The sequence below is a fragment of the Nycticebus coucang genome, chromosome 20 (assembly GCF_027406575.1).
Source record: "Nycticebus coucang isolate mNycCou1 chromosome 20, mNycCou1.pri, whole genome shotgun sequence".
Classification (NCBI taxonomy): domain Eukaryota; kingdom Metazoa; phylum Chordata; class Mammalia; order Primates; family Lorisidae; genus Nycticebus; species Nycticebus coucang.
The window spans coordinates 18,910,507-18,982,595 of NC_069799.1; the positions used below are offsets into that span (position 1 = coordinate 18,910,507).

The 72,089-nt window shown below is 37.8% G+C and overlaps 1 protein-coding gene across 1 annotated transcript; it reads left to right on the forward strand.

Annotated features, from left to right (window-relative positions):
- The first annotated feature begins 9,576 nt into the window (after positions 1-9,576).
- LOC128572490 (zinc finger protein 724-like) lies at positions 9,577-57,792 on the forward strand. The gene is made up of 4 exons (XM_053572535.1): positions 9,577-9,672; positions 19,210-19,336; positions 55,895-56,131; positions 56,657-57,792. The coding sequence occupies exons 1-4, from the start codon at positions 9,577-9,579 to the stop codon at positions 57,790-57,792; spliced, it is 1,596 nt and encodes a 531-aa protein (XP_053428510.1).
- Positions 57,793-72,089: the final 14,297 nt, after the last annotated feature.

Genomic DNA, 72,089 nt, shown 5'->3' on the forward strand with positions numbered 1-72,089 from the left:
CAGATTTGTCTTGAACTTCTGAGCTCAAGCAGTCCACCTGCCTTGGCCTCTCAGAGTGCTAGTATTACAAGCATGAGCCATTGCACCTGGCTACATTTAACTCAATTTAACAAATTTATAATGGAAATACTACTTTCAAATAAATATAGAAAAATTAAATAAATCATTGGTACCAAAAACTTCCAAATGTATAAAACAGATTGCTACAGAAAAATTTCATCTTTCCCTACATATACAAATATGTGAGATACAATACTAGGAAACAAATCAATTAATTATTAAAAACAATATATAATGACAAAATTGAGTTATTCCTCAAAATCTAGAGTAATTTATTGTGGGGCCTGGGTCCCCACAACCTTTGCTGAAATCTGCACTCAGGGCAGTTGACAAGAGACTCAGACTCAGTTACCTCAGGTGAAGTGATCCGTGGGAGCTTGTGAAGGGCTGACACTAAGCCAGAAGCATCTCAAGTGCAGCCAGTAAGTGCAGCACTGGCCATTCTCCCATAGGTTTTTTTATTCAATCACAGAACACAAATTGATTTGACAGCATAATGAATTAACTTAATTCAAGTTATTCAAAACAATGTGCCTTAAGCCTGTCTTAACAATCAGAAGAAGGGAAACAGAGGAAGGAAAAATCATGCAGTCATACCACGTGGTGATTACAACTTATACTTTACAAATTGGGGATAAACTTGCCTAACTGACTTCAGTGATTTCTATCTTTGCCTGGGCAGGATTCAGGTGATGGTAATCTTTGGTTGCTAGGCATTCTGTTCTCAGCCACCAGGTAATAGTAGGGTTGGCTGTGGTGCAGGAAAACAGGAACATGGGATCTTGGACTGTTGTCAACGGGACCCCCAGAATCCTAGCTGTCAGCCTGCCAGGGGCCAAACATCCTGTACAAACTACCAGGCTATTGCTAGCCTTGAGGGGTTTGAGAAACTTGGACTCTGGTCAACAAGCCCTCCAGAAATCCCTGGCCTAAACTAAACTAGACTACAAACCTGATTCCCACAATTTGTTTATTATCATGACATTTAATAGTAAGGTTCATTACTTTTATTTATTTATTTATTTATTTATTTATTTTAGACAGAATCTCACTCTGTCACTTGAGCTAGAGTGTCAAGGCCTCAGCCTAACTGACAGCAACTTCAAACTCCTGGGTTCAAGCTATCCTCCTGCTTCAGCCTCCCAAGTACCTAGAATGATAGGCATATCCTACCAGGCCTGGATAAATTTTTTTATTTTTAGTAGAGACGGGTCTTACTTTTCTCAGTCTGGTCTCAAACTCTTGACCTCAAGTTATCCTTCTGCCTCAGCCTCCCAGAGTGCTAGGATTACAGGTGTGAACCACTGTTCTTGGTCTATGCTCATTGTTTTCATAAAGAGAAACAGGAAAATCACCTGATTATTTTCATAGATACAAAAATACCTAGTTAGCAGATTTTTACTTGCATCATTGATAATTTCAACTCATCAAAATTAGTCATTAATAGATCTTTCCAGGCAGGGCAGGATTGCTCATGTCTGTAATCCTAGTACCTGGAAGGCTGAAGTGAGAGACTCACTTGAGCTCGGAAGTTTTTTCCTTTTTTTTTTTCTTCTTGAGTCATAGTCTTACTTTGTCACCTTTGGTGTCTTAGTTCACAGCAACCTCCAACTCTTGGTCTCAAGTAATCCCTTTGCCTCAGCTTCCCAAGTAGCTGAGAGCATGGGTACCAGCTACAGCACCTGGCCAGTATTTTTTTTTTCTTTTTAATTTTATTTTTAGTAGAGAAGGGGGTCTTGCTCTTAATAAAGCTCGTCTCCAACTTGTGAGCTCAGACAATCCACCAGCCTAGGCCAGTGTGCTAGGATTAAGGCGTGAGCCTCTGTGTCCACTCTAAGTGTTGTTCTTTTTTTTGTTGTTATTGCTGTTTGTTCTTGCTTTTTAAGATAGAGTCTCGGTCTGTTGCCCAGGCTAGAGTGCTATGGCATCAGCATAGCTCACAACAACCTCAAATTTCTGGGTTCAAGTGATCCTCTTGTCTCAGCCTCCTGAGTAACTGGGACTACAGACGCTTACCACAATGCTAAGCTAATTTTTCCATTTTTATTAGAGAATGGATCTTCTTCTTTCTCAGGCTGGTCTCAAACTGCTGAGCTCAAGCAATCTGCCTGTCTTGGCCTCCCAGCATACTAGGATTACAGGTGTAAGCCCCTTCACCTTGCCTGAGCTCAGGAGTTTGAGACCAACCTAAGCAAGAGCAAGACCCTTTCTCTACTCTAAGAAGAAAAGTGGTAGAGCCTGATAGCTCATGCCTGTAATTCTAGCAATCTTGGAGGCTGAGGTCAGTGAATTGCATGAAGTCAGAAGTTGGAGCCCAGCCTGATCAAGAGTGAGACCCATCTGTACTAAAATAGATAAATTAGGGGAACATCACCCAGCACCTGTAGTCCCAACTACTTGAGAGGCTAAGGCTACTACTTGAGCCCAAGAGTTTGAGGTTCCTGCAGGCTTTGATGATACCACAACACTCTAGCCTGGGTGACAGAGTGAAACTCTATCTAAAAAAATATATATATATGTATCTATGTATGTACGTATGTATGTATGTATGTATAGTGGGCACCTATGGTCCCAGCTATTTGGGAAGCTGAGGCAGATTGCTTGAACCCAGGAGTTTGAGGTGGCTATGAGCTAGGCTAATACCACAGCACTCTAGCCTGGGGCAACAGAGTGAGACTTTATCTCTGAAAAAATTTTTTTTCAAACTTGACAAAGTGGCTTTTTTCATACTCATAGAAAACATGAGGGACATTCTTTCTATTTTAGAAACAAAACTAAAAAGCACAATATTACTTATGGTATTCATTACATTTGTAGTGAGCTTTATCCAAGGCATTTGAAGATGGCCCAAGAAATAAAAATAATTATGTAAGACTTAATTTGCAGACGATATTCTTACATTTTTGGAAATACAATGTCATTATAAATAAATCCTAATACAGAAAATAATTTAGTAACAAAGACAATATGACAGTGATACACATAAATAGTAGCCTTTCTATGAATAATTCATAATCATTTATGAATAAATGTGAACTGATACAATAAAAATTATAATGTAAAGTATATTTTGGGTCTGGGCACAGTGACTCATGCCTGTGATCCTAGTACTCTGGGAGGCTGAGGCCAGTGGATTGTTTAAGCTAAGGGATTGGAGACCAGCCTGAGCAAGATTGAGACCTCCTCTTTAAAAAAAAAAGAAAGAAAAAAGAAAGAAAAAAATAGACAAGTATTGTGGAGGGTGCCTGTAGTCTTAGCTACTTAGGAGGCTGAGACCAAGAGGATCACTTAAGCCCATGAGTTTGAAATTGTTGCAAGCCATCATGCCATGGTACTCTACTGAGGGTGATAAAGTGAAACTCTCCAAATATATATGAAGTATATTTGAAATGTAAAAGAAAATGATCTAGGAACAAATCTAATGAAAAATGTGCAAAACCTGTATGAGCAAAATAATAAAGTATTCCTGAAATATGTTTGAAGACTTAAACAAATGGAAAGTTACATCTTGTTCTTAACTATAAAAACTCAATAATATAAAGCTAACTTCAACATTGTGTTTGAGCTCATAATTGATTCTGTTAGTTTCTTTCAAGACTGCAATAATTTTGCAAAGTGGATATGGAAAAACAAACATATAGCAATAGCCAAAATTCCTAAGAAAGAAACACAATGAGGTTTTGTGTCTCAGATGATATTTAAAAATTCTATATTAAAGCAGTGTGGTGTTTATCCAAAAAATAGGCAAGCAGTACAAAAGAAAATTTGGTAAGTCATCAAAGTATATAAAAGAAGTTACCCAATAAACATTATAGAGGAGGAGTCTTTATCATCACTTAGTTTAGTTTAAGAATATTTAGTTTAAAAACTAAATATTTCTATGAAAATATTAAAATGTTATTTTTTTTTTGAGATATAGTCTCACTCTGTGCCTTGGGTAGAGTGTTGTGTCAGCATAGATCACAACAACTTCAAACTCTTGGGCTTGAGTGACCCTCTTGCCTGAGGCTCCCTAATAGCTGGGACTACGTACAAGTGTCCTCCACAACCCCCAGCTATTTTTTCTATTTTTAATGCTCACAGGGTCTCTCTCTTGCTGGTCTCAAACTCCTAAGCTGAGGCTATCCACCTGCCTCAACCTACCAGAGTGCTAGCATTATAGTTATGAGCCACTGCGCTCAGCTAAAATGGATTTATTTTGTGTGTGATAGAGTAAGATAAAGGAAAACTAAAGAAGAAATATAAATGATAAAAGTTCAAAATTACAAATAATAGAAGAAAACATTGATGAATATTAATATTTCCATAAGCTATCTAAATGAATCTTGCTTGTGACTCAAATCAAAAAATGTTAACAAAAGAAAAGATTGAGGGCTAGTTAGGGAGTTTCATGCCTATAATACCAGCAATCTGGGAGGCATAGCCAGACTCTATAACATTTTTTTTATCATAGCTGTGTACATTAATGCAATTATGAGGTACAACATTGTACCTCATAATTGCATTAATGTACACAGCTATGATAAAAAATGTGGCTTTATATACAATTTAAAATAGTTACCTGAAACCGATTAACATAGCCTTTACCACTCATTACCCCTTCTGAGGTGAGCTGTGACCCCCAAGGAAACAAACAATAGGTACAGACTGTATACCTTAAGCTTAGTTTCAAGATCAGCCTGAGCGAGAATGAGACCCCATCTCTGAAGAAAAGAAATTAATTGGGTATTGTGGAGGGCACCTTTAGTCCCAGTGACTTGAGTGGCTGAAATAGGAAGATCACTTGAACTCAGGAGTCTGAGGTTGCTGTGAGCTCTAGCCTGGGTGACAGAGTGAGACTCTGTTTCCAGACATAGAAAGAGGGAGAGAGAGAGAGAGGGAGAGAAAAGAGAGAGAGAGAAGATATTGATAAATTATACAGTATAAAACCATGATGTATATAGGAAACTCCATAAATCAAGTAAAAATAAATATGCCCAGTGGGACATCTATTTACAAATTATAACAGACCAAGAAGAGCATGCATGCGTGTTTGCTAGAGAAAATAAGAAATGTCTCAAAACATATGGTCTCATGTCACAAGAACACAGGAGGCAATGTGAGGGGTCCCACCCTGATCTAAGATGGAAAAATTATCTCAAAAATATATACAGACTACCATGTATGAAATCATGTCATACACAAAAGATAATCTTAGTAAAAATACCATTTATAAGTTCTCTTTGTTTGCAACATTATCAATGTCATGACAATGAATGAAAAAAATCAAGCTTCTGGGTGGTGCCTGTGCTCAGTGGGTAGGGTGCTGGCCCCATATATCTAGGGTGGCGGGTTCAAACCCAGCCCTGGCCAAACTGCAACAACAACAACAACAAATCAAGCTTCTATTCTTTTCCTGAAAGGTCAATTTTGAATATAATGAAGAGCTTATGAGAAAAAGCAATTTTTTAAAAAAAGTATATTTCAATATGTCATGGAGATACATGTGTTTTGGTTATGTCATTTGCTTTTGTAAATTTTAAGTGAAAGTTTTAGGTATGCCCTTCACTGAGAAAATGTCTAATGTACCCAGGCCAAGTGCTTATTGGGTCACAATTTACTCTTCCTATTCCTCTTCTTCCCCTGCCCCCCCAACAAATGTTATTGTGTTTTCTTTCCCTATGAGAAAACAGGTGTTGATCAACTCATTCCTATTTAGTACTGAGTACACGTAGTATTTGTTTTACTATTCTTGTGATACTACACTGAGAAGAATGGTTTTCAATTCCATCTAGGTTATTATAAAACATACTAGATCACCATATTTTTTATGGTTGAGTAGTAGTCTATGTATACATATGCCATATTTTATTAATCCATTCATGTATTGATTAGCACTTGGGTTGTTTCCATGTCCATGTGATTGTGAATTGTGCTTCTATGAACATTTGAGGACAAGTGAACTTTTTTCTTTGAGTAAATCTCTAGTAGAGAGATTTCAGGATCAAATGGAGGGTATACTTTAGGTTCCTTGAGAAATCCCCATACTACTTTTCATTAAGATTGAACAAGTTTGCAGACCCATCAACAGCGCATGCATATTCTTTTCTCTCTGCATTCATGCCAGCATCTGCCATTTTGGGATATGAATCATTATCACATGGGTTAGATGATATCTCAGTGTGATTTTGATTTGCATCTCCCTGATCATTAGAGATGTTAAGCATTTTTTCATGTATTTTTTTGGCCATAGGTTTCTCTTATGGAGACATCGTTTTACTTAAGGCTATACTACAAGGCTATTGTAATCAAAACAGCATGATATTGGTATAAAGCCTTTGGATATGAATAGAGAATAGACTTTTTGGATCAGAACAGATAATCCAGATATGAAACCATTCTCACATGCCAACTGACCTTTGTCAAAGCCAACAAAAACATACAATGGGAAAAGAGTCCCTATTCAATAAATGGTGCTAGGAGAACTTGACAGCCACCATAAAAGACTGAAACAGGACCTGCACCTCTCTCCACTCACAATGGATAAAAGACAAAGCTAAGTCATGAAACCATAAGAATTCTAGAAGAAAATATAGGGAAAATCTTTATAGGGCTTGACCACGGGAAAAATTTATAAAGAAGATCTAATGACATTCATAGCAACATCAAAAATAAATAATTGATGGGCGGCGCCTGTGGCTCAGTCGGTAGGGCGCCGGCCCCATATACCGAGGGTGGCGAGTTCAAACCCAGCCCCGGCCAAACTGCAACCAAAAAAATAGCCGGACGTTGTGGCGGGTGCCTGTAGTCCCAGCTACTCGGGAGGCTGAGGCAAGAGAATCGCTTAAGCCCAGGAGTTGGAGGTTGCTGTGAGCTGTGTGAGGCCACGGCACTCTACCAATGGCCATAAAGTGAAACTCTGTCTCTACAAAAAAAAAAAATAATAATAATAAAAAAATAAATAAATAATTGAGATCTGGTCAATTTAAAAAGTTTCAGCACATCCTAGGACACAATAAACCAAATAGACAACCTACAGAATGGAAAAAGATATTTGCATGTTACACATTCAACACAGAACACATAACCAGAATCTACCAAGAACTCAAGCAAATTAACAAGAAAAGTTCAATTGTTTCCATTTAATGTTGGGCAAGAGGGTGGTGCAGTAGCTCATGCATGTAATTCTAGCACTCTGGGAGGCTGAAATAGGCATATTGCTTGAGTTCAGTAGCTGAAGAAGCCTTAGCAAGAGCAAGACACTGTCTCTTTTAAAAACCGAAAATTTTGGCGGGGAGCAGTGGTTCACACCTGTAATTCTAGTACTCTGAAAGGACAAGGATGGTAGATGCCCTAAGCAGAGCAAGATTCCATCTCTGTTAAAAAATAAAGAAAGAAAGAAATAAAAACTAGCGAGGCTTTGTGGTAAGGTGCTTGCATTCCCAGCTACTTGGGAGGCTGAGTGAGAGGATGTCTTGAGCCCAAGAGTTTGAAGTTGTTGTGGTTATGATGATGTCAGAGCACTGAACCCAGGGTAACAGGGAGACTCTGTTTAAAAAAAAAAAAAAAGTTGGGCAAGAGACATGAACAGAAACTTTTATAAAAAAATGCTATTTGTTTTTTTTTTGGTAGCCCCAGGTGGAACTGGTGGTTCAAATGCATTGGAAGAGTGGATGATCAATGACACCAATTGAGAAAATGCAATTGTTAAGAGGAATGAGAACTACTACATGCAGAGGCTATAATGGAATTAGAATACTGCTGTTTTGCAACTCTCAGCAAAATAACTAAAATTAGGAAAATACTAATCAGTAAATGATAATCAGTTATATGAAAGAGACAGGCAGATGTTCCCTGGACCCACTAATCAGCCCCAATATAAATAAAAGTGGGAAAATCAGACATATGTGTCCAAACTTTCTCTTTCTTTCTTTCTCTCTCCCTTTTCTTTCTTTCTTGTTAGACAGAGACTCACTCAGTCACCTGGGGGTTGAGTGACCTGGCATCATAACTCAAACCAACCTCATACTCCTAGGTTCAAGGGTCTCTCCTGGCTCAGCCACCCAAGTAGCTAGGACTACAGATGCCCACCACAATACCTGGCTATTTTTTTCTGTTCTTAGTAGAGACAGGTCTCACTTTCGTCAGCCTGGTTTCGAACTCCTGAGTTTAGGAGTTCCACCCACCTACAGTCTCCCAGAGTGCTAGGATTACAGCCCTGAGCCACTGTGCCCAACCCAAATATGCTGTCTTAATTGGGATGTTCTGGAAGCTTAAAATAGAGAATGGCTTTGAAAGATTTAATACCAAAAATATTTCATTAATAATATAATATCAATCACATATTGAAATAACAGTTTTTTGATGCATGTAGCTCCTACTTTAGCTCTAGTAAACATTGCTGCCTAAGAGAAATGCACCATTTTAAAAACTCGGGCTGCCTCCCTAAATAAACATGAATGTTATATTACCAAAAATATTTATTTATTTATTTTAGATACCAGTGTTTGCTCCATTGCCTAGACTGGAGTACAATGACATAATTATAGCTCATTGTAGCTCCCAGTCCCTAGGCTCCTTCTACCTCAGCCTCCTGAATAGCTGAGAGGACGGACATGCACCAGCAAGCCTAGCTATTTTGTATTTATTTATTTATTTAGAGGCAGAGTCTCAAGTTGTCGCCCTGGGTAGACTGCATGGCGTCACAGCTCACAGCAACCTCCAACTCTTGGGCTTAAGCAATTCTCTTGCCTCAGCCTCCCAAGTAGCTGGGACTACAGGCACCCGCCACAAAGTCCGGCTATTTTTTTGGTTGTAGTTGCCATTGTTTGGTGGGCCTCGGCTGGATTCGTACCCACTAGCTCTGTTATATGTGGCTGGAGCCTTAGCTGCTTGAGCTACAGGTTCTGAGCCTTGTTTTTAAGGCTCTTACTGTTGCCAATGCTGGTCTCAAACTCCATGCCTCATGTGATTCTCTTCCCTTAGAGAGCTATGAGCCACCCTTCCCAGACCCAAATCTGAAATTTAAAAATTTTCATGATTATAATTTCCAATTTCGAATATCATATATATTTATTCTAATGAATATAACATTATATACAAGGTTAAATGAAAATGGCCTCCAGGTAGTGCCAGGTCCCTTTCTGGAGAGAAAACCCTCACGGCAGCTGAGAATGAGATCCTATCACCTGTCACTCAAGAGATTAAGGGGAAGGGTTTGAAGTCTTATCCAATCAGGAGCACTGGCCTGCGATCTGTCCAATGAGGCTCTCAGAGGAAGAGGAGGTGCGGCTTTCACCATCTAGCAAGGTTTTTGTCTTTTGCTACAGCCCGCCAAGGTCAAATAAAGGAACTTTCGTTTCTCCTTCTCCTTCACTGTGGAAATTGTGAGTGTGCTGCCACATCCTTGGTATCTTTGTGCCCTGCAAATACTGAAAAATCAGAAAGTAGGATGCTGGGACAACGTGGAAGCCGGGAAATGGTGAGTGTGTGGATATAGTTCTGCTGGAGGGTAGGAACTAAGTAGAATTAGCAGTGATGGGTCCTACGCCTCCCGGTATCATCTCCGGAGGCTGTGGACCCAAGTCTCTGCTGGATGGTGCGGCTCAGAATTTGGACCTTTTTGGCTATAGGGTGGGCTAAAATTGCAGCCAGGACCCTGGGCGTCCTGTTCCATTTATAAGTGACTTCTCAGAGACAGAAGCCATCTCTGGGCAACTCTGCACCTGTAACTCCACATCTCCCCATATTGGGCGGTAAGGAGGAAAGAATCATCAGGGGAGAATCCGGACTAAGTGGTGCTGTTACGGAAATTTCTTCCTTGCGTAGGTCGTTGGTTTGCGGTTGGAAGAATGATCCCATACATCAGTGGTAAGACAGGATTTTATTAGGCAGAGAGGAATACAGGAGGTGTAAAACGCACCAGTGCTTCTGGCAATGGGATAGAAAGACCCATGTTGGAAGTCTCCCACAGGAGCCCTTTGTCTTAGTATTAGGTCTTTGCCGTTTTTTGCCTCAGGGGGTGAATTAGCGTGTGTGTGTGTGTGTGTGTCCCCTACTGAAGGTGGAACCACCCAAAACTTTCAGGCTGCTTTGTTCTTAATCTTGCTGGAGCCTAGAGGGTGTGGCCTGGAAAGGACAGGATGTTTGTGCCTAGAGATGGAGATCTGATTTCTGAGCTCACCTGGGTCTAGAGAACGGGAGTTCCCAGTCCACCCCTGAGTGGGGGAACCCTGTATCAGTGTCCCTAGTCTCTTTTGCCTGTTAATAATTAAACCCAGGACGACAAAGTGAGGCTCTGTCTCAAAAAAAATTAAACTAAGGCACTGTTAAAACTTTAAAGGGTTAATCAGAGCAAACAGAAGGCACCCACCCATGGTTTGTGTCTGGGGAACTGTTACTGAACTAAAAGGGTCCCATTGCCTGTCACTGTCAGCCACTATACAGAGATGGGAATATGTCCACCAAACTTTACTTCTCATGAGGCCAGTGATTCTGGAGAACAGGGAGAGTAGCCTTTCCAAGATTGTTCTGTTCTTCTATTTTCAAAATTTTAGTTTTATACATAATGGTTCACAGTAAAGACCACAATAACCCTTACTTTAGATAATAATCAGCACAGTACAGTGATAATGTATTATAACATTTCCAATTCAATTTTGTTAATTCCCTAAATCTTCCTAAAGCAAAGACCACGTTAACCTCTTGTTTTATTTTATTTTTTTATTTTAGACACAGAGTCTCACTTTGTTGCCCTTGGTAGAGTGCCATGGCATCATAACTCACAGCAACCTCAAACTCTTGGACTTAAGCAATCCTCTTGCCTCACTTGTTCCTGTTTAGTGGAGACGGGGGTCTCATTTTGCTCTGGCTCATCTCTCAAGTGATACAACCTGCTTTAGCATCCCCCTGTGCTAGGATTGCTGGCATCAGCTCCTGTGTCTGGCCAATCTTTATTTTAAATAATAATCAGCATAATTCAGTGATTTGTTACATTATTTCAATTTCACAAGTCAATTTCTTAAATCAGTTTTGTTAAAAAGTTCAAGATGGGCATCTTTAGGGTGGTAGCGAAATTTACAAAACAATGTGCATAGAAGACTGGAGATGAAGGTCATATTCCCACCAGACATGCTGTGGCATGTCAGCCTTAGCCAGACTGACTCCATCTTATTCTCACTGCCTATGCACTCACCACCATCCTGTTCCCCTAGAATAACTCTACTAGGGCTTGTAGTAAAATTCTAAATTTCTACTCCCCCCACTATATTCCCAAATGTCAACTTCCACTCATCAGTTCACATTATCCATTATTTGTCCTTTATTGTACTTTTCAAAGAGACAGTATTTTAATTGTTTAATTAGTTTATTTATTTATTTATTATTATTTTTTTTTTTTGGCTGGGGCTGGGTTTGAACCCATTACCTCCTGTATATGGGGCCAGCACCCTACTCCTTGAGCCACAGGAGCTGCCCCAGTTTATTTTTTGAGATATAGTCTCATTTTGTCTTCCTGAGTAGAGTGCTATGACATCATAGCTCACAGCAACCTCAAACTCTTGGGCTCAAGTGATCTTCTTGCCTCAGCCTTCCAAGTAGCTGGTATTAAGGGCACCTGCCACAATGCCCTTCTGTTTTTAGAGATGAGGTCTTGCTCTGACTCAGGGTGGTCTCAAACGTGTGATCCCCAAGCAATCCATCTCCCTTAGCCACTCGGAGTGCTAGGATTATAGGCGTGAGCCACCAGGCCCAGCTATGCTGAATTTAAAAAATAGTAAAATGCCTCATGCACTCACCTTCCACTGGACAATGCTGCTTTCTCCCTACAAGTGACCACGTGCCCAATTCCTTTTTTTTTTTTTTTTTTACTTTCACCTTGTATTTAACATAGAGCAGTGTTTTTCTCCGTTTTGCCTCTTCAGTTTTCAGTTAATGTTACTATTAATATACTATTAATATTATGAAAAAATGTTATTACGGTTTCTGTGCCTCATTCTGTGGTACACATGCTGCTGTCTGAGTCTGTGCATCACCCAATTACCTTCCTCAATTCACTTATTTTAGGACTTGAGTAGTTAGAGGGTTATTTTTGCACGTTGCTATTGCACTGCCCTACATCCATGGGACCTTTATAGCACCTTCTCTCTTCTGCATAGTTTTTTCTGAAAATGCTCTGTTTTGTCCACTCACTGTTCTAATACCCCCCTCCCCCCCCCCGTGCTTGAGGATAGTGTCTCCTGGAACTCAGATGTCCATAAGTTCAAGATCACGGGCTTAAAGCTAGCCGAGCTAAGAGCAAATACAAATTAGAAATCTTAAGATTTCTCAAAAATGAGAGAAGAGATTTTGGCCTCCTCTTTATTTTAATTTAGTATTTAACTTAGGAAATGTTTATATTGAAGTTGAAACTCTTCAGAATGTATGCAGATTATTTTAATAGCTAGATAGGGCTTTTGCCATACTTTTTAACTACAGAAAATCTTTCTCTAGGACAGGCGTCCTCAAACTTTTTAAACAGAAGGCCAATTCACTGTCCCTCAGACCACTGGAGGGCCAGACTATAGTTAAAAAAAAAAAAAACAAAAAACAAACTATGAACAAATTCCTATGCACACTGTACATATCATATTTTCAAGTAAAAAAGCAAAACAGGAACAAATAGAATCATACTGCCTCATGTGGCCTGCGGGCCGCAGTTTGAGGACCCCTGCTCTAGGACCTAGTAACTATTGTTTTTAAAATTAAATAGCCAGGAGGATAGCGTCTTATGCAACAGTTTTTGTTTTAAAGTAGGAGCCCACCCTCAGCAGGCACCAAGCTCCAAGTTGCATCTTGTCATGAAGACAAGGGAAATATGTTTTTCCTTTGAATATAGCCAATTCCAATTTCTTTTGACTACATCCAAAACAGAGGTAGCCTTTCCAATTACCAGGTACACTTAGGATGTGTTGTATACAAAAAATCGTGCTGTCAAGTCTTCTACCTGAAAATCTAGTTGTGGCAATCTCTTGCCATAGTGCCTGTGATATACATCATATTCTAGTTTAATTATGTTTTTTTTTTTTTTGTTTGTTTTTTTTTCCTGTTTTAGCATAGTGGACAGATTTTCTGGGATAGGGATTATTATCTTACTATATTTCTGAAATGTTGTCCAGGGTTTCCAGACATGATATGAACATACAAGATGTACCATCAGTTTCACTGTGGAGGCATCTCTTTCAAGCTCTTTCAGTCACAACTCAGTTGTACAAAAGAAAAACACATTGTACACTGCCCCAAAATTGATAGGTGGGATCATCTCTCTGCCTCATTGGGATCTACAATCTCTTTTTGAGAAGTTAGAGCATATTTATCTAAACAAGAAATTCACGGGGCACCAGTCAGTTCAGCTTTATTTTTTTCAATGCGTCAGAGTCCATGGGGTCCCATAACTCAACAGGCTTGCTCATGTGCATTGAGTAGGTCTTAGAATCTCAATTCCACCTTCTTTTATACAAATGTTCATGGATGTGCAGAAGGCACCTGCAATGTCCCCACCTCTCCAAGACTTAAATCTATAGCTGCAAAATTTAAATTTAGGTCCTGGCGTTCTTAAGGATGTTTTAGAGCCTTTCCCAGAGGAAATCTCTTCTCCAGCTTCCCTTCCCTCACTGTTACATTCAAGAGTACAGAGCCAGATTATTTCCACCTAGAAGCTGCATATAAGATCTGGGCTCCAACCTGGAATTCAGAAGACAGGGCCAGTTTTTGAACTGAGATTACTATACATAACCTCAGGGAGACATTTTCTTCATTAAGAAAAATAAACATTGATCATAGATAAATTATTTTTTGGAGACAGTCTCATTTGTCACCAAATAGACTGTCACCAAATAGAGTGCCATGGCATCATAACTCACATCAACCTCTTAGACTAAAGTGATCCTCATGTTTCAGTTACCAGAGTAGCTAGGATGGGCACCTGCCACAATGTCCACCATTTTTTCTCTCTATTATTTTTTTTTTTTTAGGAGATGGGGTTGATGGGATCTTGCTTTTGCTCAGGCTGGTCTTGAACTTTAGAGCTCAAGCAATCCACCTGCCTTGGTTTCCTAGAGTTGTAGGAATACAGGTGTGAGCCACCATGCTGGCCAACATAGATGCCTTAAGTCTCCAATTTTGGAGTGGGTACCTTAAAGTTTGCCAAAAGTTTGCCACACCTTGTTCAGTGAGCTGCTGTCGTTTTTGTGGGATTCTTGGTGTAAGCAGAATCTGGTGGCAGAAAGTGTAAGTGTAAATAAGCACCTCAGACACCAGAGGGCAAGGCCACAAAATATTCATTGTCATGACCACAACAATGCCAACTTATACAATGTTAGTGAGTAATTTTGACCCTCCACTTACCCCAGAATTAGCAGATCACAGAGAGCTAATAGCTCACAGCTGATCCAGGGTCAGATGCTTCACCAGGTCAGGTTTATTCTCTCCTCTGACCCACACAGTCAGCCTGAGTGTCTTCTGCCTGCATCATGATGGGGGCATCAGCCAAGTGTTACTAGGGACTCTTACCAGGTCATGGAAGATTTTGACAGTGTCTTGTGCACACTGGGCTCAACACCGACAACAACGTTTATTCCTGAATCCATCTCATGGGGGGGGAAATGCATGGTCTGAGGTTTGTTTCTCTCACATAAGGAGGCTCACCGGAGAGCTGCTCATTTCCTGGTACTTGGGTGAAGAACAAGGGGGAGGACTGGAGATGCAAACTGATAGTTAAATCAAATGCCTTCATTTTTCTGGCCATAAAAAAATCAGATGAAGTAGTTACGGCCTTTAATGACCAGAAACTTTCAGTCTAAAATATTATATAAATGGTTGCACTTAGCATCTTGCTTTCTACACCAAGAAGGGAGGCATGCAGGCGAGTGAGTAGGTCTCTTACGTTGTTGCGAGTACTGATGTCACCCCTGAAGGGCAATATATGAACCGAAATGTTGTCATTATGATTATTATTCATATAACTTTTACAATGTTAAAAATTAATATTAAGCTTACAATTTTCTTAGAAAACTCTGTGTTTTGGTTAAATTATTTGTTATTGTATGTTATAAAATAAATATGGATAGAGTTGAAAAATTAAAATCAAATGCTGTGAGTAAAATTCCTCTTGGGTAGGCTTAGGAAAGCTAGAACTAAAGAATAGTCATGTGGAGATGAAAAGCCCAAGGCCTGCTTGCTCCCTGCCTCAGCACTGTCCAGATCCATTCTTTTGTGACCCTGGTCCAAGTCTGTCCCTATCCTAAAATTTTCACCCACAGACACAGCTAGAAGAGATTAGACTTCTGCTTGAGTGCTCTTGCTGTCTTTCCAAATCCAGTGCTCACAAGGTTTTAAAACACAAAAGCAAGTGAATAAAAATGCAAGACTTTATATTTCGAGGCCTTCTTTTTTCATTAAGACCTGTGTCTCTAGAGAAATCCCACCAGGCAACCTGGTTTTCATTCTCATAGATCTAGTCACTGCTCTACATATCATAAAAAGGTAAATATAAACAGAGCGATGAAAAAAATCCCCCTAAACGTCCCTCTGCTCTTTCTTATATGGCTACTGTCTGTAATTAGCTGTGATAGGGAAAACCACTGTTCTGTATATTTGTTAAATATATTTGTAATATATTTATATGTAATAGGGAAACAAGAGAAATGTAAAGACCAGGTGTTTATTTAATCTGAATCCTGCTTGGAATTTGGGGACATTTAGTACCTGACTCCCAGGGTATTGTGAACATTAACTCACACTGTGATGGTCCCAGCACAGAGCTCTGTCACATACTTGTGAGCATGTGATATCTACTCAGTATACATTGCACTAGCACACTGCACATGTTCTACAGACTCACTCAGACATTGCTGCCTTCTCCAGTCCTCTGTAAACGTTCAATTGCCAGCAAAAAAAAATTGACCTTTCAGGACAGTATTTCTGCTGTGATAAGAGTGTTGTCTGTGAGGGACTCTGTGCTGTCCCTGCTGTCTCTAGCTGAGTGTTGCTGCTCATGGGTCTAGGACATTTTTAAGAGCGAGTTGTCGTAGAAGACCTCTTTCAAATCTGCAGAACCACATTACTTAAAGTAGGGCCCAGAATCCCAAATGATTTGAAAATTGGGAGACAGGACTTTACTAAGTGGTTCTCAGCCCAGGCTTCTAGTTGGTATCATATGGCCAATTTGAAGACATACTATCACCTGTGCCCTCCCCACTGATGTTGTTTCTATGATTACATTCAGATTATGATTTAATTTTCCCACTCCTATTACAGTGGTGATTGTGGTCCATCAGTGTTCATTGACAGCTGAGGCTAATTTGTCCTATTACAGCTGATGGTAACTTCATTCCTTTGGTTACGGGGCTCTTTGCAAGATTCCTTCACTATAAAGTTTTATGGTTTTTCTCATTGTCATTAATGCTATTAATATGTTGGAATAATATACTGAGTGATGTGGATAAACCATCACATTTAATGCCAAAATTCTCCCTTTTAGTTTCTGTTTCCTCTTAGCTTATGTCGGAGAAGTAAGGCTCTCATATTTGTTGACTGGAGATAGTGCTTTTGAAATTGGTTAAATTAAAAAAAAAACTCAGTCTTGTTGGTTTTCATCTTATTTTCTCCTCATGGCACAAGCATGTTTCTTTTATTACTTTTCTGTATGTTCAGGGAAAAGATATAAGAATTAAAATGTATGACTAATATATTTGAGAATCTCGACATTTCATAATATAACAGGGCACACAGAATATATAAAACAAAAATTGAAAAAATAAAATGATCAGGATAAATATCTTTAATTTTAGTTAATATCTATGTGCATGGTGGTGTCCATAGTATATTTGTTTAAAAATCATTGTATATTTATAATTCTTTTACAATTAAATGTATTTATTTACACAAAAATGTTCTATCACTTTCCAGGTGCTTAGAGTTACAATTTCTGTGTATTTGTGTGTAGAAAATATAAGCATTATTTGATCAATTTTGTGTCGCTGCCTTCTCAACTTTTTTCATTACTCTTTTCAGTTATGAATTCTGCTGTGAACATTTGGTTGGGGTTGGCTTTATCTTGGCCTGTATGTCCCCTTGAGGTAAATTCTAAGTTAGATAAATTGCAGTAAAACCCAGGTTCTATTTTTTACAGAATAATTGGCAAAATATTCTCCTAAAACAGTACTATTTTTCTCATAGTTTATTTTTGTGGGTTTAAACACTAATATAAAAAAAAACTGCTAGAATGACCTCTAGTATGCAGCAGATGTTGAAGAAGGATTGCTGTATACATGCTATTACATTATAATCTGTGTATTTAATAAACTCCCAATTCCATGTTATCCATGCATTCTTCCCTTAGTGTTCTACCTCTTTACTGTTCACAAGTGTGGCTTTTAGACCTGATGCTCCAGCATCACTGTTGAGTTTGTTAGCAACAAAGAATCGCAGCCTCACCTAGATCTTCTGAATCAGAATCTGCTTTATAATAAGATCTCCAGTTCATTGTTGTATGTATACACACACAGAAATGAGAAAAGTACTTCTAACTCACCCTGACTTCCATCTGAAGAATAGCTACAACTGATTCTTCCTCTTTTTTTTTTTCTTTTGAGACAGAGTCTCACTTTGTCACTCTTGGTAAAGTGTCTTGGCATCACAGCTCACAGCAACCTCAAACTCCCAAGAGTAATTCTCTAGCCTCAGCCTCCTGAGTAACTGGGACTACAGGTGCCTGCCACAATGCCCAGCTATTTTTTTTTTAGAGATGGGGTCTTGCTCTGGCTCAAACTGTTCATGTACTGCTGAGTTCAAGCAATCCACGCACCTTAGCCTTTTAAGTGCTAGGATAACAGGCACAAGTCACCGAGCCCAACCAATACAAGTAATTCTATATGATGTAATTATAGTACTCAAAATGTATATTCCTGTGTTGATGCTTTAATTTGTATTTTACATTCTATATAAGCATAGTATCTACACTAATTTTTGGATCTTACTTTATTTTCTTTCCACAGAGGTAGAAAATGCCTTCGGGTAAGGGTGGGCACAGTGACTCTTGCTGGTAATCCAAACACTCTGGGCAGCTGAGGCTGTTGGATTGCTTGAGCTCAGGTGTTTTAGAACAGCCTGAGCCAGCATGAGACCCCATCTCTACTAAAAATGAACAAAAGCAGCAGGCAATTGTGGTAGGCACCTGTAGTCCCAGCTACTCAAGAGGCTAAGGCAAGAGGATCTCTTGAGCCCAAGGGTTTGAGGATGCTGTGAGCTATGAGGGCACCATGGTACTCTACCTCGGTGACAGAGTGAGGCTCTATCTCTAAAAAGAAAGAAAAAGTCTTCAGGTATGTTAGTGTAAAATGTATCTTATGTAATTAAGGTCACTTGTGTTTCTCAGGACCCATACTCTTAACCTCCTCATTTTTTAATTAATTAATTAAATTTTTTGAGACAGAGTCTCACTATGTTGCCCTCAGTAGAGTGCTATGGTGTCACAGCTCACAGCAACCTCCAACTCTTGGGCTCAAGCGATTCTCTTGCCTCAGCCTCCCAAGTAGCTGGGACTACAGGTGCCTGCCGCAATGACCCACTACTTTTTGGTGGCAGTTGTCATTGTTGTTTTAGTAGGCCCAGGCCGGGCTCTAACCCACGAGCCTTGGTGTATGTGGCTGGCACCCTACTCCCTGAGGTACAGGCATTGAGCCTCATTTTTTTTTTTTGAGACAGAGTCTTTGTTGCCCTCAGAAGATTGCCATTGCCATGGTATCACAATTTTAAACTCTTGGGCTCAGCCTCCTGAAAAATAACAATGCCCAGTTATTTTTTAGAGATAGGGTCTCGCTCTTGCTTAGGCTGGTCTTGAACTCCTATGCCAAGCAATCCACCTGTTTTGGCCTCCCAGAGAGCTAGGATAACAGACATGAGTTGCCTGATCTTAACCCCCTCATTTTATCTGGGGTCAAATTAAGAACTCTGCCTACTACCAACTCTGCCTAGTGCCTTGTGCCTAGCTATTTATTTACTCAGGGAGTGTTGATACGTCGTTATGTGGGCATATAATTCTCTTTAGAGGAGTGGGAATACCTGGATCCTGAACACTCTGTCCATGACCGCTTGGGCAATGTGTTATTTATTTATTTATTTATTTTATTTCAGGAACTATTGACATTCAGGGATGTCACCATAGAATTTACTCCAGAAGAGTGGGAATGCTTGGACACTGCTCAACGGAAATTGTATAGGGATGTGATGTTAGAGAACTACAGAAACCTGGTCTTTGTGGGTGAGAATACCTTACCTCCAGAATATTTACCTCAATGGTTTTATTTCTTTCCTTTTGTGAATGTGTCTTTAAAGCTTCAACTTCATATGAATAAATCTCAAATTCTTGATGTCACAGAAAAAGGTTGGGGTTACATATGAAATAAATTCCTTGTGTTTGACCTAATGATTTACCTTCTTTCTTGAGGTGATTTGCAAATTTCATTCTAGTGGTGATTCTAGAAATTTAATGATACAATGTATGTTTTTTCTCTACACCTTAAAATCCAATTCCTCCTATTTATTTTAAATTCAGTCATATTTGAAAGTGAAGCACAGTATACACAAATTGAATATTGAATATTCTTTTTTTTTTTTGTAGAGACAGAGTTTCACTTTATGGCCCTCGGTAGAGTGCCGTGGCGTCACACAGCTCACAGCAACCTCCAACTCCTGGGCTTAGGCGATTCTCCTGCCTCAGCCTCCCGAGTAGCTGGAACTACAGGCACCCGCCACAACGCCCGGCTATTTTTTGGTTGCAGTTTGGCCGGGGCTGGGTTTGAACCCGCCACCCTCGGCATATGGGGCCGGCGCCCTACTCACTGAGCCACAGGCGCCGCCCTGAATATTGAATATTCTTTAGAGGCTGTCAGAAAGTAGTAATTGGAAAATAATTTTCTACAATCTTCCGTAATATTCTCTCTTCTCTACTGAACTGAGTACCATATTAAGTACTTAAATACTTAAGAATACATTTTAAATATTTTATAGAGGCTGTCAAATTGGTAATTTGGAAAGTGATTTTTTAGAATCTTCTGCCATTTTTTCTCTATCGAGTATAATACAAAGCTGAAAGTTGATGAACCCCAAGCAAAATTCATGTGTCTTTTTCTAATAAAATACAACTTCTTGTCTTTCAACTGGACCTGGTCACTTATTTGAAACAAATTTGTGGCTCAGTCGGTAGGGCGCCGGCCCCATATGCCGAGGGTGGCGGGTTCAAACCCAGCCCCGGCCAAACTGCAACCAAAAAAATAGCCGGGTGTTGTGGCAGGCGCCTGTAGTCCCAGCTACTCGGGAGGCTGAGGCAAGAGTATCACTTAAGCCCAGGAGTTGGAGGTTGCTGTGAGCTGTGTGAGGCCACAGCACTCTACCGAGGGCCGTAAAGTGAGACTCTGTCTCTACAAAAAAAAAAAAGAGGGAAGAAACAATAGCCAAACATCTAGTCGGAGCAAGTGAATGAAACAGATGGCACAGGTCACAGGTCAAGGAGGAAACCAGACTTTTAAGTGTGGATTTAGAAACTCTGGCACAATAAAACAAATTTTTAAGAAGCCTAGGTTTATTTCTCTTGTTGTCACAGAAGGATGTCTTCTTTCTCATGTTCTTAAATTATCTGAGGATTAATTGTCCTAAAGATTATAAAAAATATTATCTGAGGATTTCTCTTGCCCTTCCTTAATCTATCAAATTCAGAGTAAGGGCCTTAGTCCTCCATTGGCCTGTAAGGGTTATGATCTATTTATCCATTCCCTTGACCATCCTGAGGAAAACTTTGCATATTTCTGACCACCCCTAAGTTAAGCCATTTTAAGTTGTTTTTGCCTAATGTCAGAAATATATAAACATAGTGGTAACATTGTGGTATTGATTCAGAAGTCCTAGCAATACTGTAGAGGGATGGCAAATATTTCCTTTTTCTTTTCTTTTTTTTTCTTGAGACGTCTCACTTTGTTGCCCTCAGTAGGGTGTGATGGCATCACAACTCACAGCAACCTCCAGCTCTTGGGCTTAGGCAATTCTCTTGCCTCAGCCTCCCGAGTACCTGGGACCACAGGCACCCACCACAATGCCCAGCCATTTTTTTTTGTTGTTGCAGTTTGGCTGGGGCTGGGTTTGAAACTGCTACCCTCAGTATATGGGGCCGGCACCCTACTTACTGAGCCACAGGTACCATCCAGCAAATACTTGTTTTCTTAATTTTTAATTGTATGGAAGTTTCAAAGGTGTTTCTACAGAAATTGGGACCCTGCAATTTCATCAGAATACAAAGGACCTCCCTGTAATTAAATATTAAATTACATATTATATATTAAATATTTAATTAGATATTTAATGCTTAAATATTTACTTTAAAAATCTAATCCTATAATTTACACTAACAGTTACTTTTTCCTATGCTGAACTAAGATTAAAACTTTAAGCTGTATATGCATAATTTCCACATGTGTAAAATAGTTTAATACACTACTTTCCATATGGAGTTCTTAGATTAAAATGGTCTATGAAGAGTTTAGAACATTGTCCAGCACAGAGTAACATTTTGACTGTTACCTTATGTTTAGTAATTATCATTTTATGATTTTTTTCTGGTTAAGTATGCAGATTACTGAGAATTTATCCTCTATGTTTATTTGTTGTTCATTCTTTTTTCCTAATATTGAGTTTTTACAAGTGTAAATTTTATGTTTTTGAAGTGTACAATTTAATAATTTGATATACATATGCATTGTATAATGATTAATACAATGAATTTTACACATCCATTATCTTACATACATAGTTGCCAGATTTTGGGGGGAGAGCACTGAAGTTCTACTCTCTTAATCTAGTTGAGAGTATTAGTTAATCTCAAGTGTACCGTAAGGCACTGTGAAGTATATTCACAATGCTGTACATTATGTCTCCTAAATTTATTCATCTTGTAAATGAAATTTATCCTTTTTGACAAATATCTCCCCATTTTTATGACCACCTACAGTTGGTATCCACTGTTCTATTCTCTACTTTTATGATCTCTACATTTTTAGGTTCCAAAAATAGCTCATATTATGTGGTAATTGTATCGCTTTATTTTATTACAATTACCATAATTTTGTAGTGGTTGATCCATCCATTTTCATGAATGACAGGATTATCCTTTAAATATATGAGGGGAGATAATCTCTTTGTGTCCCTGATTTCGTTTCCTTTGGGTATATAGCCTAAATTGAAACTGAAAGATTGTATAGCACTTCTGTTTTTAATATTTCTGAAGCCTGGTTGGGCACAGTGGCTCATGCCTGTAATCCTAGCACTCTGAGAGGCCAAGGCAGGTGGATTGCCTGAACTCAGGAATTTGAGACCAGCATGAGCTAGAGTGAGACCCAACCTCTAAAAATGGCTAAGCATTGTGGCAGCACCTATAGTCCCAGCTGTTGGGAGGCTGATGCAAGAGGATTGTTTGAGCCTTAGAGTTTGAGGTTGCTGTGAGCTATGATGCCACAACACTCTACCGAGGGTGACAAAATGAAACTCTGTCTCAAAAAATACATATATTTGAGAAGCCTCCATACAATTTTCTATAACACCTGGATCAATTTACTTTCCCACTGACTTGTGCAAGAGTTTCCTTTTCTTCTCACCTTTGGGAACATTTATTAACCCTTGAATTGAAGTTACAACAGTGAAGTGATATATCATTGCGGTTTGACTTGCATTTCTTTTTTTTTTGAGACAGAGTCTCACTCTCACTATGTTGCCCTCAGTAGAGTGCCATAGTGTCACAGCTCACAGCAACCTCAAACTCTTGGGCTTAAGTGATTCTCTTACCTCAGCCTACCGAGTAGCTGGGACTACAAGCATCCGCCACAATGCCCAGCTATTTTTTCGTTGCGGTTGTCATTGTTGTTTAGAAGATCCAGGCTGGGCTTGAACCCACCAGCATTGGTGTATGTGGCTGGCACCCGACTCACTGAGTTACAGATGACCAGCTGACTTGCTTTTTCTTGATGTACAATGGGGGCAGAGTATCTTTATGTAGGATAAATTTTATATCTTTACAGAAATATCTACTGAAGTCCTTTGCACATTTTAAGTCAGATTTACCTTTTTTGGCGTTGCTGCTTTAAGTCCTTATGTATTATAAATACTATATTCATCAAATATATTTTTTCTCAATCTTTTGTTTGCTCATTTATTTTTTTAATTTCTTTTTCTGTGCAAGAACTTTTTACTTTGATGTAGTCTTACTTGTTTTTGGCTTTCGGTGTTTTGGGTTGTAATTTTTTACTGTGATAAAAAATCTTTACAAAAATTAATATTGAAGAGATTATTCTCTTCACTTTCTCATAGAAGTTATATAGTTTCTGGTATTGTATTTAATGTTAATTTATTTCGAGTTTTATTTCTGTATACAGTACGAAAATTCAATTTAACTCTTGTGCACAGGGATAGCTACTTTTTATTATCATTTATTGATGAGTTTATACTTTCTCATTCACATATCTTGGTGTCCTTGTCAAAAACTACTTGACTATATACTAATGGGATAATTTCTGTTTATTCTATTCTTTTCCATCAGTCTATTTATCTTTTTTTAGGTCAATACCATACTTGTGGTTAGCTTAGCTTTGTAGTATTTTGAAATCAAGAAGTGTGCAGACTCCAGCTTTGTTCTCTCTCAAGATTCTCTCGCCTATTTGGGGTCATTTGTGACTTTATAGAAATTTTTGAATTCTTTACCATTTCTGTGAAAAATACCATTTTAATTTTAATAGGAATTATATGGAGATTGTAGATTGCTTTGTAGAGTGTGGTCATTTTATATTAATTATTTAAATGTGTGAACAATGGATATCTTTTCATTTATTTGAATCTTCATTCATTAATGTCAAATTTGACCAGATAGATCTTTCACTTCCTTTGTTAAATTGAGTCTTAAAATGCTTTTTAAATTGCAGATGAATAAGGAGTACATACTACTAGCTTACATAGTTTTGCTGGGTTGTAGTTGTGTCCTTCAGCCAGGAAGTGTGCAGTATACCCATGTAGACCCATTGGATGGAAATTTACCCAACTCCTTCACCCCCTCCCCAACTTGAATTTTATTGAGTTTTTTTCTCACCTGAGCATGTAGTTGTTTAGTCTTTTTTTTTTTTCCTTTTTAAGACAAGCATGAAACTAAGATTACTGAAGAAGAGAATGATAGGCTTACAGAGTAAGACAGTTTACAAAGCAGGGTACATTTGCCATAGATAGCCAGTGGACCTCTATCATCAGGAGAAATAGACAAAGAAGCAAAGAGACATGGCTTATGGCCAGTAGTTCTCTTTTATACCACTTGGGTCTGCCTACTTCATGGTTCTCAGGTCACCTTGGAATCATTAGTCTTACTGCACATGCAGACCTCCCATGAGACTCATTGAGAACCTATGGGGGATGTGAACCACATGTTAAGTCTTAAGACTGTGCTAGGTCACCTTGAGGACTCTGTTGTACCTGTTGCTAGGCTAGAGTCTTCTACATTTGTTTGCAATTGGCACACTAAGTTCTGACTGGTAGATTGGAAGGGTGGTTCCTCCTCTCCAGGTGTGAGCGATCACTTGGGACAAAATTAGAGTGGGTGGCACCAAGTTGGAGGCCTCGGGGCCCTCACCAGGTCCTCCTTCCTTGGGAGAGCTGTTTCCTAACTTAATTTCCTTCTTTTCTGTACTAGAGGCCCAAATCATTGGGCCAGTGGGGAAGCGGGTGTGTGTCATCTGGCTTTTCTTACTGAGAGAATCAGCTTGGTGCTTCCTGCTGAGAGGAATCAAAGATTGTTATTAGGGTGATCTTTTGCCGGCTCTCTAGGGGACTTTGTGGTTGTAGGTGTGAAGAGAAGGTGGGTGTGGGGACTGGTAGGGAAGGTAGGACCATTTTTAGCTTGATGCGTGAGATAAACTTAGTTAGAAAATTTATGAGTATCAGTCCCATGATAAGAATTCCCAGGATGCAAAGAAAGGGGGTGACTAAGGGAATTACTATAGACATCCACCAAGACCTGGAAGTTTTGCCTCATGTCTGGAGATTGGAGGCCAACTCCAGGATGGCATTGATGCTGCCCTAATGTGTTCTGACTTGTTAACATAGAAGCAACACTATTAATTTAAGAACAAGCAGGTGCTCCCTTCTACAGGTAGAAGATTAAGGACCTGTATGTTTTATAAGGAGATGCCAGTTTTCTGTTTTCTAACAGTTTTCTAACTGTTCCTGTAATTGGGCAAGTGGGCTAGTTTTTATTAGGTCTTGTGCTGCCTCTGCAGCTCAAGGCTGTTGTAGACCTGGCTACTCCAGTAGCAGCTGCTGTTCCAGTACAGGTAAAAAGAGGAATTAGGGGCAGTGCTAGTTTTGGAGGCAGCCCACACAATGTGAAGGGAAGGTGGCTCAATCTGGGCAATTTGGGTGCCTGGATATACTAGTCCCAGGGAGCAGCAGTCTCTCCAGTGAGAGGGTAGCACCCAGGGTGTTTGGTTGCCACACACCCAGTATATCCCCTCTTCTGGAGGAAGTTGGGTAGAGCCTTTGATTTTGCTGTTAAATCAGGAGGTTATTTGCCAGTGGCATGTAGTCCTCTTTCCTGGAATTTTGTACCAAACCATCCAGCTTCTTGGGCTGTTAAAGTGTCTCCAAAAAGGCATGAAACAAGGGAGAGCAAATTAAGAACTACTTATCTGAAGGTTTCACACACAAAATTACATTTAAGTAGTATTTGAGATCCTCCAAGGAAGTATAGGAATATGATGTCCTCTAAAAGTCATTGGGAAACTTCAATGGCCTTTTATGTTCTAGTCCTTTCAGTGAGTGTCTTTATGAAAAAGGTGAGTTGGCTTGTCTAGGCAGAATTAATTCAAGTCAGGTTTATTGAAGTCATGGAGCACCGAAAATGTTGGGTTTTAGGGCAGCTGCCTGTCTCCTAAAAGGTCAGTGGTTCTGGCAGCTGCGTAGGTCCTCAGTTCTTGGAATGTTTTTGGATACAAATGACCAGACACCACCAAGTAAGGCAAGCAAGGAGCAAGGTTTATTGCTTTATTAAAAGCAAGGTAGGTTTACAGAGTAAGAAAGTTTACAAACCAGGATACATTCACCATAAATAACAAATGGGCCTCCATTGTCAGGGCAAGTAGCAAAGAGGCAACATGTAGTTGTTAATCTACTGGTTCTTATTTGGTATTGAGTATATGTGATGCTCATTTTTCATAATTGTGATATCTCAGAATAACGTTCACCACATTCATCCAGATTGGTATGAAAGATATAAAATTGCCATCTTTTTAGCCGGGCGTTGTGGCGGGCGCCTGTAGTCCCAGCTGCTTGGGAGGCTGAGGCAAGAGAATCGCATAAGCCCAAGAGTTAGAGGTTGCTGTGATCTGTGTCACGCCACGGCACTCTACCGAGGGCGGTACAGTGAAACTCTGTCTCTACAAAAAAAAAAAAAAAAGATTGCCATCTTTTTATGGCTTCATAGTCATCTATGATACACATATACCAGAGTTTATAAATTCATTCATGTGTTGAAGAGCACCTGGGTTGTTTCCACATCTTTGCAATTGTAAATTGTGCTGCTATAACATTTGAGTGAAAACATCCTTATCATAAAATGACTTTTTTTTTTCTTTCAGGTAGAGACCTAGTAATGGAATTGCAGGATCAAATAGTAGACGTTCTTTTAGTTCTTTGAGGAATCTCCACACCTCTTTCCACAGCAGTTGTACTCGTTTCCAGTCCCACCAACAATGCATGATTTTTGCCTCCTCTCAGCATTCACCATGTGTTGTAGGTCATTTTTACGAGGGTTAGGTGGTCTCTCTGGTGGTATCTTGAAGTGGTTTTGATTTGCATTTCTGTGATGATTATCATTTTTTCATGTGTTTGCTAGCCATTTGTGTGTTCTCATGAGAAAAGTTTTTCTGTCTCTTCCCCAGTTTTTAATGGGTCATTTGACCTTTCCTTGTTGATTTTGCTTGAGTAGATTCTGGTTATTAACCCTTTCTTGGATTTGTAGCATGAAAATACCTTCTCCCACTCTGTAAGTTGCTTTCCTTTGTTGAGTATATTCTTACTTGTATACCTTTTTGCCTTGATCAGTTCCGACTTATGTATTTTGTTGCTGCAATTTCCCATGAGGTATTCATAAATTCCTTTCCTAGACTAGTAAGAATAAGACTTTTTCTTTAATCTTAATCTTAACTTTCTTCTATGGTTTTTATAGTTTAATATTTTAGATTTAAATCTCTTATCCATCATGAGTTAAGTTTTGTGAGTGGTGAGGGAGTGGGTTTTGTGGATAATTAATTCTCCCAGTATGATTTATAAAAATTTTAAGGTATTTAATTTTATTGTAAGTAGAATTGTTTCCTTAACCTTTTCTCAGATTGTTGTTAGTGTTTAGAAATGCAATTCAGTTTGAATGTTGACTTACAACTTTAATGAATGGGTTTATTATCTTTCACGTTTTTGTTATTATCTTTACAGTTTTCTGTGTATCTGACCACTTCATCTATAAGCAAGAGAATATTACTTCTTTATTTCTGAGTTGAATGTCTTTTGTTTCTTTCTTTTCTTTTTTTTGAGACATAGTTTCACTGTGTCACCCTCTGTAGAGTGCTGTAGTGTCACTGCTCACAGCAAGCAACCTCAAATTCTTGGGCTTAAGTGATTCTCTTGCCTCAGCCTCCCGAGTAGCTGGAACTACAGGCTCCCACCACAATGCCTGGCTATTTTTTGGTTGCAGTTGCCCTTGTTGTTTAGCTGGCCTGGGCTGTGTTCGAACCCTCCAGCCTCATTGTATGTGTCCAGTGCCATAACCACTGTGCTACAGGCACCAAGCCTTTTTGTTTCTTTTTTATTACCTAATTACTGTGACTTGATCTAATACCATTTTGAATAAAAATCATCAGACTGGGTACCTTTATCTTGTATGATACAAAAGCAGTATCTGTTAGAATTTTCACTGTTGCGAATGGTACCTGAGAGCATTTTATATATGATTTCATTATGTTGAGATACATGTCTTTGTATGTTTAGCATTTCAAGTTTTTATTATGAGAGTGTATTGAATTTTATTAAATGTTTTAAATATTTTGAGATAATAATATAATGTATATCATTTTTTGTTTGTATGTGTTGAAATATCCTTGCATACCAAGTATAAATCCTACTTATTCTTGGCATATAATCTTGTAAACATGTTGATGCATTTCATTTCCAGTATTTTGTTGAAATTTTCTGCTATACCTTCATCAGAGATAAATAATGATTTGTGGTTTTCTTTCTTATAGTGTCTTTATATGGCTTCAGTATGAGGATAATGGTGGTCATATAATATAAGTTTGGAAGTGTCTCCTCTCTTCAGTTTTCTGGGAGTTTGGGAAGGATTGTTTATTTCTTCTTTCAAGAATGAATTTACCTGGCTATTTTTTTTAGAGATGAGGTCTTACTCTGGCTCAGGCTGGTCTTAAACCTGTGATCTCAGGCAGTCCATTACCTTGGCCTCCCGGAACACTAGGATTACAGGCGTGAGCCACAGTGCCTGGCCACTTTAGATATTTTGATAAAACTCTATGTCCATGTGTTTTTTCCCAGATTTGGGGGGATTTCTAGAAATTATATTTTTAGATAACTTTTTATCTCTTTATTCCTCCTTTGAAAATCAGAAATGCATTTAATGATGCACTCTCAGACACATGTATTTTCTTTACTCTTTCTTTTTTTCTCTCTAATTGGGTACCTTCAAATGGCTTCTCTTTGCATTTGTTGAATTTTTATTCTGAATAACTGAGTCTCCTATGATGCCTTTACATTTCCAGTTTGACATTGTATACTTCATCAGTAGTGCTTGTTTTGTTCTTTTTTATTTTATCATTTCTTTATTAAAATTCTTATTTTGTTTATGCATTGTTTTATGATTTTTTTGTTATCTGTGTTTTTAATCTTTCTTAGATAAATTCATTTTCAGACAGTTTTTAGATCTTAATTGCTTTGGGATTAATTAGTGGAGTTTATTTGTATCTTTTATTAGTGATCATATCTGCCTGATGCTTTATGGTCTGAATACTCAGGGTTTTGATCTCTTGAGTCTGAAGGAGCAAATATCTTATCCAGTCATTATAGAGAATTTTTTTCTATTTGGTGCCTGGGCTGATTTTTTCTGAGATTGCCGTTGAGTAAGGTTGAAGCCAAGCAATATGGCTGTTGTTTGGGAATAAGTGGATTTCATCGTTGGTAGACTTGTATCATGGATCAGATGTGTGAATCCAGGCTATTCCCTGAGAAGTTGAAATTTTTAAACATACTGATCATTAGTACTGGCTAAAATTAAGTAGTGTAGTTGTTTCTGATACAGTGTTTCTGATAGAATGAATATGGGTAGGTGTTCACTCATTGGAGAGGTCATTGAATGGGCCAGACCTATGATTATAGCTAAGAAGTCTGGAACTGATGTATAGGGCTGCTGCCAGATACACAGCTGCAAGAAATGTCTTCTATTTTTATGAGATAGTCTCACTCTGTTGCCTACCTCACAGCAAGCAACCTCAAACTCCTGGGTCCAAGCAATCCTCCTGTTTCAATCTCCTGTGAGGCTGGGACTATAAGTACCCACCACAATGACTGGCTAATTTCTTTATTTTTAGTAGAAATGAGGTTTCAACCTTGCTTAGGCTTGTTTCAAACTCTTGAGCTCAAGAGATCCTCCCATCTTGGCCTCTTAGAGTTCCAGGCTTACAAGTGTGAGCCATCACATTCAGCCTGTGAGAAATGTCTATAGGTCTGTCACTGAGTCCGTGTAATGTCTCCTTCCAAGTTTTTGGGGTAGCAGGATTGCTTCTAGGCCCTGGCTGATAGCAACTGGAGGTTGTTAACAGGCAATTTTAAGATTCACAGTAAGAGTGTGGTTAGCAGGCTTGACTCCATACACACAAATATGTGTGCTTCCAGATGTATCTCAAATGGAGCAAAATTGGTTCTGGACCATGACCGAGGCCAGGTTACAGTGCCAATTCGAGATCACCTTTCAGATAAATTGTGGTGGTTCTGCATTCAGGAACAAAGATGGGTGTTTCTCCATGTGTGGGCAAGATTTTTTTCATACCATGGCTGAAAGATGAAAAAGGTGAGTTTTAGGTTGATTCAGCAGCAAAAGACAGGACCAAGGTCTGCATGCCTGTTACCAGAGACTCACATGGGTATGAATTTTCCTGTGTATCTTGGCAGGTGGTACTGGTGACAGTGCCAGCCACATAAGCTATAGCTGAGTCTATAGTACCATATGGCCATTTTTATTGTGTTGCTAGGATTATTATTGGAAAGTCTACTAGTGGGTCATGTTCCAGTGACCCACTCAGAGGATGACTCACAAAATCATCCTCTGCAATTGTGGTCTCCAGTAGGGTTTCAGAAACACTCACCTAAATCCCCAAACTCACTTAAACGCTGCTTCATTTGGGCTTGGCTGTCACAGTATATTGTGGGGGTATGAGTAGTAGCCCTCCTATTCTGTCATCTTCCTTCTGTTACTCTCCTATATATTTCACTTTCTGAAATGTTGCATGTAAAATTTGTATATGGATCATAGATTAAAAAGTTCTGAAACAAAATACTAAATTTTGCTTCTTTATGTAAGAAGCAAATTACATTACTAGTGAGCCCCTCATATTTATTAAAATGGTTGTAAGTTCAAATTTATTTCAGGCAATGAGGAATCACTAAAATTTATTTAAATTTTTCTCAGCCTATATTTAAATGATATAAATTAATCCTTAATATTTACTTTTTATATTAGTAATTCACACCATATTTTACAACACTTATGTTATTCTTTCCTTTGGAAAGTCAAGCTTTTCTTAATTTCTCGGGGCTGTATTATTGCTGCTATATTTTGTGTTAAAATTACACCAATCTTCATGGGTGTACAGAATTAAAAATAGTAGATATCAAATGTAGTAGTTTTTGAGATGATGTGTCATTCTATTGCCAAAGAATAATTTTTAATTGTTTATGTTGTCTTCAGTATTTTATTTATCAAAATTTCTCTTGTTTTCATATTCCTATTATTTTGTTTCTTTTTCTAACTATATGTTTTACCAGGCGAGTTAATTATTTTTTTTTTATTTAAACCTGAATATTAACAATTGAATGGGAATGTTAAACTCTGTACACTTTAGGATGATGTAGTATACGATTTATATATGCATTGGGCATGTCAATTGCCTATAAAAGTATCTGTTGTTTTTCTTTTATAAATATTGCCCAAACATGTTTAGAATCTGCATTGTCCATAATTATTTAAGACTTAATCTGTGTGCGTGTGTGTGTATGTGTTTAATGATTTTTTTATCCTGTCTAGGTGAGCAATGAAGAAAATAGGCTTAAATTAACAAGTATTTATTGCTTGATTCTACATTATTTTGGAAGAGAAAGTTTTAATTTGAAGGTAATTTTTGAAAAGTTTTTTAATTATCTCTTTTAGGTAAGCAAATTTAGCACTTTTTCTTTTTCGTAGAGAGAGAGTCTCACTTTATCACTCTCAGTAGAATGCCGTGGCGTCACAGCTCACAGCAACCTCCAACTTCTGGCCTTAAGTGATTTTCTTTCCTCAGCTTCCCAAGTAGGTGGCACTACAGGTGCCCACGACAGCGCCCAGCTATTTTTTGTTGGAGTTGCTGTTGTTTAGCTGGCTCAGGCCAGGTTCCAACCTGCCAGCCTCAGTGTATGTGGTTGGTGTTATAACTACTGTGCTATGGGTGCTCAGCCAAATTTAACACGTCTTCAGTTATGCTTAAAAATATAAAATTCTCGAGTGGTGCCTGTGCTCAGTGGGTAGGGTGCTGGGCTCATATACTGAGGGTGGCGGGTTCAAACCTGGCCCTGGCCAAACTGCAACAAAAAAATAGCCAGGCGTTGTGGTGGGCACTTGTAGTCCCAGCTACTTGGGAGGCTGAGGCTTAAGTATCACCTAAACCCGGGAGTTGGAGGTTGCTGTGAGCTGTGATGCCATAGCACTATACCAAGGGCGATAAAGTGAGACTCCGTCTTACAAAAATGCCTGTGGCTCAGTGAGTGGGGTGCTAGCCCCATGTACTGAGGGTGGTGAGTTCAAACCCAACCCTGGCCAAACTGCAACAATAAAAAAATTTCCAAAAAAAACCAACAAAACTTCATTTTAAAAAGAAAAAAAAAAGATATGATTATTTCAGTATTACCTGGATTGACTTAATTCCTGTTCAATAGAATTCTTGAGTCAGGAGACAAGCACAGTCTTGACTCCAGTGGTATCTAAATTCAAATATTTTTAAGTACACTTTCTAGTTTTATTAAGCACTTGAAAATAGTTGTCAACAGATTTCTAGATCTTTTATATTTTATAAATATAATCCTCCTGACTATAAAACAATGTTTCTTCTCTCCAGAAGAACATTTTTCTATTTTCTCTTTCTTTGAGTTGGACAATTTTATATCTTTTTTTTTTTTTTTTTTTGGAGACAGAGTCTTACTATGTCACCCTCAGTAGCATGTTGTGGTGTCACACCTCACGGCAACCTCAAACTCATGGGCTTAAGCGATTCTCTTGTCGCAGCTTCCCAAGTAGCTGGGACTACAGGCTCCTGCGACAAAACCCAGACATTTTTCTGTTGCAGTTTTCATTGTTGCTTAGCTGGCCCTGGCTGGGTTTGAACCTGCCAGCCTCTCTGTATGTGGCTGGCGCCGTAATCACTGTGCTACAGGCGCCAGGGTGACAATTTTATATCTTATATGACTCTAATAATACTGTGTCTGTTTTATTTTGACTGTATTATTTTACTTAATATTTTCAAAGTATGTCCTTACAATGATGTGTCAAGATGTCTTTTTTAAGGCTACAAAATATTCCACTGTGTGTATGTGCCACATTTTATTTATCTACTCACTGATAAAGAGATATTTGTTTTGCTTCCAGGTATTGTCTTTAGTGAATAATGCTGCAATGTACATAAATGTTCAAATATCTATTCCATGTTTTTCTCTGCATATGTTTAAGATATTGTGGATACACTCATGAGTAACATGTGCATGTTGTTGCTTTTGTTGCCTAATCCTTTGATATTGTGTCTAAGAAATAATTTCAAAGGCCAGTTGTCATGAAGCTTCCCCTTATATATGCTTCTAGGAGTTTAATAGTTAGATTTTACAGTTAAGCTCTTTGTCTGTATTTTTAATCGACACATTGTAATTGTGCAAATATATGGGGTACAATTTATTGTTTTGCATATACATTTTGTTTAATAATAAAATGATAGTATTATTCGCATTACTTCATTATTAGTTCTTTGTGGTGAAAACATTCATAAACTGGTCTTCTAAATATTTTGGAATATATAGTACTTTACTTTTAGCCATTTTCATCCTACTATGCAATAGAAAAGCAAAACTAATTCCTTCTTTTATACTCGTTAACCAACTTTGCCTCCCCCTCCTTTTCCCTCCATCTCTGGTAACTTTTGCTCTACTCCCTGCTCCTATGATATCATATTTTTTAAGATTTCATATATGAGTATAATCATACAGCATTTGTCTTTTTGCATCTGGCTTATTTCATTTAACATGATGTCCTTCAGATGCATTCATGTTTGTATGTGAGTACCATAATATTTTAGTTACTACAGCTTTTAGTAAATTTTGAACTTAGGTACTGTGATTCCTACATGTATGTTATTTGCTCAGGGTTGCTTTGGCTATCTGGAGTATTTTTGTATTTCATGCACATTTTAGGTTTTTCAAGGTAATTTCTGTGAATAATATTGTATATTGACAGAAATTTTATTACATTTGTAGATCACATTGAGTAGTATTGTTCATTAATTTTTTTTTTTTGCAGTTTTTGGCTGGGGCTGGGTTTGAACCTACCACCTTTGGCATATGGGTCTGGCGCCTTACTCCGTTGAGCCACAGGTGCCACCCTCATTAAAATTTTTTTAATTCATTAACACAAGGTAACTTTCCATTTATTCATGTGTTTTTCATTTTCTTCATCCATGTTTTATATTTTTCAGTGTAGATAACATTCACCTTTTAAATTAAGTTTATAACTTGATATCTTAATTTTGTACACATATTTTTCATGTAGAAAAGCATTGGACAACATTTTTTATGATTAAAAACACAACAGTGCAGCTCAATTTACAATCGCCAAAAAGTGGAAACAAAGTAAATGCCCACCAACCCAGGAATGGATTAACAAGCTGTGGTATATGTGTATCATGGAATACTATTCAGCCATTAAAAGAGATGGAGACTTTATGTCTTCTGTATTAACCTGGATTGAGTTGGAACACATTCTCCTTAGTAAAGCATAACAGAATGGAGAAATAAGAATCCAGTATACTCAATTCTAATATGAAGGCAGTAGATCATCTAAGACAAGGTGGCGGGTAGGGGAATGAGGGATCAGTGAGAGGGCTGGAGGATGGGGGTGGTCAGGGAGTAGGATACATACACCTCTTGGGGGCGGGACACAATTACAGGAGAGATTTTACCTGACAAGTTCAATCAGTGCAACCTAAATCTTTGTATCCTCAGTGTATCCAAAACATTAAAAAAAAAAAGAAGAAGAAAAAAAAAACTAAATTAGCTGTAGAAGGTATGTGTGTGTGTGAATAAGGGCCACATATAAAAAGCCAATGCTAATATTGTAGTGAATGGAAAAATGCTGAAAGATTTTTTTCTGAAATTTAGAATGTTTTCTTCACTCATGTTTAACATAGTAATAGAAGTTATTGTGAGAACAATAACAAAAGATGAAGAATTGAAGTCATTCAGATTGGAAATAGGGAAACCAAGTTGTCTCTGTTGGCAGACAAAATGATCTTATATTAAGAAAACCTGGCCCAGGAGTTGGAGGTTGCTGTGAGCTGTGTGATGCCACAGCACTCTCCCAAGGGCCATAAAGTGAGACTCTGTCTCTACACACACACAAAAATAATAAATAAAAATAAATAAAAAAACCTAAGGACGGCTCGGTGCCTGTGGCTCAAGCAGCTAAGACGCCGGCCCTGCATACCCCTGAGCTGCTGGGTTTGAATCCAGACCGTGCCTGCCAAACAACAATGATGGCTGCAACCAAAAAATAGCCGGGTATGGTGGCAGGCGCCTGCACTCACAGCTACTTGGGAGGCGGAGGCAGGAGAATCGCTTAAGCCCAGGAGTTGGAGGTTGCTGTGAGCTGTCATGCCAGAGCACTCTACCCAGGGTGACAGCTTGAGGCTCTGTCTCAAAACAAACAAACCTATAGACTATCTCACAAGAAAAACTGTTGAAACTATTAAAAAAAATCAGTGAAGCAACAGAATACAAAATCAACATAAAGAATTAGTATTTCTGTACACTAACAGTGAATTAAAAAAGAAATTTTAAATTCCATTTAGAAAAGCTATACAAAACCCAGTATGTTTGAGTTTTTTGTTTGTGTAAAGTGCAAGATTTAACTTCAGTTTGTCCAATTAGGATTTCTAGTATCCCCACCTTATTTTGTGAAGAGACCTGTGTGTGTTTGTTTTTTTTTTGAGACAGAGTTGCCCTTGGTAGAGTGCTGTAGCATCACAGCTCACAGCAACCTCCAACTTTTGGGATTAGGTAATTTTCTTGCCTCAGCCTCCCGAGTAGCTGGGACTATAGGTGATTGCCATAACGCCCAGTTATTTGCAGATTGGCTGGGGTCGGTTTCGAACCCACCACCCTCGGTATATGGGGCCGGCACTCTACTCAGTGAGCCACAGGTGCCGCCTGTTATCATTGTTGTTTAGCTGGCCCAGGATAGGTTCAAACTCGCCAGCCTCAGTGTATGTGGAGGAGCTATAACCACTGTGCTACAGGTGCTGAGCCATCACTGAGCTATTTTTTGTTGCAGTTGCCATTGTTTTAGCAGGCCTGGGTTGGGTTCAAACTCCCCAGCCCTGGTGTATGTGGCTGGCACCTTACCGATTGAGCTATGGGTGCTGCCCCTATGAAGAGACCTTTTATTTTTATTTTGTGATGAGAAACATGCTGAGCATAAGTTAACCATATAAATAAAGGTTTATTTCTAGGTTTTGTAATCTGTTTCATTATCTGTCTATCTTTCTTGAAAGTGCTGGACTGTTTTAAAGTCTATAGCTTTGTAATGTCTTTTTTTTTTTTTTTTTTTTTTGAGACAGAGTCTCACCTTGTAACTCTGGGTAGAGTGTCACGGTATCACAGCTCACGGCAACCTCAAACTCTTAGGTCAAGTGATCCTCTTGCCTCTGCCTCCCAAGTATCTGGGACTACAGCACCCACCACAGTGCCTGGCTATTTTTTAGAGATGGGGTCTCATTCTTGCTCAGGCTGGTTTCCAACTCTTGAGCTCAGGCAATCTACCTGCACTTGGCCTTTAATGTTTTGAAATCAGAATGTCTGGTTTTGTTTTTCTATTCCAATATTGTATGTTTAGATTGTTTGATCCTTTAAGATTCCATAGAAATTTAGAATATTTTAACATTTGTGAATAAACTTCTATTGTTATTTGGGTAGTTTATCAAATCTGTAAATCACCTTGGGCTATCACTGATACATTAATAATATTACTTGTTTAGCTCTTGAATAAGAGTGTTTTCAATTTTTTAATTTAATTTCCACAAAGCTATGGGCAAATAACTTTTATTATGGTTTTTATTCCTAGTTTCATTCTGTTGTAGTCAGAAATAATGCTTTGTGTGTTATGGTGGTTGTATATGTATGTAATACTTGTGAAAGCTTCTAATGGTTCATCATTATATAATGTTCTTTCTTGTGACGATTATTATTATTATTATTTTTATGAGAAAGAGCCTAATGCTGTCACCTGGGATAGAGTCCCATGGCGTCAGAACTAGCTCACATCAACCCCAAAATCCTGAACTAAAGTGATCCTTCAGTCTCCTGAATAGCTGAGACTACAGGTGTACACCAGGATAGCTAATTTTTCTTTGTATAATAGATGGGGTCTTGCTCTTGCTCACAGCAAGACCTCCTGAACTCAACTCCTGAACTCAAGCTATCCTCCCACCTCAGCTAGTGTGTTAGAATTACAGGCATAAGCCAACATCCCCAGCTCCTTGTGAAAATGTTTGGTGTAAGAGATATTTTGTCATTGTGAGAGTATTTAACTAATGCATTTAAAAATGTTTGTTTTTTTTTTATATTTTTACTTTCAGTCCATATGTGTCCTTTCATCTGAAGTGCTTTTATAGAAAGCAATTTTGGATGTTATTTCTTGAATTTAATTAGACAAAAGATGTCTTTTGATGTATTTATTTATATAAAAAGTAAATACTGACAGAAAAAATGACTATTACATTTTATTTACTTTCATAGAGTTACTGGACAAAGAGGATCCAGCCATCCGTCACTGTCAGTCAATATGTAGAGATGGGGATAGGCCCATTAACTTTTACTTGTCAGAAGGCTGGGATTCTGGAGAACAGTGGGAGTAGTCACTCTAAGACTGTTCTTTATTCCATTTTTAACATTATAGTTTTATATATTTAAGTTTAAAATGAAGACTGTCAACTCTTACTTTAATTTAAAAGTTAATCTCCTAAATCAATCCACCTAAAACTACTTAAGATAGGCATTTTTAGGGTGGAAAAACACCCTAAAAATTTATAAAACAGTAAGAATGGGAGATGGTGATGAAGGTCTGGTAGAACTTAAACTGACCAGACCAGCTGTGTCATCTATCTTAGCCTGACATACTCTATCTTATTTTCACTATATGTACTTTCATTTCCCATTTCTATTATTATATTTTGAATCTATGAAATAGGTTTTAAATGGAAATAATGACTATGAATTATTATATTCTGGGATTGAAATTATTTGGGTAAGGGATAGGTTTAAAGTTATACTGGGACTAACATGTACTACAGTTAATAACACATAACAAGGGGCATATTAAATATACTAACAGACAAAGAAGTCTGAGAATAATATACTTCTCATCCCAACAATTGAAGTTTTTAACTCTCGTCTTCGTATAGTTTTGTAGTCCACTGGTTCAGTTTGAGTTGGGTTTTTTTTCAGGGGGATAAGCCTAGATGTGGAAATGATGTAATTTAGACAATTTGATTGTTGTAGGGGTTGTATGTAGGGTGTCTCAGAGTTTATTCCACTTTCTCTTTAGTTTGTCAGGTCTTTCTAAGTCTTAAGGATAATTTCATTACTAGACAGAATATATGTGGATTTCAGGAAGCAGGGCACGGGACTTCTTAAGTAATTGAGAGTGTGGGGGAAATGGCAGGGCTTGTCATAACAGAGATTAAAGGTTATTTGCTGGGGGCCATAAACAAGTTGGGAAGGTATTTTGGGTAGAGGGGTTAAGGCCAGCTGAGTAAGTTTTTTGGTGTGAGTGATTCTGTTATTGGAATGTAAGATCTGAAAGATGATATCTCAAATCTACTCCAGGGTAAAGAAGTAAATGGAAGTTAATCTGGCTTCTTTTACACTGACAGGAATGAAGTTAGGTTTGTGTTCAGAAAAAAGAATGAAATTATTTAGTCATCACCTACAAATATTTACAAGTTCTGGGTTTTGTGGCTAATGTTTGTATGATGAGAACACTAGTATTTGCATGTATAGATGTAGCATAGTTTGTAAGATAATACTTAGTTTTAAGAGTTTTTATAGAACTGGTCTGAAGTTCTAGGCAATTTAAGTCAATATTTCTAAAAATTGGTTGGGTGTGGAACCACTTGTGAAGCTGTATTGTAGCCACATCACTTACTGGGACATTTTTATTCAGGTTTTAATTTTTTCTTGAGGCATTTATGTAGACATAGTAGATAGTGTTGAATGTTGTACAGATTTCTTCTAGTGTAGCCAACAGGTGATCTTTGTTGAGCCTTAAGTCTTTCGTAGTTTTTTTCGTATCAATCTTAGAGTCAGAGACAGGTTTCTTTTCTCTCTTTCTCTCTGTTTTTGTTTGTTTGTTTGTTTGTGATTCATTGAGGGTACAAAGAATTAGGTTACACTGATTGCATTTGTTAGATAAAGTCCCTCTTATTATTGTGTCCTCCCTCCCAAGAGGTGTGCCATATACTGTGACCTCCCCATAGTCCTCCCTCTTCCCCGTTCCTCATTCCCCTACCCCACTTATTTGAGAAAATTTACTGCTTTCAGATTAGAATTGAGTTCACTGTATTCTTGCTTCTCCATTCTTGTAATTCTTTCCTAAGCAGAATGTGTTCCAACTCAATCTAGGTCAATACAAAAGATTTAAAGTCTCAATCTCTTTTAATGGCTGCATAATATTCTATGGTATACCTACACCACAGCTTGTTAATCCATTCCTGGGTTGGTGGGGCATTTAGGTTGTTTCCACTTTTTGGTGATTGTAAATTGATCTGCAATAAACAGTCTAGTGAAAATGTCCTATGATAAAAGGAGTCTTTTCTTCTGGCAATGAGATTGCAAAATCAAATGGGAGCTGTAACTTAAGTTCTTCCAGGATTCTCCATACTTCCTTCCAAAAAGGTTGTATTAATTTGCAGTCCCACCAGCAGTATAAAAGTGTTCCCTTCTCTTCACATTCACACCAACATCTGAAGCTTTGAGACTTTGTTATGTGGACCTTTCTCACTGGGGTTAGGTGATATCTCAGGGTGGTTTTGATTTGCATTTCTCTGATGATTAGGGATGATGAGCATTTTTTCATGTTTGTTAGCCATTCATTTATCTTCTTTAGAGAAGCTTCTATCCATGTCTCTTGCCCAGTGATATATGGGATTATTAGGTCTTTTTTTCTAGATTAATTGAGTTCTCTATAGATTCCATCTATCATGCTTTTGTCTGACTCATAATATGCAAATATCTTTTCTTTGGTTGTTTTCTTAGCTACAGAAGCTTTTTAGTTTAATTAAATCTCATTTGTTTATTTTTGTTGTTGTTGCAATTGCCATGGAAGTCTTCATAAAAACTTTCCCCAGGTCAATATCTTCAAATGTTTTCACCACATTTCCTTTGAGGATTTTTATTGTTTTCATGCCTTAGATTTAACTCTTTTATCCATCTGAATCAATTTTTGTAAGTGGTGAGAGGTGTGCCTTCAGTTTCAGTCTTGTACATGTGGTTATCTAGTTCTCCCAACACCATTTATTGAATAGGGACTCTTTTCCTCAGTGTATGTTCTTGTATGTTTTAACAACAATCATGTGGCTGTAAGATTTTAGTTTCTTCTCTTGGTTTTCTATTTGCTTCCAAATGTCAATGTCTCTGTTTTTGTGCAAATATCATGCTGTTTTGATCACTGTAGTATTGCAGTTTCTCTGAGGAAATGGATCACAAGACATGGATGATAAGTACAAGCTACAAGGAGAGGGGCTCTCTGTCACTCTTCAGAGAGTGTTTACCTCTGCTCCCGCAGGGCAGAGTTTTTATTGGAAAGTATTACAATGTTTTGTCAACAAGTAACATTTCTCATGCCTTGTAGTCTACTTCCCCAATGCACATAACCCAAATACACATTAACCCAAAACAATTCTCCCTGACCATTCCCTGACCTTTTTCCTCAAGAAAAGAGAGTTACTTGATGGCATGCCTCCAAACGCCAGATGTTCCTGTGCTTACGTCAGTGACACCTGGTTATGCTGAAGTCGTTTGTCAGTCAGGCAAGGTTACGCAGCATGGAAAATTCCATCCATATTTCCTCCTTTTTGTTTAGATCATTTCTGGTGTAGCATTAGGGAAAAGACTGCAGCTTTTTATTTTATTCTTTGTGATTTTCAGTAAATTCTTCTCCAGACTAAACAACAAAAAATAATAATACATATGATTAGTATTATTAATACAAAAGAAAAGCCACTCAAAGCCTTTAATTGCTTGAGAGGAAAAAAGTGGCTAATGCTGTCAGAAATACTTTGTAATATATCTACTCCTTACAACAATTGTAGCTGATGTGCAAACGTTTCTGAAATATGCTGTTGCAATTCTATAATCTCTTCTTTTATGTTACGGTTAATTAACAAATGTTTCCTAACTTTATTCCAATTAAAATGAGTGTCTTTCCAAGGAACAGGGGTTATACAGAATGTAAGAATATTCCAATCACAACACAATTTGTCTTTGTAGACTTAGAATTTGATCCCTCAACAATACTAAAGGTTCTTCTAAATGTGTTAATTTGTTATTAATTTCAGAATCTATTTTGCGCTGGGCTGTCCATAATCTTTCTGAGTTGCTATGCCAATTTTGAACAAATTTTACACTTTGGACAGATTGGTGTAAAGCTATATCATAAGTTGCTGGTATAGCAGTAATAGCAATAAGTCCAATAATGACATCAACAGTCCAATTATGTGTTCAGTATATTTCTTGATAGAGTCCAAAAGATGCTGAAATAGTAGGGCTGTAGGGGAATCCTGCCAGGGCCTCTGCATCTGTACTGGTATCTTCACGTCAACTCGAGCTCTTAGAATAGAAATGCTTTCCTGACTGAAAAATTCAAGCATGTGCAAAAAGAACAATTTATACAAAAAATAACAAGACTCTTTGGGATGCCACTGGGTAAGTCCCTTCATTAAAATATATGGCAATCTTAACACAAGCACATACATAATGGGATTCATTTCTGTGAAAGATTAAAGTAGAAGAATTATCGTATTATGTGCATTATCTCCTTTCCAAGCATATAATCATGATAAAGAAGTTGTTAATTTCCAAAGGTATTGTTGAGTTGGGCCATTCATGGGTTGCATGGGTGGGACATACTACCACTGTGCCATACAAGGGAATGATGTGCTGTGGTAGATACACTATTATGACCTTTATGCCATCTTAAATCTGCTCCTACTCCTTTGTCTCGAGCAGTCCCATGGGGGTCCCCAATCAATGATGCTTCCATAGGAAGTATTAACTAACACTCGCGGTACCTCTCCATGACAAAGCATCCGCTGTACCCACTCAGACGTATGTGTAAGTATGGGCATGGAACAATGTGGGAGGTTGGAAGGAGCAGATCCTTTGTGACTCATTACCTTTCCATCCTTTTGTTTGGAAAATACAGATTAATTTCATTTCTTTAGTTTTGGTACTATTCTTATAATGGGTAACCAAGCCTCATTCTTGGGCTTTAAACAGTGACTTCCATTACCTATACAGGTGGGTACTCCTTAAATACCTACAGTAGAATTGGATATGACTATGCCTTCTTCCCCAGGTCTTAGCAGTCCATGGGAATTGTTACGTCCATCCAGGCATACAGCTGGAATCGTTAACATACATCAGTATAGTTGAATCATTCCATGATATGGGCCTATTCAAAGGAGGGTTAGGTATATAAGCCCAATATGTAAAGTTTGCTATACTACTACTATTTACAGTTCTTACTTGGGTAGAAAGAAGGGCCAGCATTGCCACAAAGAGGAATTATGGTGTTGCGGTTTTGCCTTATTTGGTGGACCATGTTTTTAACCATCTGTGTAAGTTTCTTCACCTGCCTCCAGGTGGGCAGGTTGGCTCGAACTGTTGATGACATTGGGCACCGCATTGTAGTGCATTCTAAAGTAAGGTGTTGAAATTCTTCAGAAAAAAAAAAAGAGGGATTCATCAAAGTGTAGTCTTGGTCTTTTGCTCATAGTGAGGTTTGATCCATTGGGCAGGCAGCCACTGTTTTTCTTCTGACTCTGTGGAAACATAAGCAAAACCTCTCCGTCATCTTAAAACTACATCAGGCTTCCAAGAATTATCAAGAATAGTATATAGGTTGATTAAGTTCAACTGAATGTTGGGGTTCTACATGTTTCCAATGGTGCTCTGCTGCCATGGAGGAGTCTTCTGCCCTATTTAAAAAAATTTAAAGAGCACCTTTTGTAATGAAAGTCTTGGTGCATTATGTTCTTCTCCTTCTTTTTGTTTAAGTAACATTTCTTTAAGAGTACAAAGTTTATGTTCAACAATGGATCATCCCTGTGAATTATAGGGAATACTGGTGGAATGATGAATGTTCCATCAAGAGAGAAAAGTTTTAAATGAATTAGAAAGGTAACTCAGAGCATTATCAGTTTTGATATGAGTACGGAGTCCCATAACATTGAAAGCTTCAATTAAATGGCTGATAACATGAGTTTTTATTTTTATTTATTTATTTTTTTGCCAGAAAGTGCTCAAGCCCAAGAATAGTCAGAAAAAGTGTCTACAGAATGATGTACATATTCCAATTTGCCAAATGAAGGAACAATAGTTACATCCATTTGCCATAATTGATTAGAATGGAGACCAGGAGGGTTTACACCAGGAGAGTAAGTGGGATTATTAAATTGGCTACTAAAAGGACATAAAGAAATGATATGTTTGGCTTGTTTTAGAGGAATAGAAAACTGTTGCACTAATACTTTAGCACTAACATGAGTGTCGACATGAAAGTTGGAAGCAGTAATATAATCAGTGATATAATCATTGGAAGCTGCCATAGGACTGGGAAGACTGGTGTGTGCATGAATATGAGTAATATAAAAGGGTTAGATCTTAAACAAATAATAGTTTGTAGTTTTGAAAACAAGGAAAGTAAGTCATCTTGAGCTTTTAAAGGTAAATGGACAGTTTCAAAGGAGACAACAGTCTCAGCACATTGTGAGTCAGTAACAATGTTAAATGGAGTAGAGAACAGACAACAGAAGGTCAATGGCATAAAGTTCATTTTTCTGAACAGAAGAATAGGGTCCTTGTTCTACCTTAGAAATGAGTGCATTAGAATATACTACCATTCCAAATTTATTAGCATCAGCATAAAAAGTACTGCATGGGAAAGATGTGCGGATTGCACATGCAAAGATAAAATCCAGGAATTTCTTTTGAAGAACTGTATACGTTTGTCTTTAGGACATGAATTGTTAATAAGACCAAGAAAGGAGGAGAGGGCAATCTGCCAATCTAAATTAAATTTCCAATCATCTTGAATTTCACATTCCATGAGTGGAACAATAGATGCAGGATCACAGCCTGCATTGTCCAGTACAAAATTGTCCTTTTGGAGTTCGTTGACATATTTTTTTTTCTGAATTAGTGGATAAAATCTTTGACATTTTATTGGGTAGAAATTATATTAACTTAATATTAACTTAATATTCCAAAATTAAGTCAGGTTGATAAATAACTCCAGTAGAGAATGTTCTGAAGGGAGAACAAGAAAAAAAATGGGAGAATTTAAATCAATACAGTAGAAAATTGTTGAGAAAGTAAGTAAAGTTCCTTTTTTGCAGCAGAGGTAAGATTCCGTGGGCTATTAAGATCTGAGTCACCTTCTAGTGTGGAAAATAAATGTGTGAAGGCATAGGTAGGAATGCAAAATGAGGGCCTGAGCCAGTTACTGTCTCCCAATAATCATTGAAAGCCATTAAGTGTTTTAAGTTTATCAGTGTGTAATTCTACCTTTTGAGGCCAAATTTTTTGATAATCAAGTTTCTAACCTAAATAAGAAAAAGGAGGTTGTTGCTGTATTTTATCAGGAGCTATCTGCAAACCATACTTATGGAAGGCAGAAGAAGCAAATTTTAATATGGTTTGTAAAACAGGAGCTTCAGCAGGGTGAAAAGAATATCATCCATATAATGAATAATAAGAGCAGAAGGGAATTTCTTTCTTATTCTTTGTAAGGGTTGGTTAACAAAATGTTGACACAAAGTGGGGCTTTTGAACATTCCTTGTGGTAAAACACACCACTGATATCAATCATAAGGTTTGTGCTGGTTAAGAGAAAGCACTGACAAAGCAAAGTGAAGGCGGTCTTGTGGATGATGATAGATAGTAAAAAAGCAATCTTTCAAATTAATAAGTGCCAATCTCTAGGAATCTTAGAAGGAGTAAGTAGCCCAGGTTGTAATTGGGCCATAGGTTGAATGGTAGAATTAACCTTTCTTAAGTCTGTAAGCATTCTCTATTTTCCTGATTTTTTCTTCATAATAAAAATAGGAGAATTCCATGGACTAGTAGAAGGTTCTATATGACCATCTCTGAGTTGTTCTTGAATAATATTGGAGAGAACTTCTAATTTTTCATGAGTCAAGGGCCACTGCTCCACCCATATAGGATCATTGTATTTCCAGGACAATTTTAGGGTGAAGCCTGGAGCAGTGGCCTCTGGAATAAATTTGACTAATTCAGAAGAATTTGTTTTTGTGCCGGATTAATGATTGGAACAGAGAGCATAGCCTCTATCTTGAGAGTAAATCTCATCCTCAAAGGTTGATAGCTATATCAGCAATATATGCTTGTAATTTGCCTTCCTGCCCTACGGGACTTTTACATATTAATGTTTTTGCGCTCAAGAAAATATTATGTAAGTTATCAATCCCAGAGAAGGTAACATTGGATTTTTGCTTAGGCTACTCTAGTAGCTATGGGGACAGAGACATACCAGAAACATCTGCCCCTGATTCTACAAGGCCTAGAAAGGTCTGATCTTGGATTAAAATAGTTAGATGTGGTCTTTGTTCTCCCAAATGAGTCTCCCAAAAAATATGTTGACCAGTATTGCCAAAGCCTCCTGTTCTTTGTACTGGTGCAGTAGCTCCTTTACAATATGGTAAAAATAACAATTGAGCAAGTCACTGACCAGTTAGCAGCTGGACAGGTTGGCTTACAGTCATCATGACCAAGATCTCACCCTATATACCTTTAGAAGTAAGACTACTTCTCCCAATCATAAGACCAACAGTGTTTTCAGGAATAGGCCCATGTATTCCAGTATGCAATTTGTATACTACCTGACGAGGCAACAATTGGGTATTGTCCTTTACTGGTAAATAGAAAGCTGCACTCCCATTTGTGGCATGGAGGAGAGATTCAGTGGGTTGGCATTGGGTTGAACTGGAAATGGTGAAGTTTTGTATGGTTTTGATTTGGGACTTGGGGCTGGCCCATTTGGGAGTTTCCCGAATTAAGTGAATTTCCATCCTTATTAAAGTGGGACCTGCATTCATTAGCTCAATGAAAGTTGTTTTTTTTTTTTTTTACATTTTGGACAAGGCCCTGGAGGTTTATTATGGTTTTGCTCCTTTCTCAGAGTTGATTTATTCAGTGCTCTTTGCCCTTTTCAGCAGTCTTTTTTTTTCACATGACCATCTTACCACTTAACATTTAGTAAGTGTGGCTCACAGCCCTTCTTTTAAAGCTACAGGCAACAATTTAGCCTTATAAGTTTCAGTACCAATGTCAGAACAAGCCTTTAGATATTCTTCCAGAGGAGCACCTTGAGCATGCACTGGGCATAAAGCCTTCTGGCATTCTGCATTACCATTTTCAAAAGAGAGTGTCTATAAAAGCAGTTCAGGCTGATGTACTGCCTTTGTAATGGCTTCTCAGAGCCTTGCTAAAAAGCCCACCTACAGCTCCCAATTGGATTGTAATATCTTGGTGAAAGACTTACTGACTTCACCAGGGCCTTGAACTGTTTCCTAAGCCCTTGTACAACACAGACGAGTTTGTATGATAGTAACGTCTTCATATTATAACAGCCTGAATGCCATCCCATTATCCACTGCCAGTTAATTGATCCTCTGATTTGTGTGCCTCTAGCCTGATTTTTGGCTGGCTAACAATGCTGCCTCTTCTTTGCACCAAGTACGGAATTCTAAATGTTGGCCTGATTCAGGAACAGTGCATTCAATTGCATTCCTATCATATGGTATGAGTCTCATTTCAGAAACAAATTCTAGAATTAAGCCTTTAACATAAGAAGATTGAATATCGAGTTACAGCTTGTTTTAAATCTTTAATGGCTTTTAAAGTTAAAGGATTATGGTTATACTGACCAGCACCTTGAGGATATTGTGCACTGGAAGGTGCTGTGTAACTGAAACTGGGAAAAGTTCCGTAATTTGGGAATCAAAAGCATCAATATCTCCATTTTTTTCTTCCTTTTAATACAGCTTGAATGAATGAGGATCTGCAGTGGCGGAGCTCCAGTAATGTCGGAGCAGGAGGGGCAGAGGGTATTGCTGGAGGCCCCCCTACACTCTTTGAAGTACTTTCACAGGTTTTTTGTGAGTCTAATATGCGTAAATGAATGTTTACCCATTGGATAGATAGATTGTTATCTAAACGTTTAGACAGTTCAGTTAATTGTGCTATCAATATTTTATAGTTAGTAGTTGCATCTGTCCTCTCAAATTCACTTTCAGATAAAGATTCAGAGCTGGATTCTTTGCTACTAATATTACAACACTTTGCATTCGATTAAATCTCAGTTTGTACTTCAGACTTCTGTGAGATTGCTTTCTTTTACTTCTTTCCCTTTAGTTAAATTGCCTCTTTTTTTCTGCGGCAATGGAGGCAATTGTCAGGAAGGCCTTGGATCAGTAGACTCATAGCTTCTCCTTTCACAATATGATTTTATCTTAGTCAATTCATGGTCAGAAATTGACCCTTTGTGAGACTCATTATCTGTTTCAGACTGCAATGGCTGTAAAGTCAAAGTAATGAGATTACAAAGAGACCACACTGACAAAGGAATGTTATGACCTTGTTGATGAGTGCTACCACAAGGCATGCAGTACTTGTTTCCAAGTTTTTAAATTCAAAAAGGCTGTACCTGAAGGTTGGAACCAATAACAGTGCTTGCTCACATATTTAAATAATTCCTCAAAATTCTTTTGTTTAACTTTTACCTCCATACTTTGCAGGAGAGTACTCAATACTTTCATGTATTGAGATTCTAATGATGGGAAATTTTCCATTGTTCCCAGTAATCTCCCCTTGAATAATTCCGAAAGTTTCACTTACCCCTGAGTGGAATTTCCCATTTGACTACACCAAATGTTGCAGTTTCTCTGAGGAAATGGATCACAGGACACCAATGATCACTACAGGCTACAAGGAGAGAGGCTCACTGTCACTCTGCAGAGAGTGTTCTCTCCTCACACAGGGTTTTTATTAGAAAGTATTATAATGTTTTGTCAACAAGTAACATTTCTCGAGGCTTGCAGTCTCCCTCCTCAATGCACATAACCCAAATACACATTAACCCAAAACAATTCTCCCTGAACGTTTCTTAACCTTTTCCTCAAGAAAACAGAGTCACTTGATGGCATGCCTCCAAGCGCCAGATGTTCTGTGCTTGCATCAGGAACACCTGGTTACTCTGAAGTCCTGTAGGTCAGAGCCAGGTTATAGAGCAAGGAAAATTACATCCATACTATGGCCTTGTAGTAAGCTGAAAGTCTGGTAGTGAGATACCCCTGGCTTTGTTTTTATTACTAAGAATTGCCTTGGCCATACAGGTTTTTTTCTGGGTGCATAAAAAACAAAGAATTACTTTTTCCAAATCTTGAAAGTATGATGGTGGTATTTTAATGGAGATTGCATTGAATCTTTAGATTGCTTTGGGTAGCATAGACATTTTGACAATGTTGATTCTTCCCAGCCATAAGCATGGTATGTTCTTCCATTTGTTCATATCTTCTGCTGTTTGGTTGCTTAGAGTTTTATATATTTTTTAGAAGTCCTTTGCCTCTTTTGTTAAGTATATTCCTATATTTTTTTGAAGTTGCTGTGAAGGGACTTGTGTCCTTCATTAGCTTTTCATCTTGGCTATTATTGGCACGTACAAAGGCTACTGATTTCTGAACATAGATTTTATAGCCTGAGATATTAGTGTTTTTTTTATGACTTCCAGGAATCTTGTGGTTAAATCTTTGGGGTTCTGTAAGTGCAGGATCATATCGTCAGCATAAAGAGAGAGTTTGAGACAGTCACTCAGTTGTCCTAGGGTTGAGTGCCCCTGTGTCACAGCTCACAGTGTTAACTGGAATTTCTTTTCTTCAGTAGGTCCTTGTTCTCAGGGATTCAAAGAAAAAATTCATGGATTACAGATCAGTGGTAAGACAGGATTTATTATACAGAAAAAGTAAAAAGCACCAGAGCTCTTGGAAAGGCCCCAGTTGGAAAATCTCCATCTGGGTCTTTTGTCTAGGGGTATATATAGTTGTGTGTGTCCTTTGTAGTTACGTTTAGCCAGAATTTGATAACAAATGTATGGATACACTCCCTTCCATGCAGATCAAGGTGAATGAACCAGTCACTTCTTGAAATTGCCCAGGCTTAGGAAATGTCCATGAAATTATCCAGGCCAGGAAATAGGAGATCCCTGTATCAACCTTAGGCCTGTGAAATGCTCACTGTGGAGTTTTGCAGCCAGAGAAAGGCTTTGTAGGTCCAAGGGTGGTTCTGGGGTTGGAATAGACAGCAACGCAGGCTGTGCCATTGTCTCCCTCAACTAACTGGGGACCCACAGGCTTTGGCTACACTTGTCCCTCTCCCCCACCCTGGGTTCTCCAGCTTTTACCTCCAAGCCCCAACCTCCCTGAGTTTGCTGCACTAACACCCCAAGGGCGGTGAAGCAGAAGGTGAGGCAGGTCCTCCCGGATAGCCCAAGCTGGGACACCGTTTGCCTGTATCAACAGCAGCCTCAAACTGTGGGGATCAAACAACCTCTTGCCTCAGCCTCCCAGATACATGGGGCTACAGGTGCTCACCTCAGTACCCAGGTATTTTTTGAGATGGGTTCTTGCTCTTGCTCAGGCTGGTCTCCCAATTTTTTTTTTTTTTAATAGACACAGTCTTACTTTATTGCCCTCAGTAGAGTGCTGTGGCGTCACCCAACTCACAGCAACCTCCAAATCCTGGGCTTAGGTGATTCTCTTGCCTCAGCCTCCCAAGTAGCTGGGACTATAGGTGCCCGCCACAACGCCCAGATATTTTTTTGTTTCAGTTTGGCCAGGGCCAGGTTTGAACCTGCCACCCTTAGTATATGGGGCCGGTGCCCTACCCACTGAGCAACAGGCGCCACCCTGGTCTCTCAATTCTTGAGCTCAGGTGGTCCCCCTACCTCGGTCTCCCAGAGTGCGAGGACTACAGGTTTGGGCCACCAAGCCCAGCCCAGAGACAAATTTCTAATTACATTTCTTTTGGTATAGTCTGGAGATTGGGACAGGTATTTTTAGTAAGTTTTCATAATGTTAGTACTGGGGCAGTACTGGGGCAGTCATCCCACAAAATGTCAGAGAATTGTACTTTGGGTAAATATGTTTAACTCTCTTTTCAGTATCCACTTTGAAATTAAAAAATATATACATATTAAAAACAAATATGTTATCTTAGGGCTAAGAAACAGAAAGAAAAAATAGAGTAAATTTGATTGTTGCATATAATTTTATATTTTTTGGCTAGTCTTTTAGTCCTGTTAACAGATCAGTTTAAACAGTTATGTCTCATTTTGTGAGTTGGGATTTCAAGGCTAGAATCTAATGTTAGGTGGGCCACAGTTTCTAATTTTCTTAATCAATATATTTCTCTCTCTAATTTATAGTTTTACTAAAAACAAATTAGAGTAAAATTAATTTAATTGTCAAAATAAACTAATTTTATATCTTCTGTCTGATTATTTGTATGAAGTGTAGTAAAAATAATTATTAGCTATGTAGGCTTTTTTTTTCTTTTAAAATTGGTTTTCTTGGAAAATTGTATAAGGACTTTTGGTTTAGACTTGAAAGTTTCTCACAAGCCCAAGTTTTATGTTTGTTATTAGATACTTGTATGTCTTGGTTTAATTCTTTTTCTCTCAAAGTTCTAAAGTAAATTGGGATTTCTAGACCTGTCAGAAAATGACATTTTTTTTATTTACACAGAACAGGAAATGTTATTGATGAGGTATCTGGCCAGTTTTTCCAATGTGCTTTTTATTGGCCTTATAAAGTCAACTTTATTTATTTATTTATTTATTTATTTATTTATTTATTTATTTATTTATTGAGACAGAATATCACTATGTTGCCCTTGGTAGAGTGCCATGGTAGCATAGCTCACAGTGACCTCAAAGTCTTGGGCTCAAGTGATCCTCTTGCCTCAGCCTCCCAAGTAACTTGGGACTACAGGTGCTGGGCACAACACCTGGCTATTTCTAAAGACAGGTCTCTCTCTTTCTCAGGCTTATCTTGAACTCCTGAGGTCATTCAATCCACCAGCCTCAGCCTCCCGGAGTGCTAAGATCAATTTTAATGTTTTAATGTTTCTGGACATCTCTGAAAATGTTATTCCAGTTAAAGCTTTTGTAAAATACCCAGTATTTTTTATTGTGTTTTATAGAAGAAAACATATTTTTACTCAACTTCTGCAAATAACTACATTGTCAGACATTAAGAATATTTACAAATGGTTTTTAAATTCCAAAGGAATAAAAGAGAAAAATGTTTCCAATTTTGCCTCTGAGTACATAATTTTTGAAAGTTACAAATAGTTCCAAAAACGGAAAAGCATTTTTTTGACTCCTGGAAAAAGAACACAGAAAGAACTAGCAATGCTGTAAACAAGTTATAAAAAATTAGTTGAGTCCTTTGTAATTCATTTCTGTTCTGTTTGAGTTTTTTAATTAAAGTCCTGGAAGTTGTTTTTGATTTGATGGTATATGATCTTTTAAGTTATTAGAAATGTGTATTTAAGAGAACCTGTTAACTTTTTCATTACTTTTTTTGAAGGATAAACTTCCGACTAGGTCAGTTACAAGAAGCATTTTGAGATGAACTAAAAAATTATTACTGATCACATACAATAAGAGTGACTAATATTTTATAATTTTAGAACATATGTATATATACAAACATAATTCACAGAAAATTACGACCATTTCATATTTGACAATATTTCTTATAAGGTTTTGACACACTGAATAAGCCTAATATGTTTTTTTCAGACATTTAATGGTCTTAATATTTCAAAAGGACTGAATTTAGAGTTTTGATTTTGGAAGGTTTGTCAAATATCAAAGGCTTAAAACATTTGTTCAAACAGGATCACAAGTCAAAAGGCAATATATAGTCAAGGGGATTACATTAAATTTCTTCACAAATTTCTTTTTATGAGTTCTATTTAACCTGTTCAGACAATTTACAAACTTTCAAAACCTTCTGTTTTGTCCTGCCTTTCACTTTTTAATAACTAGTCATTCTATTTCAGGACAAATTTTATTCAATAGGATTCTTTCTTTCACAATTATATTTTTCTTTCTGTTTAAAGTTGTTTTTCTTTTTTGTTTTTTTTTTTGCAGTTTTTGGCCAGGGCTGGGTTTGAATCCTCCACTTCTCTGGCATATGGGGCCGGTGCCCTACTCCTTTGAGCCATAGGCGCTGCCCTCTGTTTAATATTTTTTACTCCCAAGAAGTAAAAAATGAAAAAAATACCTTTCATAAAGAAGGATCAGAGTTTACTCTAAAGTTAATTATTCACTTGGCCAAACTCATAATTAGAAGATTGAAAAGGCAAAAATCTTATTTTTGACAAAGACTCAGTTTCCCAAACAATTTTAATTTTCAAAGTACTATATTTTACAAATGACTCAAAGGTTTTATGAAACATAAGTTCAAGGTTTAAGTTACTGTAATGTTTTCTGAAACTACAACATAGGTATCATTCCTCCTATCTTTCCTGGTCTCACATGGCCACATGGCATCAAAGAGGCTTCAAAACACAGGACTTATCTGTATCTTTAATTTATTTACCAGGTGGGGAGTTTAAGATAAAAAAGAAGAAGACTGGACCAGGACAACTGTTCAGTTTATCTCAGAATACCCAGGGAGCAAAGTTGGAGCAGGAAAGGGGGCCATGTGGGCTAGACTGTGCCTTGTAGCTACTGTCCTAGGCAAGGAGAATATTTTCTTAGATCTCACAATAGCCACCTATTTATCTGAGCTCAGAATTTAGAAGCTCAAAATTAAGAACCATAAGTTCACAGTCAAATCCAGCAAAATTTTGAAATATTATACATGAGGCAGTTCTATAATATGTAATCATCTGAATTTTAGTAACAGTTTTAAAACTAATTTTATTTATCAAAGAATACCAAAGTCACATGAACAAAAAGGCATTTAAGTTTTTCTCTGTTTTTCTGATAAAATACTTGATGTAAGCATTTACTTTATTTTCCAAGTCAATTAATTAGAGTTTGTTTGCATATTTCAATTGTGAAATATTCAGGTACATCACATATACAGAAACATAAAGAGACAGACATATAGACAGAAGCACACATTTATTTGCCAGGTTTAAAACATATTTTCATTCAGACTATTAATCTTTTAATTACCTAATTTATTTACCTTAGCAAATTACCTAGGTTTTAGTTATCTTTTAAGTTATTTTTCTGTTAACCATTTTTACACCCTGTAAATTAGATATATATAGTTTTAATTACTGTTCTAAACTCAAATTCTACCAAGAAAAAAAAACACATTATTTTAAACAGTGTAATATCATTATAATAATTTAAGAATCCATTCAAAGGCCAAATATGATAAATCAACTAGGCTGTGTTACAGTAAAATGTCATTCCTTTTTTTTACTTATAGCAGGGTACCCATACTGAGACCAATAAGAAAGACTATGCCCCAATGTTTTATCATTTGGGATTGAGGCCTGTGCTCCCATAATACATACCCGATACACAAATATCAAATTTCTCCAGAAGCAGGTAGACCTTAGTGATTATCCATGGCAGGTGTGTGAGAGCAGAGCCCCAAGACTCCGAGGAGAGCAGTATTGCTAGGACCATGGGAGAACTGCTCTCCAAACCTGCCTCTTCAGGCAACAGTTAGGCTTCCAGGGCAGCACGTACACAGCACTCACCTGAGCAGTCTAGGAGTCCATTTGTGGTTACCAGAAACATTACCAGATGCCACTGTCAGCCAATATGCAGAGATGGGCATAGGTTCACCAAACTTAATTTGTCAGAGGGCTAGGATTCTGGATAATGGTGACAGTAGCCTCTCCAAGATGTTTCTGTTCTTTCATTTCAAACATTACAATTTTATATATTTATGTTCAAAGTGAAGACTATGTCACCCATAATGTTAAACAATAATTGGCAGAACCTATGACTCATAAACAGTAACAATTCAAAAGTTAATCTTCTAAATCAATCCATGTAAACTACTGAAGATAGGCATCTTTAGGGTGGGAACAAAAGAATGGGAGAAAATGGGTGAAGATCAGGCAGGACATAAACTAAGGAGACCAGCTATGTCAATTCTGCCCTAGTCTGACAGACTTCGTCATATTCTCACTATATGTGCTTTTAATAGGTCTTACAGCTATTTTGTTCCTCTTTTATTTAACTGTTTTTCTTTATGTGTTTTGTTGATTTTTGATTACTTTCTTATTTCCTTTTGTGTGTCTACTATACATTTTAGATTATTTTTCTTTTTAATTTTAACCCCCCAAAACATTCAGATGTGTGAATACTACAGTTATTTTCTCAGTAGTTATCAGAGATGTTACATAAAACTTCTGAAAGTCATAACAACTATTACAGACAAAAAAACATTAATTGCACACAAACTTCCTGACTTTTTACATCCTCAGGTGTATTCTGGTAATGTCATCAATTTTATCTTTTCCTATTGTGTTTCCATCAACATAAATTTATGTTTAAGACGCAATCTTTTCAAATTTATTGCACAATTAAAACTATTTTGTTCATTATGATGCCACAGAGTACATATATATGCATGTAATTGCATTTACTATAGGTCTCTGTGTAATTCTATGTAATCACATAACTGTGGCTAGTATTTTACTTCAGTGTGAAGAACTGACTGTAGAAATCCATGTATGGTATGCCTATTGGGTATAAATTATTAGGCTTCCTTTTTTGATCACTGAACCTTTTCATTTTTTCACTTTTTTTTTTCCACCTTGAGCCTTTTTATTGTCCTTGAATCTGGATCCATGAGACAGAGTCTCACTTTATCACCTTCTGTAGAGTATGGTGGTGTTCATAGCTCACAGCAACTTCAAACTCATGGGTTGAACGAGTCCTCTTGCCTCAACCTCCCAAGTTTCTTGGACTCTAGGGAACCATCACAATGCCTGGTTAATTTTTGGAGATGGGGTCTCACTCTTCTTAGGCTGGTCTCAAACTCCTGAAGTCAGGTCATCCACCCACCTATGCCTCTCAAAGTGCTGGGATTACAGATGTGAGCCACTGTACCTGTCCTGTTTTTTTTTTTTTTTTGCTTATATTTAAAGACAGTTTTGTCAGAAAATAGATTATGTGATTGAGAGATTTTTTCATTGTTTTGACATTTTATACTACACATTTCTGTTCTGGAAGATTTTTTGTTAAAAACTAGTTGACTATTTTATAGGAATACCTTTCTTTGAACATGCCATGTCACATTTTTTTAGCTGATTTAAAGATCCTGTTTGTAACTTTAAAATGTTTGATAATATATGTCTCTTACTTGGGCTTTCTTTTTGTTGTTCCTACTTGAAGTAGGTTGAGCTTATTTAATATTTATGCTATTTTCTCCTCTAATTTTAGAAAGTTCTCAGATATTTCTTCAAGTGATCTCACTTTTCTCTATTCTCTCATAGATCATAATCACTTTAGGTTCACTTAAATATTTTTTTTCTTTCATTGTACTGCCTTTCTTGGTTTCTTTGATTTATTTTTATTTATAATGAGATTGTGATCATTTAAAAAAAAGCTTGCCATTTCATCCTTCAGTGAAGACTTTGCTGAGGGAAAATTTTTTACCATATAGCCACCCCAGACAGTCTGGGCACTTCTCCACACTGTTGGCAAGATATGTCTTCTGTGGAGTGATCTGTATATTTTCCTCTTAAAAAGATTTATTTCCTTTTAAAATTCCATTATTTTTACCTTCCATGATAAATTCCACGTTTTGTAGAGTCTCTTACTTCATTAGTTATCCGATTTTGTTTTCACTTGACTCTGCATGCTATTTAAACTCTATCTGCATTTTTTTTTCAGCACCACCTATCAAGGGAAACAATAAGCAGTCTCTTGAAAGCCCCAGAGAAAACCAGGACTTTGGATATATGTTTGGATTATGTGTTCAACCAAATGTTTCTGAAGAGAAGAGATTTAAAATTGAAGAATATATTTATGAATGTCATCAATTTGATGAGTCCTTCATTAAAACTTTGTTATTCTTTCACCAACCAACATTACCTTCACATGCCAAAATCCATGACTGGGATCAATATGGTAATATGTTTACCTAATCATCATTGCTTAATAATTATCAGGGAATAAATAAATAGGAAAACCATTACATATTCAATAAATATTTGATTTTTTTTTACATAATTTTGCTCTAAATAATTAGGTGACTGTTGATGAAAGAAATTATCAATGCAATAAACTTGAAAAAACTTATAAAAATAAAAATAGATATTTTATAGAGAATATCTTTTCTCTATAAAATATTTAAAAGCTGAATATCTAGAAATACAGTACAAATATCAGTAATGTGAGAAACTCATCAATGTTTAAAACTTATTATCCATGATGAAATCCATAACCGGGAGTATTTCTACAAGTATATGGAATGCATGGAAGCTTTTCCCTAGTCAGGGAATTCGTACTGGAAAAAGAATCCTACATATATAATAAAAGCAAGAATGCCTTTAGTTAGTTATCCGATCTAAGCAATGTCATAGTTCATAGTAGAGAAAACCCCTACAAATGTAAAGAATATGACATAGCCTTTAATCCTTTTTCAATCCTTAGAGAAAGAATGTCAGAGAACTCACACTGGAGAGAAACCCTATGAAAATGAAGACTGCGGTAAAGCCTTTAAATGGGACTCCACACATACAAAACATCGAATAATTCATACTGGAGAGAAAACGTACAAATGTGAAGAATGTGGCAAAGCCTTTAACCGGTGCTCAAACCTTATACAACATCAGAAAATTCACACTGGAGAGAAACCCTACAAATGTGAGGAATGTGGTAAAGACTTTAAATGGGTCTCAAAACTTAGAAAACATCAGAGAATTCATACTGAAGAGAAACCCTACAAATGTAAAGAATGTGGCAAAGCCTTTAACCGTTGCTCAAAACTCACACAACATAAGAGAATTCACACTGGAGAGAAACCTTACAAATGTGAGGAATGTGGTAACACTTATAAGTGGGCCTCAACATTTAGAATACATAAGAGAATTCATACTGGAGAGAAAACCTACAAATGTGAAGAATGTGGCAAAGCCTTTAACAGGTGTTCAAACCTTACACAACATAAGAGAATTCACACTGGAGAGAAACCTTGCAAATGTAAGGAATGTGGTAAAGTCTTTAAATGTGCCTCAACACTGAGAAAACATCACAGAATTCACACTGGAGAGAAACTCTACAAATGTGAAGAATGCGGCAAAGCCTTTAACCAGTGCTCAAAACTCACACAACATAAGAGAACTCATACTGGAGAGAAACCTTACAAATGTGAGGAATGTGGTAAAGCCTATAAATGGGCCTCAACATTTAGAGTACATCAGAGAATTCATACTGGAGAGAAACCCTACAAATGTGAAGAATGTGGCAAAGCCTTTAACCGGTGTTCAAACCTTACACAACATAAGAGAATTCACACTGGAGAGAAATCATACAAATGTGAAGAATGTGGCAAAGCCTTTAACCAGTGCTCAAAACTTACACAACATAAGAGAATTCACACTGGAGAGAAACCCTACAAATGTGAAGAATGTGGCAAAGTCTTTAACCAGTGCTCAATTCTTATACGACATCAGAGAATTCACTCTGGAGGGAAACCCTACAAATGTGAAGAATGTGGCAAAGCCTTTAAATGGTGCTCATCTCTTAAACAACATCAGATAATTCATTCTGGAGAGAAACCCTACTAATGTGAATAATGTGACAAAGCCTTTAAGCAGTGTTCAACCTTTACACAACATCATAGAATTCACACCAATGTGAAACCCCACAAATGTGAATAAATTGGGAAAGCCTTTTACCAGTGCTCAACCCTTACACAACATCAGAGAATTCACACTGGAAATAAACCTACAGATGTGATGAATGTAGGAAGGTCTTTATCTCTCATTTTAGCTTTAATACACATCAGAAAATTTGTACTAAAGAAAAAAATACTAGTGGAATTTGGCAAAACCTTTTCACATCTTACTCAACAGCACAAAATCCTTAACATTGAGGAGAAATCCTAACAATTTGAGGAATGTAGCAAAACTTTTAGCTGTCTTTCAAGACTTATTCAACATCAGAATATATGTACCATAAAGGAACCATAAAAATGTAAAGACTGGCATATTCTTTACTTAATGTCCAGGCCTTAGACAATTTACATGCAAGAGAAACCTACAAATGTAAAAATATTCAAACATTTGTATTACAGAAAACCTTATAGATGTAATACAAGTGAAAAGCATTTTATCCCAAATATACAACTTTGACATAACCAGGGAGTTTATACAAGACAAACATTTAACAGGTACAATAAATATAATTAAAAACTAAAGAACATTTCCAGACTTTACATTAACTTTGTATATTCACTGTAGAGAACGATATGAAGTCCAGATAATTTGATGCTATTTTTCGAGAGCAATACCTTATCTTCTGATAAGAATAATTATTAATGTATTCATGGATTCTTTGCCTTCAAAATATTTAAAATTATTCAGAAGTATTCAGTGGGAATTCTAGGAAGTTGGCCAACTAGTAGCAACCCTTTGCAGAGGATTCTGACCAGAGGGAGACAAAGTGGACAGAATTGGACACTAGGAGACCAAAAGTGGGGAGATGAGCTGAAAAAGTTTAAGAAGCTGTAACTCCTAGGAAAGGCATTCAAGAAAGCAAATTATAGTTAGCAAAGCCTATCTTCTAGAGGATGGGAGACCTCTTCCCCCAAGCAGGAGGCCCGTGTGGGGTCTGCGAGTGACCAGGGAAGACCTTTCATTTTACCTCACTGTAGAGAGCTGCTAAACACTGGGACTCTTTCTCCATGATAGTTCTACTTGTGAACCTAGACACCACCCCACCTGGCATGAAATTGAACATATATTTTCCCCCACAATTCCAAAATCCCAGTCCACCCTTTCTCCTTTGCATGGAGATCTGAAATTCTGACCACAGCATATTCCAGACTGTTTGGTCTTTTTCTGAGAGACCCTGGAATAGTGTGACTGACAGGATGGAGGAATCTGTGACTAGTGGGGAAGAGGGCATTAGAAGAAATGTTCACATTTCTTGGAGGAGGAACAGTCCCCAGGTTATGACTTTGCCTGGCCAACTGTTGACCTTTGGTTCAGGCTGGGTCTGGCGGGACAGGGAGTAAAACCCCCAGTTTTGACAGTGCCTGAAAGCAGGAGAGTGGTTGCTCCATGTAAATTGAGTTTGGTGGATGGAAGCATGGTTTTCGGGTGCAAATGGACTGACAAGATGAGGCTTGCAGGGTGTGAACTGAGACCAATGGGCGGGGCGGGGCTCCAACTAAGCCTGTGACTAGAGAAGTGGGAGCTAATGTGGACTGAGGGGGTGTTGACGTCTGGCTCTAACTGAGCTGATGAGCAGAGGCATGGATGCCTGATGTTAACTGAGTCCTGCAGATGGGGTCCCCGACTCCTTGCTTTGATTGTGCCTGGAGGACAGGGGTATTGACTTTAATGGGCAGTTAGTCGTTCAACAGAGGGGATGGGGCACCATACCCTCAGGGTTACAGGACAGAACTGACAGAATTTGTGTACCCAGTTGAAGACGCTTGGATATGTCTCTATTGAGCAGGATTTGTACTACCTGAGACAATTTGTTGAACTCACATCTGGACCTGTCCACACAGGGACACTGAGATTGACCTTTGAAGTCCTGTCGTGGAAAATAACTGAATGGTGGGGGTGGATGCCACAGCTGTCTGTACCTCTCCACAGCTGAGATTTAAACCAAATACCATGACTTATTAAGATAGTGTAAAGATTGGATGATTTCAAAACAGAGCCAGCTTGTGCTATGTCTCCAAGTAGGTAACTAGAGTTTCTGGCCAGTTCTCTGAAAGGGGCCTTTGTAAGGGGATAAGCCACCATTATAAAGCCTGGCACTTTGGTAAGGGCTGACTAACTCTACTACCTGGGAATGCCAATTCAATCTCACCTGACCAGTTCTAATAACCAAACAGTGGAAGATAAACATGGGGTGGAACCAAGGGAAGAACTCTGGCAACATGAATAACCAGAGTAAATCGACCCCTGCAAGGAATGAATAAGGAGATACAACTGAAGAAGCCATGCATAGACAAATGGCTGAAATGTTAGATAAAATTCAGAATATGTATGGCCAATATGATGAATAGAAAGGAAGAATAGTTAGAAATTGAAATTCAAATAGTAGTTCTAAAGTCATAAGAAATTAATGAATTCAAAGACAAAGTCACCAAAGATATGGACCTAATGAGAAAACAGATAGCAGAGCTCAAGGAAATGAAAAATTTATTTGAGTAACTCCAAAACACAATAGAATTCTTCAGTAACAGACTTGACCAGGCAGATGCAAGGATGTCTGAAGTTGAAGACAAGGCTTTTCAATGTTCTCACTCAAAGCGGCAAAGAAATGGAGAGCAAAAACAGATCATTTTCTGAAACAGTTGTGGAGTCACCTCCCAACTCTCCCCCCAAAATCAAACATACATCTTGTAGGAATTACTGAAAGAGAAGAGGATGATCCTAAAGGTATAGATGACTCCAAGAGACTGGAGGAGAATTTTCCAAGCATTGAAGAGAGACAGAAATTCAAATAGCAGACAATTTCAGAGCCCCAGCAAGACAATGTAAAACATCTCCTAGACATATTGTGATTAACTTTGCAGAAGTTAATATGAAGTAGAAAATTGCAAGCAGCCAGATGTAGGAGAAGCATTAACCTACAATGTTCCTCAGTTTATAAAGCAAACCCTGACAGATATGAACAACTTGATATCTTCCTGCACTATAATGGAGATTTTAACAACCCTTTGGCAGTTTTGTATAGATCTTCCAAGAAGAAACTAAATAGAGAAATACTAGAATTAAAACTAACACTAGAACAAATGGACTTTACAGACCTCTACAGAATATTTCATCCTAATAATTTACCTTTTTTCTCATCAGCCCGTGGATCATCCTCTAAAATAGATATTATCCTAGGACACAAGTTTAATCTCAACAAATTTAAAAGAATAGAAATGATTCCTTGTATCTTCTCAGACCACCATGGTATAAAAGTTGATGTCAACAGGAATCTTCATACTCAAACAAAGTCATGGAAACTAAATAATCTTAGGGTGAATGATAGCTGGGTCAAAAGCAAGATTAAAAAGGAAATCAAGTATTTGAAACAAAATGATAATGAAGACACATTATGAAAAACTATAGGATACTGCAAGACAGACATATGACCTACAAACACATGAAAAAATGCTAATCATCTTTAATTATCAGAAAAATGCAAATCAAAACCACTTTGAGATAATGTCTAACTCCAGTACGATTAGCCAAAATAACTATCCCAAAGCTACAGATGTTAGAGTGGATGCAGAGAGAAGGGAACACTTGTATACTGCTGATGGGAATGCATGCTAATATGACCTGGGAAAGAAGTTTGGAGAACAGTTAGGGAACTAAAAGTAAACCTGCCATTCAATCCTGCAGTTCCTCTACTAAGTATATACCCAGATGGTCAAAAATCATTTTACAACAAAGATATTTGCACCAGAATGTTTATTGCAGCCCAATTTATAATTGCTAAGGCATGGAAACAGCCCAAGTTCCCATTGAGGTATATATATACCATAATACTTTGCAGCCATAAAAATGATGGAGACTTCACCTCTTTTATGTTTACCTGTTTGGAACTTGAACATGTTCTTCTTAGTAAAGTATCTCAAGAATGGAAGGAAAAGTATCCAATGTAATCAATACTACTATGAAATCAATATATAGTCACCTACACATTCATACAAGTGGTGAAACAACTATAGTCCAGAAAGTAGAATAGAAGTGGAGAGAGAGGGGTGGGGGGAGGCAGGAGGAGTGAGGGTATTTGTGGGGACCTCACCTAATGTCCATAATGCAATGGTCCATTTTAAAAGTATTAAGGAAATAGTATAATTGTTTTCCCACAACAAATAAGTGAGGTGATGGATGTGTTAATCAGTTTGATGTAAGCACTTCATATTGTGTGTTAAATCAGTATGCTGAACCCCATAAATGCATCAATATACATAGTTATGATTTATAAAAATTAAAAAAAAAACCAAGTGTGCAGGGCACTGGCTCACATCTGTAATCCTAGCACTGTGGGAGGCAGAGATGGGTGGATTGCTTGAACTTAATTATTCTAGACCAGCCTGAAAAAACAAGTGAGACGCTATTATCTGCTAATCAAAAAAGGCCAAACATTGTGACATGTACCTGTAGTCCCAGTTACTGTGAGATTGAAACAGGAGGATTGCCTGAGCCCAAGAGTTTGAGGGTGCTGTGAGTCAAAATGCTATGACATTCTACCCAGGGTAACAGAGTGAGACTGTCCCAGACACACATAGACAAAAAAAAAAAAAAAAATCAAAAGCAATTATTGATGTAGTTCAATCCTCAAATTAGTTGATGGTGTAACTTGATTTTTTTTTGAGGTGAAGATATAATATTTTATTCAGTAACAGCCTGAGGGAATGTAGGTGTGGTGTCCAGTATGAATTTATTCTTAATTGGTATATGAAAATACGTGATCTGTTCTTTCTGCCTCAGGGCTATGAGTGGCCATTTAATGTTATGTGAATATGATTAGTATCAATTTTTCCGTGGAAGTTCAATGGTGAATGTAAACTACATGAAGCCAATCTAAAGACAATTTTTTTTTGAGGGGGGGGATTTGAATCATAAATTTATGATGCATGTAAGCATATGTTGGGTAATTGGGATATTTTTCAACTGGACTAAAGGGTAAAACTTTCTACATATGCAAGTGCATTATTTTACCACTTGTGTCTTAATCGGTAAAAAACTGGCTGATTAATTAAAGTATCTTTATACTAAAAAGAAATATAAGGCTTGAATAGTGTTTGATGTGATAAAGGATGTAGAAATCTTAAATATTAATTGATGTAATGTTAGTAGAAATAAAAACATCTTTACAGATATCATAGGAAAATAAAAATAATTCCTACATCTTTATAAATATCTGTAGACAGTAAGGATAATTCTTGTTTGAAATGTGACAAATATTCAAATCAACGTGCACTAAATAGCCTCCATCTTTAAAGAAAGCAAAATGCTTACAATACTATATTAAATATGTTCCTTGAGTGCTTGTGACCAAGGAGCACATAGTGAATTTCAAAGTGCTTTATTTACGCTGTGGACTAATAAACTTGTCTTGATTAATAAAACTAAATGATTTTTAATGTTTTAACATTGATGCACAATGAATGAAATCTGATTCTTCCACTAATGCTAAACTTTATTATCTTGTGCAAGATTGTAGTTAACAGGTGAAAATAACATACTATTTTGGTAACGCAGTGGAATAACCTCTTTCATAATTTTTCCTCAGAACCTAAATTTTCAATATTTTGTTGAATATTGTTCTAAAAGTTACTAAAAGTTATTTTCACTTCCACTTAACAAGGAAGATGCTATAATAAAGATTTTGTGGTAGTATGATTTAAAGCTTTGCCTTTAAATTCTAAATCACTAGTCATAAAATTTTACTCCTTTTTTTTTTTTTTTGCACATGGTCCTTTTCTAGGCCAAATGAACACATAAAGATATTTTGTTTTGATTTAGATTTAATACAACACATAATATGTCAACATAAATAAACTGTGTAAGAGGACTGTAAGGGCAGAAATACCTGTATGTGTACCTATCTTCAGAAGAAAATGGAAATTGTGGATCAAAATGATAATTTCAAAAAAAGTTGATGATTTCCAAGCAAACTTGAATTTTCACATTCTCAAACCAAACTTACTTTCTCTACGTTAAATGTATTTCTTAACATATCTCATGTCTCCAGGGTGCAGAATCACCCCCATATAAATCATCTTTTTTACCTGCCACCTATTTGGTTAAAGTAATTATATGAACTTTTTGTCCTTCAAATTGCTGAACATAGATGGACTGTCATGAGCTCACACTTTAGTCCTGGTCAGCTTCAACTTACACAAAATAGCAGGATTGAGTTTTCCATTCTGACTTCTGAGTTGCACACTTATCCAAAAAGCTAAATGCTAACATAGATGTTGATTTTTCATATTCTATTCTAACAGTAATTCTTTATCTAGCTTTTGAACCTTCATCTCAGCAGATAAGTTGCATCTGTTGCCACTTGTAAAGCTCATAGTAAGGGCCAATTCACTGTTGATAACATGATGACCTTACCCTAGAGTGTAATACAGTATTCTATTGTCAAGTTCTCTAGTTTCTCTGCCATTCAGGGGGCATCCCTGTATTCATTTAGTAGAGCACATCTCACAAATGGCTAACACCACCCCAAATTGATAAGTAACACCCCAGATTTTCCACTCCAACACTTACTCTGGGCCATATTTTGGTTAGTGAACTTGTGTTGGTGAGCTCATCAATTGTTTTGTAAAAGGTCCATACGTGTAACGTGATATCCAAACACAGAAAAAGGCAGGAAGTCACACAGGAAAAGGGAGAAAAATTCAGTTTATCAGTAGAGTGAGTGATTTCTTAGAGAAATTGCGGACATTTGTATGGTCGTGGGTAGCAAAAAAACAGATAAATGTCTATGCTGTTACACCCCAGACACAGGCTTTACATTCTTTAAGAAAGGAGTATACATTTTAATGTATAGGAGAATTAAAATTGTCCTTCTTGGAACAGAAAAATGCCAATTCCATTTGCATCATCTGTAACCTGTGTGATAACATTAAGGTAGTTTTGATGTAAGGGCAGAATTTATGGTAATTTGTGCTCTTACACAGGAACAGTTGATGAAGTATACATCTGAGAAGTATTTCTGGAATAGGCTTTAATCCCAAATCAGTATAAGATATTAGCATCTAAGGGGAAGGTACTTTAGTCTCCACAAAACTCCCTATTCAGTACCACAGGGCCTTTAGGGGTTCAGGATAGGTCCCCAGATATAGACTTGAACTTGTACAATTCTCCATTATGCCCAAATTTATTCATTCTCTTCCCCTTTAGAGAAAAAAATCTTAAAAATTTAAATATCACACACAAAATAATCACACTAACAGTCTGCTCATCAAGGAAAGGTTGGGCCAGGAGATGGAAAGCAGGTGTTGGAGGGGGCATAGAAAATTGCAGAATGGAAGTACTGTGTCACGAGTGTGTGCGTGTTTTACCTTCTCAGTGAAAGTTCAATATATGCATCACCAACATGTCTAATCTAGGCTAACAGGAAGAGAGATGTGTTTGTCCATAGGTCAGAAGTGTGAAGAAAGGAGGTCCTGGTAATGAGATGTGATAGCAGGTTGGTTGTTATGCAGGAGTGATGAACAGATCTCTGGCTCCAATGTTGGGCCATTCTATTTGAAGGTAGCTGTCTCCAAGCTGCTGGATCAATGTAGGGACCCATACTTCCTACCCCAAATTATCCCCAAAATTCCTCAGGTAGCCAAATTCTGATGCATCTGTTTGCACTGCCTGAGGACAGGCTGGCTGCCTATATTAGGAATCAGGATGGCAGAAGAATCTCATGAGCTACATGACCGGTTGTGATGCCCAGTTTGGAGTTCCAATGGGTATACTTGGAAAGACATGATTTTGCTGATTCCCCACTCTGGCATTTTAGTTACACTGGAATCACCACAGGATTCTTAGCCCATTGCCCAGTTAGCAGTGACATGTGCTCCAGGTGGCTTATGAGGATCTGGGAGACTCATTCATTCCTAGTTGATTTTTCCTGACCAGATCTCAGAATATTCCATGTAAAGAAGGAAGTTTTCCCAATTACCCTGAGAAGACGCTATTTTATTAGTCAAAGATAGCACTTTTGGTGACCTTTCTGAGTGATGGAAAACGTAGTTCTGTGCAAATTTTCTTACTGGGAATTGTGAAGATGTTAGCATGGCTTCTGTGGCAGCGATTCCAGTGGTGCCGGTGTAGACAGGAGGAAATCAATCAGGTCTCCCAATATTAGTTGTCCATCTCCCATAATGGATGTGCTCGTCTGGGGAACTAGGCAAGCATGGAGACCCCAGGAGATCAGGCTTTGGTTAGTGGTGATGCTAAGGTTTGGGGTGGAGACAGCTTGATCAAGGATGTAAGGTTGTGAAAGGATCCAGTCTCTTGGTGGGTGGGTAGGGGGTCTCTGTGTAGTGACTTTAATCTTGTGTTATCTCATCTGGAATCTGTATGAGTGATGAGCCTGTTGTATATGACTCACAGTTTTGTGATGGTGTTCAAGAAAATAGAAATTTAAGAATGTTTGTGCCTACCTCTTCCTCTGGTGCATTTAGTGAGAATGATGATGATAGTTATTTGAAACAGTTCTCAGCAGACACAGTGTGGTAGACATTGTCCCCATCACAGTTTTCAAGTTAAGAACAGTCTCAAGGAGGCTAGATTGTATGTCTAAAGTGATACATCAAGTGAGTGTTGGAGCTGAGAGTGAATCTAGAATCACAGTTGACTGAAGTTGGCAATACCATCATAGCAGATGACTTATAACAGTTGTACTGAGTCCATGGTGGGGGGGACTGTGTTGTAACTGAGTGAATGGAGGATAGTCTCATTGACCTTTCCCTGACTGGGACATGTGTGAAACTCTAAGTTGGCCACCCTGGAGAAGAGCCCCCAGAGAGCCCATATGAGGCAGCTTTGGGAGAAGAATGCCTTTTTTTGATAGGAAAAGAGTTAAGTCAGAGGACAGTGACACCTTCCATTTAGCTGGAAGTCTCCATATCAACCAAGCAGGGACCTTTCTCTCCAATCCTTCTTTTTATTTTTTTTTTAAAGCTAATGGGCAGGATTTATTTAAAATGACATGCCCATTTTTTGCTGTGATATTCTTCTTACATGGATAAAAATATATACATTATTTTTTTAATTTATTTATTTTTATTAAATCATAGGTGTGTACATTAGTATGATCATGGGGCACCATACACTTGGTTCATAGATCATTTGACACATTTTCATCACACTAGTTAACATAGCTTTTGTAGCATTTTCTTAGTTATTTTGCTAAGACCTTTACATTCCACATTTACTAGGATTCACATATACCCTTGTAAGATGCACCGCAGGTGTAATCCCATTAATCCCCCTCCACCTACCTCCCCCCTCCCTCCCCTCCCTCTCCCACTTCTCCCTATTCTTAGGTTGTAACTGGGTTATAGCTTTCATGTGGAGGTCCTACATTAGTTTCATAATAAGGGTGAGTACATTGGGTACTTTTTCTTTCATTCTTGAGACACTTTACTAAGAAGAATATGTTCCAGCTCCATCCATGTAAACATGAAAAAGGTAAAGTCTCCATCTTTTTTTTTTTTTTTTGTGGTTTTTTGGCCAGGGCTGGGATTGAACCCGCCACCTCCAGCATATGGGACCGGCGCCCTACTCCTTGAGCCACAGGCGCCGCCCAAGTCTCCATCTTTTTTTAAGGCTGCATAATATTCCATGCTGTACATATACCACAATTTATTAATCCATTCATGGATTGATGGGCACTTGGGCGTTTTCCATGACTTAGCAATTATGAATAGGGCTGCAATAAATATTCTGATACAAATATCTTTGTTATGGTGTGATTTTTGGTCTTCTGGGTATATGCCCAGTAGAGGGATTACAGGATTGAATGGCAGATCTATTTTTAGATCTCTAAGTGTACTCCATATCTCTTTCCAAAAGGAATGTATTAATTTGCATTCCCACCAGCAGTGCAAAAGTGTTCCCTTTTCTCCACATCCGCACCAACGTCTCTGGTCTTTTGATTTTGTGATGTAGGAGTTAGATGATATCTCAAAGTAGTTTTGATTTGCATTTCTCTGATGATTAAAGATGATGAGCATTTTTTCATATGTCTGAAGGCTGTGCGCCTGTCTTCTTCAGAGAAGTTTCTCTTCAAGTCCCTTGCCCAGCCTGCGATGGGATCCATTGTTCTTTTCTTGCCAATGCGTTTGAGTTCTCTGTGGATTCTGGTTATTAAACCTTTGTCGGAGACATAACCTGCAAATATCTTCTCCATTCTGAGGACTGTTTGCTTGCTTTACTTACTGTGTTCTTGTCTGTGCAGAAGCTTTTTAGTTTGATCAAGTCCCAATAGTGTATTTTTGAAGCAGCTCCAATTGCCCGGGGGGTCCTTCTCATACAAAACTCGCCCAATCCAATTTCTTCAAGTGATTTCCCTGCACTCTCTTCTAGTATTTTTGTACTTTCATGTCTTAGGTTTAAATCTTTAATCCAGTGAGAGTCTATCTTGGTTAATGGTGAGAGGTGTGGGTCCAGTTTCAGTCTTCTACAGGTTGCCAGCCAATTCACCAGCACCATTTGTTAAAGAGGGAATCTTTTCCCCACTGAAAGTTTTTAATTGGCTTGTCAAACATTAAATAATGGTAATTAGCTGGATTCATCTCTTGGTTCTCTATTCTGTTCCAGACATCTACTTCTCAGTTTTTGTGCCAGTACCATGCTGTTTTGATCACTATCGATTTGTAGTATAGTATGAGGTCTGGTAGCGTGATTCCTCCAGCTTTGTTTTTATTTTTGAGTAATGTCTTGGCTATTTGAGGTTTTTTTTGATTCCATATAAAATGAAGTATTGTTTTTTTCAAGATCTTTAAAGTATGACAGTGGAGCTTTAATGGGGATAGCGTTGAAATTATATATTGCTTTGAGTAGTATGGACATTTTAACAATGTTGATTCTTCCCAACCATGAACATGGTATATTTTTCCATTTGTTAACATTCTCAGCTATCTCTTTTCTTAGAGTTTCATACTTCTTTTTATACAGATCTTTCACGTCCTTTGTTAGATAAACTCCCAAGTATTTCATCTTCTTTGGCACTACTGTGAATGGGATAGAGTCCTTAATTGTTTTTTCAACTTGACTATTTTTGGTATATATAAAGGCTACCAATTTATGAATGTTGATTTTGCTACCTGAGACACTGCTGTATTCCTTGATCACTTCTAAGAGTTTTGTAGTAGAGTCCCTAGTATTTTCCAGATATACAATCATATCATCTGCGAAGAGCAAAAGTTTAATCTCTTCTGACCCGGGCGGCGCCTGTGGCTCAGTCAGTAAGGCGCCAGCCCCATATGCCGAGGGTGGCGGGTTCAAACCCAGCCCCGGCCAAACTGCAACCAAAAAATAGCCGGGCGTTGTGGCGGGCGCCTGTAGTCCCAGCTACTCGGGAGGCTGAGGCAAGAGAATCGCTTAAGCCCAGGAGTTGGAGGTTGCTGTGAGCTGTGTGAGGCCACGGCACTCTACCGAGGGCCATAAAGTAAAACTCTGTCTCTACAAAAAAAAAAAAAAAAATCTCTTCTGACCCTATGTGGATACCCTTGATCGCCTTTTCTTCCCTAATTGTGGTGGCTAAAAATTCCATTACAATGTTAAAGAGCAATGGAGACAATGGGCAGCCTTGTCTGGTTCCTGATCTGAGTGGAAATGATTCCAATTTAACTCCATTGAATATGATATTTTCTTTGGGTTTGCTGTAGATGGTCTCTATCAGTTTAAGAAATGTCCCTTCTATACCAATTTTCTTAAGTGTTCTGATCTTGAAGTGATGTTGGATGTTATCAAAAGATTTTTCTGCATCAATTGAGAGAATCATATGGTCTTTGTTTTTTAATTTCTTTATGTGCTGAATTACATTTATAGATTTACGTATATTGAACCAGCCTTGAGACCCTGGGATAAAACCAACTTGGTCATGATATATGATTTGTTTGATATGTTGCTGGATTCTCTTTGTTAGAATCTTGTTGAATATTTTTGCATCTATATTCATTAGTGATATTGGTCTCTAATATTCTTTTCTTGTTGGGTCTTTTCCTGGTTTGGGGATCAGGGTGATGTTTGCTTCATAGAACGTGTTGGGTAGTCTTCCTTCTTTTTCTACCTTTTGGAACAGGTTGAGTAATATAGGTACTAATTCCCCTTTAAAGGCTTGGTAGAATTCTGACGTAAAACCATGTGGTCCCGGGCTTTTCTTTTTGTGGAGGTTTTGTATGGTTGATGTTATTTCCGAAATTGATATGGGCCTGTTCAACATTTCCACTTGATTTTGGTTAAGTCTTGGAAGGTGACGTGCTTCCAAGTAACGGTCAATTTCCTTCAGATTTTCATATTTCTGAGAGTAAAGTTTCTTGTAATATTCATTAAGGATTTTTTGGATTTCTGAGGAGTCTGTTGTTATTTCGTCTTTGTTATTTCTGATTGATGAGATTAGAGATTTTACTCTTTTTTTCCTGATTAGGTTGGCCAAAGGTTTATCTATTTTGTTGACCTTTTCAAAAAAACCAGCTTTTTGATTTATTGATCTGTTGTATTATTCTTTTGTTTTCAATTTCATTTAGTTCTGCTCTGATTTTGGTTATTTCTTTTCTTCTACTGGATTTGGCGTTGGAGTGTTCTTCCATTTCCAGTCTCTTGAGATGTCCCATTGCTTACTTCCTCTCTTTCTGTTCTCCTGAGGAAGCTTGCAGTGCTATAAATTTCCCTCTTAGAACTGTCTTTGCAGTGTCCCAGAGGTTCTGATAGTTCGTGTCTTCATTGTTGTTTTGTTCCAGAAATTTGGCATTTTCCTTCTTGATCTCGTCTCTGACCCAGCTATCATTCAGCATAAGGTTATTTAACTTCCATGTTTTTGTATGTGTATGCAGTTCCTTTTGTTACTCATCTCAAGTTTTATTCCATGATGGTCCGAGAAGATGCATGGAATAATTTCTATTCCTTTAAATTTACTGAGGTTAGACTTGTGACGTAAGATGTGATCGCTTCTGGAGTAAGTTCCGTGGGCTGATGAGAAGTATGTGTATTCAGTTTTGTTGGGATGAAATGTTCTGTAGATGTCTGCTAAATGTAAATGCTGGATGGTTAGATTTAAAACTAGAATTTTTTTACTTAGCTTTTTGTTGGAGGATCGATTCCTCACTGCCAAAGGAGTGTTAAAATCTCCGACTATTATAGAGTTGGAGGAAATCAAGTTGCTCATGTCTGTTAGAGTTTCTCTTATAAATTGAGGTGCATTCTGACTCAGCAGTGTCTCAGAAACATAGATGGTGGCCTGATCCCTCAGAACAGATGATGTTTCAGCTTTGAGGTAGTGACTTTCAAAGTATGGAGTATTTGAGGGGTATTTGAAATCCATCAAGGTTCGTTTCTCTGCTTTGGATGAAAAGATTGTTACTCACAGCCATCAGGGTTGTATTTAACTTGTGAGGCTGTTCATTAAATGTTCTGTCTAGACAAGAGAACATCTGGGAGCACTTCTGCTTGCATGTAACCTCTAGTAATTGATATCCCTACATTTATTACATTTCTTATGCTCTCAGAGATAGTTCTTTTTTTATTCCCAGATGGCACCAAATCTCATTTTGAGATATCTAATTTGTAAGTACTTGGGTATTAATCTATGTGAAAGCAAGACCTTTTTATAGTACATGCTCCAATAGTTTTCTTTTGTGATTTTTTTTTTTGACAGAGTCTCATTATGTCACCCTTGGTAGAGTGCCATGTTGTCACAGCTTGCAGTAACCTCAAACTCTTGGATTTAAGTGATTCTCTTGCTTCAGCCCCCAAGTAGCTGGGACTACAGGCACCTGCCACAATGCCTGGCTATTTTTTGGTTGTAGTTGTTATTGTTGTCTGGAATGATCGGGCAGTGTTTGAACCCACCAGCCCAGGTATATGTGGCTGGTGCTCCAGCCGCTGAGTTACAAGTGCTGAGCCTTCTTTTGTGATTTTATACAGCTTTTTTGGATGTTCTAGCAGAAAAGCACAGCTACTCATATACCCTTAAATGAAGAACAGACCTTCTTTATTGGAGAAGGTCATCCTCTTCAATGGAGCATGCAGCTTTTTGAGGAATTCACATGGAGGAAGAGACACTGGCCTAACCAGACAGATTAGCTGAATCAACCCTGGTGATCAATGGGCTGACAGATCACAGCCAAATCGTCCTCACATTCTCACTTTGATTTTTGAATGTGGGA

Coding starts and splice junctions, on each gene's coding strand:
- LOC128572490 (XM_053572535.1), top strand. CDS start 9,577: ATGGGTCCTACGCCTCCCGGTATCATCTCCGGAGGCTGTGGACCCAAG. Junction 9,673..19,209: donor TGGACCTTTTTGGCTATAGG/GTGGGCTAAAAT, acceptor ATTTTATTTCAG/GAACTATTGACATTCAGGGA. Junction 56,132..56,656: donor CCATGACTGGGATCAATATG/GTAATATGTTTA, acceptor TTCAATCCTTAG/AGAAAGAATGTCAGAGAACT.